Raw genomic sequence first — 71797 nt, forward strand, 5'->3', positions numbered from 1 at the left:
ACTAACTGTTACCACTTCTGTGATTATTAACCACTTTAATGGTATTTGTCTGTGCTTTGGATTTTCTTTTTAAAAAAAAATACACGTGTGTCTAAAAAGATGAGAAACATCAAGAAAGATATGTTTTAAATGATGATCTTTTAACTTTTATCTGAGTAGGAATAACTCTTTGTTCACTATTAAACTCTTAGTTGTAAAACTAACAAACTTTGTTGCTTTTTCTCTGTAGCACTTAATTATGCAAAACGGCTTCATTTCTGCATACTAATGACCAAACACCCCTTAGACACAGAGAGAAGGGGGGAGAACGCCAAGCGGACACTTCAGCCAAAATGCAGGGAAAGGGCCACATCGTGTTTTTCCCACTTCTCCTTTTTTTTGTGTTCTTTCTTTCGTCTTCTGTCTTCCTCTGCAATTCAAAGTGGACATCACACACTGATGTGTGTAATAAGAGAGAAGAAAACACCCAGCTCACCATGGTTTCTCACAGGCATGCACATGTATAACAGACAAAAAAAAAAAAAAGGAGAGGGGTGAGAGATGGGTGGGGGGAAGTTGCAGGTTTGGAGAACGAGATGGCCAGGGAATTGAAGGGAAATCGATTGTGCAAGATCGCCCTCAAACATCTGCACAGTAAATATTACAAGGGGATCGCAGCCTGTCCCTGAAGCCTCAGGAAAAACTGCCGCTAATAATCTGCACATGTCATGGTGGCTACATTTACTTTAATTGCACTCATTAACTTTTAAAACACATTTTAAAAAAACAAACAACAACAAATCTTTGGGTAATTTGAGCCATTTGAACCTTTGACACTTGAAGTTAAAAGTGAAACTTCCCTTTAAACCACACTTTAAAGTTTTTACATAAACACAAAAAAGAAGAAAAAATCACATGGGCTTCTCTGTGGTGAATGCAGCAGTGGGTGGCTTATTCGTCCTCTCCCTGCCCTTCCTGCTTTCATTGTGCAGTAGGGAGGGGGGGGCTGATATTGAACTTCAGGCTTGGAGTTGAGCCTGCTCTATAGCTGCAACCCCAACCCCCTGATCACAGACAGAGAAAGGACATTATGTGACCGCTGCTGACAATCCTCTGGACAGGAAGAAGCAGAGTGGAAGCACTGAGTGGAGATAGAAAAAAAAAAAAAGGGGGGTATAAAAGAGAGAATGTGTGTTCATGTGTGTGGATTAGAAATGGGTGGGGGTGCTTGAGTGTTAAGATGGGTGTGTACGCTTGTCTTTGCTTTTCCTGTTTTCACTCAAGTTATGTGCTGCTTTCATCCCTGTTCGCCTGGAATGAAACACTCTTAAAGCAGCTGGTAATGTATTCTGCAGTCAGCTCTCACCATTGCCAGCAGTGGGGGCCCAGCGCTCCCAAAGCTTACAATCAGTGTGTTTACGCGCATGTGTGTATGTGTGTGAGGGAGATGATAAGAAAAAGCAAGAGGAAAAGACAGGTTGATTTACATTGCCATGTATGCACGGCATTCTCCACATTATGAACAACTCCAGATTTCCTCTGCTTGGTAAATATTTGATGACCGAACAGTGGAGTGAGTTTAGCTGAATAACAACGGAGTTCTATGAGCTGCGAGGAAACAGCTCAAAAGTTGTATTTCAAACCCTTCTTTCTCTCTTTTTCTTCCTTGTCCTCTTCCCATGTAAATAAGGCCAACTCCCCCTAACTCCACACACCCCTCTGAGGCAGTTTAAAGACCCAACACTGTCTCCTTGTCTCCTTGACAACCAGCTTACACTGGGGTCCTGTCGTGGCCTCTCTGTCTTTTGTGTTTGGGAGCTCAGAGAGACAGAAAGAAAGAAAGGAAGGGAAAGAGAAGAGGAAGGAGAGGATGAAAAGTTACTGAAAAAAGACAACAGAGATGACATCACGGCTATTTTATCCCACAACTGAAAATGTGGTTTGTAGTCCAATGATGATGATGATGATGATGAGGAGGATGATGATTAGCCACAGGCACAAAATGGGTGGCAGCTCAGTCTGAGAGCATGAGCGGATAGAGAGAGGGAGCCCCATGGCTGAATGGGACATTGTGGGAAAGACAGTGGGCACACTGGGCAGTAACACAGAGAACACTAACTCACACATCATGCCAGAGGGTCTGAAAACACCCACACTGGGCGACAATGGCAAACTTCATCGCTCCACTTGGCCCCTTCTGAATACACACATACAATGGCAGGATCCAAATAAGATGCTCTGTTATTTGTGAAATTCAACACACTAAATTCCTTCAGTGGCTCTGTCCCTTAGACCGGCACCAGATGGCCGGGGATGTGCGCGTCCATGTGTGGGGTCCTAACTCGCAGTTGCATCATGACCTTAAAGGTAGGTGGCGTACAGATAAGGGCCTGCCAGGTGTCATATGGAAGTTATTTTAACTCAGCTCTCTACACCAATTACATGCAGCATCGCGCAGATTAAACTTGTATCTGCATGTCTGGGAGCAAATCTAACTAAATCAGTTAATTAAATCAGACTTAATTAGAAAGAGGGACTAAGGACAGGCAGAACCAACAAGTTAGACCCTCTTTTCCTGGTCACACGTTTACATTGACTCACTGCTGCCACCGTGTGTATAATGTAAGGAACTGCAGGTTTCTTTTAAAACACTGAGAGAACTGAGGTTTTCAAAGATGAAGAACAATTTTGAGATGTAACCTTAAATTGTAAGAAATTAAGAGCAGCTGTTTTCGTAGTCTTAAGACTGAAAATATATTAATTTGTATATAGATAAACAGGTGACCTCAGTTCTGTAACAAGAGACATTTCTGCTCATATGTTTTCAGTCCTCAGTGTATTGTAAAATGAATTACTCTTGTGCTTTATTTTTATGTGTATCATAAATACACTATTTTCATTCATGAAATAATCACAACAACAAGCGTATAGTTGCCAGAAATAATTTTGAATGTAAACATTTTTAAAGGAGGACTGACTTTTGTGAATTGAGGACTTCTTCACATTTTGTATTATTTTTGCTTATTTTCTTTGATAATGCTTTTTTAAAAATTGTCTTATTTTGTCATCTTACAATTTATTCAGAAGTAATGAAACATAGCGCATTATTGTGAAATGTAAACTGCCCATTAAAGTAATTTAGAAATTGTCAAGGTAATTTTGGTAAAAGTCAAAACTTTTCGTCGTAAAACCTCTTTTTCTGTGACTCCAGGGGAAAACATGTTATTGTTAATAATAGTCTCATCAAAATCATCAGATTTTTGTGTTTTGATGGTATATTGTGCTTATAGTTTATTTCACCAAACAAATTAAGCAAAAATCAAATGTTTACACCCACACACACCCACACACATACACACACACACACACACACACACACATATATATATATATATATATATATATATATATATATATATATATATATATATATATATATATATATATATATATATATATATATACACATATATATATGTGGGTGTATATATATATATATATATATATATATATATATATATATATATATATATATATATATATATATATATATACACCCACACACACACACACACACATATATATATATATATATATATATATATATATATATATACATATATATATATATATATATATATATATATATATATATATATATATATATATATATATATATATATATACACATATATATATGTGGGTGTATATATGTATATTTACATATATATATATATATATGTGTGTGGGTGTGTGTGTGTGGGTGTATATATATATATATATATGTATATATATATATATATATACACCCACATATATATATATAGGGCTGGACTGAAGGCACAGAGGCACTAATATTGGCAGCACAGGAGCAGGCCCTGAGTGCCAGAGCGATCGAGGCCCAGATCTACCATACCAGGCAGGTTCCCAGGTGCAGACTATGTAAAGGAGCCCCTGAAACAATCCAGCACCTCACAGCAGGGTGTAAAATACTGGCCAGTGGGAAACTCACCCCACAATGATGGAGAATGAGGGGGCTTAGATCCTCTGGGACTTCCAGATCCAGACAGATAGAATGGTGGTGGCCAACCAACTGGACACAGTGATCATGGATAAACAGCAGAGGAAAGACATAGTGATCTATATATCCATCCCCAATGATGGAAATATCAGGAAAAAGGAGCATGAGAAACTGGAGAAGTACCAAGGCCTCAAGGAAGAACTGGAGAAGGCCTGGAGGGTGAAAGCAACAGTAGTACCTATAGTGATCTGCGCATTGGGGGGCGTGTCCCCCACACTGGAGAAGTGGTTCCAACAGATACCTGGTGAGACATCAGACATTTCCCATCAGATATTTCCATCCAGAAAGGCGTATTTACAGTTTATAGTTCAGTGAAGGGCTGTACTATCCAAAGCACATCTGCGCTTAAAGTTTTTTTTCTTCTTTGTACATTTATGTATCATGTTTACTTGTGTTCATCTATAAAAGTTTACTTGATAAAAAATTGTGCATAAATTTATAAAGAATTTTTCACCTTTACGACCAAATAATTAAATTATTGCGCTAAAAATGTTTGACTGAACAGGATTTTCTCCTCTTGGCCTGAAGTCAGTTCTGTGACGTGTCGCGTGCTTCACTTCCTTTGACCTTGAGTTCAGTAAACAGATCCCAGATCTGTTGAGCTGTCGTAACATGGTAAGTGTAATTGGTGTTCGTTTTTAACTTTTACTTACTTTGTACTTATAACTACAGTTAAATCATCAATCAATGACAGTGAAAATAAATTCATAATTTTGTGATCTGTGTTTTGTAGATCTGAAGGTGGGCGTGTTTTCTGACGTAACGACAGCGCGACACCGGTTATCGCTTTACGACAGAGCGTGCTACTGGAGGTCAGGGCCATGATGACATAAAAACCTCTGTTAACTGAAGGGAAAAGGTGTTGTTTTCACATAAAAATCCAGGACTACATATACACTCCTTTGGGAAACAGTGTATTTGTGGCTGTGGATGCTGTAGTTCTTCGTCCAATAGTTTGGTTTTAGGTTTTGGGTGTTACGACATCGCTAGCATCTGCTAACGTTAGCTTTCCTCTATTGGTGTCTTCATAACATTTCTGATCTTTTACAACCATGGACAACAACTCGCAGGGATCTGGAGGACTCAAAGGAGGTTTGGGGGGTTTATTTGGAGGCGGTGCGCCTGAATACTCCAACACAGAGCTTGCCGGGGTCCCCTGTAAGTGTCGTGTAACATTGCTTACATTACATGATCTTTATAACCACATTACAGCTTCAATGTTTTACACAACTTTAAACTTTGATGTCAGACATGCAGGCTAAGCAAATGTGACGTATGTTGTCTCAGTAAGTAATATTTCTTTGTTTGGTTTTAGTGACTGGGATGAGTCCTCTGTCCCCTTATCTGAACGTCGACCCTCGTTACCTTGTTCAGGTAAACCTGAAACGGACCCTGCAAAAATGTCCTTGCATGTAATTAATGTTCTTTGTTTATTGTCTTTTTTTTCTAACTGTCTAAATGTTTATATTTTAGGACACAGATGAGTTCATTTTACCCATCGGAGCCAACAAGACAAGAGGGAGATTTGAGCTGGCCTTCTTTACCATTGGAGGCTCTTGTATGACTGGTAAATAACAGGCAACTCCAGGATCTTAAACTTCGTTTTGACCTTTATTTCTAGAAAAGAACGCGTGACCCCGATTATGTTTACAGCAGAGACTCACAAAAATCTGTAAAATGAAGCCTTGTTTACATCTTTCTTGTTTTATTTCCAAGAAAACAAACAGAAATTCAGCAGGATTAGAGTTCAGTTAAACATTCAACAACTAATAATGCGCATAAATCAAACATTTTAATGTCGTTAAGATCAATATATTGTTTGTGTTAATAGAGGGCTTTTACCCAGCAGGGTGATTTGAAACCTGAGGTGACCCTTTTGGGATGAACTAGTCATGAACTGGACCTGGTTGCCTCATGTTACCCTCCATCCTTGCTAATACTCTTCTGGCTAAATCAATATAAATCCCTACAGCCAAACTTAGAACTTAGTAGAAACATGGAGACCATCTTTTCTGTAGTAATACTCACAAATTTGTAATCATCTTTCAATGTTTGATCTTCAGAAGTTCTTATAATCAATCTTTGTTTTCATGGCCTTTCACTGAACATTACACTTTCAACTACAGGAGCTGCACTCGGAGCCCTAAATGGTCTGCGGTTGGGTCTGAAGGAGACTAGAGACATGGCATGGTCCAAACCACGTAATGTACAGTAAGTTCAGATACACAGTTCAGTTTATTGTTTAGTTTTACAATTAATTTTACAATTCAGTCCTTTTTTCTTTTTCATCAGAATTCTCAACATGGTGACCAGACAGGGGGCGTCATGGGCCAACTCTCTTGGTACTGTAGGTAAGACTAAAATTAAACTTCATAAAACTCATAAATGTGACGTTAATATTAAATGACCCCATCATAGCCTAATATAATTATTTAAGATGTGAATGTGAAACCCCTGGACTGCTGTTATGGACTTTATTTCATGTGACCTGACTGGTAAACAAGCATCACTTTAATGTTTTTCATCATATCTTTGCAGCCTTGTTGTACAGCGCTTTTGGTGTGGCGATAGAAAAGGCCAGAGGAGCTGAAGATGACATTAACACAGTTGCAGCTGGCACATTAACGGGGATGCTCTTTAAATCCGGCAGTAGGTGTCTTTTTTTGCTTATGTGTGTAAATATATATGTATTTTATTCAATCAATATGAAAGAAAATTGGAAACTGCCTAACATTATTTCCGTATGCTCATCTTTTAATTGCTTTCTAAAGTTCAAAGAGAAGCTGAAGCAGTAATCTTTTCCATTTCTGCTAAATAAACTGATCATTGAAAATGGGCTCTCTCCGGGAGCTTCCTCGCACCATCCAAAGACATGCATGTTAGGTTAATTGGTTACTCTAAATTGTCCCTGAAGAGTGAGTGTGAATGGTTGTTTGTCTCTCTGTGTGGCCCTGCGATGGACTGGCGTCCTGTCCAGGCTGTACCTTGCCTCTTGCCCAGTGATTGCTGGGATAGTTTCCAGCATCCCTGCGACCCTTAATTAGACTAAGTGGTTCAGAAAATAACTGACTGAAAAAAATGAAATAATTAGAAAAGATTTTAAGGTTAGTAACATTTTTGAATTCTTGGATTTGATCATTGATTACGTTCGCCAAGGAGGTTATGTTTATACTGGCGTTTATCTGTTTGTGTTGTGTTATCAAAAGTTAAGGATGGGTTTTCATGAAATTTTCAGGAGTTGTTGGAAATATGAAAAGGAAGAACTGATTCAATTTTGGTGGTGATCCGGATCACCGTTTGGATCCAGGAATCTTTCAAAGGATTCTTGAACGTGCTTGGCGGAGGTTTGCAGTCTCCGAGTGCTTTTCTAGCTTAGTTAAAACTCTGACACACCACCTGTAAAAGCAACTGTAAAGGTTTATTTTGTGTTTTTGAAGTGGAGTTATGTGAAGTAATCTGTGTTTTACCTGCTGTAGACGACAGCCAGAACCCCATCAGTATGACAAGCTAACAACTAGTCAAGAGAGAGTCACTGAAACTCACAGTCTCATTGGTTTGATTTGTCAAAATAGTTACACTTTCACACGCACTGAACAAATTAGATAAGTGGACTATATAAGTGCCCAGTTTCTTCCAAAACCCTTTTTCAAACTTAAGAAGCTTATTTTATTTGTTGTTTGTTGTAACTAATATTTGTTCTTTTAAAAGTCCTTTTTTAAGTTCTAAATAAAAAAAAAAATTGAAATAAAAGAAAAAAAAAAGTGGCGTTATGTGATGCGAAAGCAGCAAGTTGTAAACTCAGTCTGTTCAGTTTTTGCGTAAACTCTGAGGGTTTGGTTTTAAGTGACTAAAATGGACTCTTCCCTCTTCAGTAAATCTGAATGTTCAGCATAAACGCTTCATCAGGGTTTTGTACCAAACAGAGGGCAGTACAGGTTATCACTGGAAAGCACCAAAATCCAACGGATTAGAGTTTGTTGTATTATAAATCTACTTAATACTCGTTTGAACTAAACTGTTGACTACAAAACATCTGGTACGGTCTGAATAAAAATAATGATTGTTTTCTGTGGTGATGTCAGTAATTACTGTTATTATTGTGTTTGTTTTCCCAGGTGGATTAAAGGGTGCAGCCCGTGGAGGTCTGGTTGGTTTCGCCTTGTCTGGTGCCTACGCTCTCTACAACAACTGGGACCATGTCACCGGCTCTTCCTCGTCCTCCAGGCTGTACTAAACTTTCCCACACAGCTGATTCAACATTAGGGCCAAATATCTCAAGGACACAGCGTTTAACTACAGCGCTAAGACTTAGACTCTGGTTAAAACGCAGTGTTCTTGTCAGGGAAGAGGCCGTCGGCACCAGTTTCCCACCACAGCCACTCACCATTAAGACCTCTCTGGAAAAAAAAAAAGAAGATGAGGCAATGTGGACTAAATACTTCTGGAAAGAGTGTCTTGTTACATCTCTACCCTCATTTTCTCTATCTTCTGGGGTGTTCTGTAGCAAGAACATAATGAGGATCTAACATAAAAGCACCATTTTTGTTTTATAGTTGTTTTTTGGAAGGCTTTTTGGTCTTCTTGGATTTTAAAATCTAATAACTCCTGACATTTGGGTGAAATGATCCAGTTTGTGAAATGACCTCTAGCATCTGGTGTGTTGTACACTGGATGTGGATTCTGGTTTTGGACTGAAAGACTCTGAAAGATCTGGAAACACAGAGCAAAGCCTTATGGTCTGTTGTATTTATTGAAACACACATACAGTGAGTTCTGTTGTACTTTGCTAAAAGAAGTCACTGTACAGCTGAAGTAGATGTACTTATTGTTCATTTGTCTCCATCAAACCACTGTAATATCAACTAAAATAAAAAAAAAAGGAAAAAATGAATATTTTGCTTTTAATACATTTTATTGGGTGAATTAAATTGGATTGGGTATGTGATGCGGTGCTCCCAGAGAAGTATATTCTGTCAACTATTGGTTGTTATTTGCACATACATAACGTGTATTTACATGATGAAGTTGTTGTTGCAGAGCTGGATGTTTGTAGAACAGGAATGTGACAGTAAGACTTTTAAAAAAAAACCCAAAAAACAATATAGTAGAGCTTATGTGTGCTGGGTCGGGTGGCCCGCTCAGTGCAGGAAGAAGTCCCTGATGCGTGTTGCTTCGATCCAGGGGATGTAGGCGGCGGTGCGGGTGAAGACGCTGGGTTTGTTCTCCACAGTGCAGCCGATGGGGCCGAAGCTCACCACGCCATGCACCTCCCAGCGGTCCTGGCCTAGCTGGCACAGAAGAGGACCACCAGAGTCACCCTGAGGAACAAAAGAGTAAAGTAAAGATGAGACAAGATTGGCTGATGGGACATCAATTTACTGTAACGTGCAGTTGTACCTGGCATGCTGCAGGCGGGTCCTCGGTGTCTCTAAAACCAGCGCAGATCATGGAGTCTCTGACGCGGTCACCCCAGAATTTCTTCTGCCGGCAGGTTTTAAAGTCGATGATGGGCAGACGGGCTTGATTCAGAGCTTCTGCCAGAGAGACGTTCTCCTTCCCACCTGAAATGGGTTGAAGAAAGTTTGAGCTGCAGTTTGAGCAAAACCGACATTTCACAGAGTTGTGTCATGTTGTTCACTATTCAATTCAACTTTATTTATATAGCGTCAAATCACGGCAATGCCATCTCAAGACGCTTTACAGACAGCAAAAAAAAAACACATAATGAAAGCCAATTCATAATAGGCTATATAAGGAAACCAACAGACTGAGTTGGACCTCCAACTCAATCTCCCATCCAGAGGAAGCACACTGGCGACAGTGGGAAGGAAAAAACTCCATTTTAACAGGAAGGGTTGTTACCAGTCTGTTAATGTCACGCTTCACCCAAACACTCCTCATTTTAGTGGGATGGTGAAGTGGGGATCAAGCTCTTCGACTGGGTCATTCGGATGGGTAGATGGTTACTACTCCCTGATCCCCCGAATGGAGAGGCCAAACATCAGTCATCCTTCATAATTACACTATCTGGTTTAAACAGAGCCATCCTTTTCCCTGCGCTCCACTCACCACGGGTGTCCCCCCATCCTGTGACCCAGCAGTAGTGACCCGGTCTCAGACTGGTCTGCTTGCGCGGCAGGCAGGCGTAGCGAATGAACTTTGAAGGGAGGATATCTGTGCCAGCCTTCACCAGGGCGATGTCGTAGTCCAGCTCGCTGTGAGTGGGATACCGGAAGTTCTCATGCCGGTAGATCCTCTTGACGGGGAAAATCCTCTCTGCCGTCTCAGAGCGCTTCAGCTGATGCTTCCCCAGGACAATCCTCCAGCTCCCAGCATCCTCGGCTTTACCTCTGGAAACAAAACAAAAGAAGCACAGTCATTGTTCATCTTTCCAACCATCAAACTATGTCTATATGTGTCACTTTGTCGTGGATTTTTCTTACTTCTGGAAGCAGTGAGCGGCAGTGAGAATCCAGTTCTGATGGACTAGAGTTCCTCCACAGACATGAATGTAATGTTTACTTCCTCTGGGACGGACCTGTGAGAAACATTACAAGTATGAGACAACAAGTAGTTATGCAGGTCAGAGGTGGTAACTTGGATTATTCTTACATCTTTACTGCCTGATTTTCCATTTCTAAGTTCTTCAGCGCTGACAAGTCAAACCCACGCCTGCTTTCTTGGAGTTTAATCTTTTATCCGTTTGTGGTTTTATGTGCTTTATTTGATCTAATTAAGACCAAAATCACATTCCTGTCAGGCAAAATATAATCCATGAGGTCCTGTTAAGTTAGGTTTTATGAATTAAACCGAAGTCAATCAGCATCCTCTTAAGAATAGTCGTAAAAAAATCTGTTTGTTTTCTTTGTTTTACTTTACTTCTCTTGATCAGATCTGTTTCAGATTTGGTTAATGTTTTGTAGGAGATTTTTTGGAAGTGCACCGACAAGTTTGAAGTCTTCTGGTTCTTTTACTTTGGCTACAAGTAAAACTTTGTCCTTTAAAGCTACAGATTGCAGGCTTGAGGTACATTTAGGATACATCTACTTCCAGTTTACTCTCTCCATCTGTTGGGATTGTATTCAGTCTTTTTTCAAACATTAACACATATTTTTCATGACATTTTGAATTTAAAAATGTCGGGACACCATCAGACTTTGTCTCTTCTCAAATTTTGATACCAGTTTTATCCTTGCTGTCTTACGCTATAAAGTACAAAAGCAGTGATAGCAACAGCAATAATTACAGCTTCATTTGAAAACTGATAAAACTCATCCTGGAAAACTGAACTGTCTGAGTATAAATTACCTGCAAAGAGACCTGCCAGGGCCAGGAATGAGGTCTGGCCTCATTCCCAGACACAATCCTCTCAGCCATGTTGGGTTTGAAGTGGGCCATACCACAATCCTTTGGCCAGTCTGGGATAAAAAAACACATTTAAATACATAAAGCACAAGTTTCCTTGAGTGAGAAAAAACATTTAAAAGTGCAAATATGTCTAGAAATATGTATTTGCCCTCACCTAGATGGAGGATTTTGTGCTGTGGCTGTCTTCCAGGGGTGAGTGTGTATGCGGCTGCAGGCTGGGATGCCTTGCTCAAAAGCAGCGGCAGCAACAGAGACAGAAGCAGAGGAGGTCCCGGCACAGCCATCGTTTTCCACAGAATCACCGGCCGGCACACATCCCATGCTATTTATACCAGGCAGCAAGCATACGCAAATGTACATACACAGGTACACGTACAGTACACACAAACACACACAACTGCACACCTCCAGGGACAAAGAGCTGTGCCGCAACAAAGGCAGAGCGCTGGATAGTTCTCCTCTAGCTTTGAGTTTCCACTGCAGCTGAGAAAAAGGGGATTCTGGGAGTCCCATCAGCACTTTCACACACACATAGTATGCTCACCGACATGACAAAAGGAATACTGTACACAAACATCACATCACTTCACATGACTTATAATAGTGACACAGTGACCTTACAGTAACCTTTATATCTGGTATCTAAAATCCACAATCAGAGTTCATCCTGCGTAAACACGATACAGTTTAACTACCTCATTTTCTGATTTATTCATATCTGATAAGAGCAAAGATCAGAAACTGAATACTTTGATCCAGGGCAAGAGCATGATGCAGTCTGTTAATGAAATGTTAAAGACCATCAACTGACATCTTAATATTGGTTGGGATGACTGATTTTATATTGTATAGCTTTTTATTTTACTGCCAGCTTGAAATCTGCATTTTTTTTTCACATGAAATGTCCCAAAGAGCAGCAAACTCATTGGCTTAAAAGCCAAAAACTCAAATGTATCCATTTGAAACTGCATCTCTAAAGGGAATTAATCCCCATTAAGAGACCCAACTAGACAATAGTAAAATAAACCTTTGTATATTAAAGTTTTTGTCAGTATAAACAAGCAAAATTAACATAAAGACATAGTTTTTAGGGGGATATCTCAGTGCAGTCTGTATTAAATAAGTTTTTCTCACAAAGAAGAAACCCTGCAACTCTAAAATACGCAAGGTGCTCATGAGGTGTTTACTCATATAATTAAAAATGCGTTCAAATAACAGCAGCAACATAATTGTATCAAATTGCTGCATGTCACATTGTTAGTGTATAGCACAGTTGGTCCTAGTTTAAAGTGCTTACTGTGTATATTTCTCATTTCTGGAAATTAAACCCAGTTGTACCTCCACTTCCAGCTTGTTATTGAGCCTTTCAGACCAGAAAATGGAAATTACTGTTAACACAAATAAACATCTAAAAATATCCCAACAACAACAACTGAAGTAGAAGCCACCAGTGAGCTGAGCTTTTTTTTCCTGTGGTGAATGAAAGAGAATGTGCCTGCTCATCTGAATGGCAGCGCTTGAATGGTAAAACCTGATCACCGTGGTTCACCAAGTTTACATACAACTCGACCTTGTGTGTATGTTTTTCTGCTGGGAATGAGTTGAATGAGTTCGGCTCCGTCTTCAAATGAGAGATTTGTGCTTAAACCACAAACTCAAGTGAGATCCTCTCCGGCTACATCCTCACAGAGACAAAATGAATTTTCTCAAGACAAAATCAGTTTAAAAAATGTGTGTTCGCAGTACTGCATAGAAGCCAGACCTGTATGTGGTGTTTCAAGTGGTTTTGCCAGGCTATTTTTTGAGGATTACAGTTCAGCGTTAACACTATGGGAAGGAAAATTGTATGGAAAAATCGAAAATTTAGTTTTTTTTGCTTCACAATTTTGAAATCGATTTTTCTAACTAAATAAAAAAAATTTTAATGGATTATCTTTGTCATTTTTATTGTTTTTATTGATCCTTTAACTTGTCTTCTTGGCCATTATGGCGGCAGATTGATGGTCTGGCTACTGTGTTTTTTTTTTTTTCCCTCATTGAAACCAAGAAAAATGATGAGCAAAAAAAAAGTTTTACAAAAACAGTTATATTTATTTTGTTTTTAATCTACAAAAATCAAAAATCGCAATTTAAATCGAATCGGCACCCAAAAAATCAGAATCTAATTGGGACAAAAGCATATCGTCACAGCCCTAGTTAACACCATCCTCCCCTGCAGACTCTTCCAGAAAATGTCAGACCTTGGCCTCCATCATAACATCTGCTTATGGACATGGGACCTGTTAACAAGCCAGCCAAAGTCCATCGGGGTGTTCTCCCAGTACTCGTCTGTAGTCACTCTCAGCACAGGGTGAGCTAAATTGTTTAAAAGTTTAAACTTTGTTTAAAGTCTACTGCTGCCATAGAACCAAATCAGAGGAGAAGACATGAATCATGTGAAAAATCTTCTTTAAGGAAAATATCACTTGATCAGCTCAAGCGACCTGATTAAACATGCCCACCATGGCACATGAGCAAAGCTAGACATCGACGTGTTTCACTGAAAATTTACTTAAGCTTAATAAAGATTTTCTAGGGGCATTACAGCTGTATAGCTAAACTATACTGACAGACAGCATTATTTTTAGCATTATGCACCAATATCCCTTTTGTTTATTGTGTATTCCTGTTGATAAGGGACACTGGATCATGCTGTACCATTCATAATGTTACAATGTTTCTACCTTTCAATATGTTGTGAAAATGTTTATGATTGGTGTTTTATGCACACACAAACACCCCACCCCCGGTAGTGGGAGTGGCATTCATGTTGTATCTCTTGAGGAAGCTGAGCTCCTTCAGTGCCCACACCAAGATGTTGCATATCTTCTTTAAGTCTGTTGTTTAAAGTACAATCTGCTTTCCAGCCATCTGTTGGGGTAGCAGCAGCAGAACTAGACTGGGACTAAACTGGACAAATTGATCAAGAAAACAGACTCTGCTGGGGATAACTCTGGAGTTCCTGGAGCTGATTTACAGAAAAGAGCTTAAAAATAGTGTGTATTTCTGCACAAGTATGTTTCAAGACAGAAAGGCAAAAGGGATCATTCCTGCCAGCAGCCTTTACCATCTGGAACAAGACTTGGATGGAGAAATCCTACGACAGCACTGCAATTTTGCTCATTGAATAAATTCAGTGTTTTAGTTTAATTAATTTTAGGGCAACTGTGGTTTTAGCAGAGAAGGAGTTGGAGCTAATCATGCTAACAAACATTTTTACTTATATATGCAGGTACATGTTAACCATATGAAGGAAGAGAGGTATAAAAATAAGCCATGGACTAATAATAAAATCAAAACTGCAGCAACATATAATTATCAAACATTGCATGCTGATTGATCTAACCTTAACTTAGTGGGAGAATTTTAAACATTAGGTGTTATTGTTTGTTTTGTTTTTTTTTTTTTGCTGAAAAATGGCAACAACATTCCCATGTGACCCACTAGTGGACTGAGGAAAGACAAAAGAAAAAGAGGATTATGTGTCTCTTTGTGCCTTAGCAGTGAGTGAGAAATACAAGGAAGTGTGCAGGTCTAAGCTTCTATAAGAGCTTCCTCCTAGAGCCTTGTCTAAGGTTGCATTTAACAGATTGTAAGATCCTCTAAATGGTGGAGGAGGATTTCAAGGTCGTAGGAGGAGGGATCACATGAACAGCATAGGTTAGCATCATGAGAGCATTGAAAGATACACAAAACAGAGAATTAAGGAGACAAACTTTTATCAAGGGATATCAGAAAGCCATAATATGATCCAGATCTTATTGAGCTGTTAAAATCATTTTTTTGAAAAACAAAAATCAACTTCAGTCAAATTGGAGGTAAAAAAAATTAGTGCGCGAAGGATAAATTTGTGACCAGATGTTACCTGATTTTGAAACACAGACTTCGACTTATCGATGCATCTGCTAAGTGAAGATTGCAGAACTCAATGAGTTCCATCTTTTCCCTAAAGTCCATTACAACAAGTAAATGGAAACAAAACCTGCATTGGACTAAGTGAACATAAGATGAATAGAAGTACGTAAAATGAAGAAGCATTGTACGTTTTTCACAATCTGGTTTTTTACTTTTTGTTTGTTGAGTTTTTTTTTTTTTTTTTTAAAATAAAAACAGAAGGATCATCAGAAACAGAAAAAAAAGTTATTTATTGAGCATCTATTAATCATTTACAAATGTAATATTTCATGGTAGTCTTTTCCTCTGATGGCTTTCATGTCATTCTTATCAGAACTACACCAACCTGACACTAAAGTGCATTTACTTGCTAATCGTGACCAGAGAACAATATTGGCTGTTCTGTGATTGGTGGTGAGCTGTTGGTCAGTTTCACTCAATCGTTTCCAGTGTTGTGTCCAACAGCTGACAGAAAAAGACTGCTATTGGTTTCTAAAGTCAGTCATCCGTCTTTCTAGAGCCTCCGCACCATCCGGGCCTTCTCAGAGACCCGATCATTGTCTTCTTCTTGATGTGTGTTTGGGACTTAGGGCTGCTGATATCCTCCTCTCCAGATAACTTAACACCCTTTGTGTCATCTCTTTCTGTGCTGCTTCGTACACACTCTGCTGTTTCATCCTTTTTGCCTCCTACTCCCTGCTGCACCTCTGTTTGTTCATCTACCTGCAGTCTGTCTTGACTCTCACCTTCAACCATGCACTTAATGCTCATTGCAGGTGGACTTATGTCCAGCGCCATGGTTGTTACCAAGTTGGATATGACAGGAGGCTTTGGTGCTTTCTTCTTCTTGATGGCGCTTTTCTGAGATTTGGGGTTTTTCTTGAGTTCGAGATGTTTCTGTATGGCTGTGCTTAGCTCTTCTGGGTCCACCGAGGCTCCGTGAATTTCCCATGTCAACCCATCCTCATCCCACTGAACCTGCTTCATGCTGCTCCTCCTGGCTAGGGTTTCACGATTCTCCATCTGGATCTTTAGACATGACCTCCTCCTATCCAGATGTAAACATGCGGGGGTAATGTGCAACTCTGGATCGTCTTGTTGGCTCTCCTCCTCTTCACTGCTGCTTGCAGGGAACATGCTGGAAGATGGTGACACTAAATTGGAGTGGGATCCTACTGGAGACTTTAGGTTCAGCCTGGATCCAGGCGGTGAGCCCAAGATAGAGTGGGACTCTGTATTGGAGGTGGACAGCTTTCCCCTGAAGTCACTGCAAGAGCCAAAAGGAGAGACTGTCTGCACAGCCACATCCACCATTTTCAGCCGTGAAGTCGCAGTGGCCTCCTCCCTGAGGAGCTCTATCTTTAGAGTCTTTGCAGTTCTCCCAAAAGTGTCACATTTGCATTTGTGACTGTCATCCAGTTGGGAGTCACTCAAAGAGGAAACAAGTGGCAACCTCCAACTTCGGCTTGCCAAACAACTTTGCTCCACCTGCAGTGGGAGTGCAGGATAACAGCTTGAAGGTCCTTTTCTGGATTCTGGTCCTTCTGCATGAGAATTTGACTTCTGGTAGCCGACTATTTGCAACGGGCTTTTCTGTCCTTCGCCCTCAGATAAGTGGGGGCTGCTGGTGCCCGGTATCTCCTTCATCGCATCATCAGCGAAGCATCCAGGATCTGAACCCTCTCCTGCGTCTGCCAAGCAAACAGGGGACGGGACTGGGGAAGGGAACTGAAATGAGAGTTTCTCCTGGGAGCCTTCGTCTTCTGTGCTAGTGAGCCGAAGCTTAGAAGACAAAAGATTTACTGGCGGTAAAGTGGGTGTCTGGAAGGGTGAAATTAGCGGGGACGGTGTTGTTGGCGGGGAGGTTAGTTTGGACATTGAAGACTCTGGTGTGGAAGAGTAAGGGACGTCTTGGTTGACACTACAGGGACGTGAGGATCCTCCTTTCCATACAACTGTGTCTGGAGTGCTGCTGCGGCTGTGAGTGCTGCTGCACCCGCTCCAACGATGCATGTTGGAAATCCAGCGTTCGCTGAGTGGAGGAGGGCTGAGTATGTCCTTGCTGTGAGTCATTAATGACAATTGGTGGCTGTTGTGTTTCCACTTGTGATGGTGCAGCTGCTGGAGCGTCACTGATTTCTGGTCAGAGTGTGTGTTAGTGCTGGAACTGCGCTTCAGGTCCATTTTAGTCCAAGCTGGGTCCCGCTTGTGTGCTGGGCCTGTCGCCATGACAACATCCATGGAGCTTTTAGAGAGGGAGAAGATGGGTGTCTCCTCTTCTTCATCCCCTACGATTCCAGTTTCATTGGAGGTGGAGAGTGACTGTCTGACTGAGCAGCAGGCTGGCTGGTAGCTTTCAGATGCAGGGCGACCAGCCCTCGCCATGGTTACGGCTCTAACCTGTAAGAAAAGATGGATATGTTAGTATTTAATCATTCCTTTGTCAATAAGTGGAGCTCATTAGCAGCCGTAGAGAGAAAACATTATATTCCAAACCCATCTTTTACAATATTTTGCATTGGTGTGCATTTTTTGTTAATGTGGGCAAGTACGGACCAGAAATAATATGAGTTCACACATTCCAGATATAACAGATTTTCTTTTAAGAAAAGGAATTCGGAACATTTTATCAATAAAACATATTAAATTTAGCTTTCTTTGTTGTGATTTTGTGACACTTCTGACTCTTGAGGACTTTATTCTTTTTAGTGGTGAAATCCCATGTCCTTTATCTTGTTGTTATCTCTTTGTCTGCCGTTTCTGAAGCTCTATAAAAATCAACCGAAGCCTCAGATTTAGCTGATATTTCCCTAAAGATCCATTGTTGTGAGTAGTGTCTCACAAAGTTACATAGCTGCCATCTTAAAACAATATTTCCATATTTTGATAGAGCATGTTCACACAAATTTAACTGAGCAAACTGACACAAGCCGTCATTACAAACACACACAAACACCAACACAATCACATGCACTCCCAGATTAGTCAAATGAGATTACACAATCCAGATTACTTGATTATTGAGACAAAACGAAGATTAATAGAAACGGATTAAAAGGGTACTTGGCCATCAGATGACAGATTACAGGAGCCATTAAGCCAAAGATATGAATGGTAGTTTTTTATGTTTTGTATTTTTAGTCAGTACATATGCACTTCCTGATTCCTTACTCCAGTTTTTATGTTTTTCAGAGACAACCCCCCTTTTTTTTATTAAAAGTAAATAACATCTGCTTTCAAGGGCATTAAAGCAGTAAGCATTAAAAATCCCAGTAATTCTGTAACTTATTTCCTTATTGTTGAAGCTAAATGCAAAGCTGTCATTGAGCTCTGTCCCAAAGTGACCTATCAGTCGCTCAAACTTCACTGAACTGCACAATTTGCCTTCTAATCAGTCTTTTCTGGCGCATAAAGGTTCACTTCATCTAACTGAGCAGCCTAAATGTCAGGTACCAATGAAATGAACCTCTTACCTATAGATTTAAACCTTATGTCCAGTTTTGCCTTCTGCCCTGCCGCGACCAGGAAGCTCTAAACATCGCCTCTCCTTCCTCCTCTCATTCTTTCCGCTCTTCATCCTCCCTTCTTAAGAGGATCTCCTTTGTTGTTTCCAGCCACAGAAACAGCTTCCCAGTGTTTTTCTCTGCTGCAGCGTTTCTTAATCTTGATCTTCTCTCCTTCAGCATGACCTGAAGTGACTTACACAATAGTGTAACGCCTGATTTTTCTTTGTCAGGGTGTATTGTTTGTTATGTCCATGTGCGTGTGGTGGAAAGAGGGCCATTACTCTTTCCCTTTAGCCCTGAGGATTAACAGCCATCTTATTAGCTACTGTCCAATCCAGTCTAAGTGTGTTAGATACTAGTGAGCAGTAGGTGGGCAAGTGGCTTATGAGCATTTTGATTTGGGTTTAAGATCAGGTCAGCTGTCAGGATTATTACAATGTATTTTTAAGCTGCTTGGGCAACACATTACATGTTTACTGTAGTGGATTAATATAGATAAGGAGCCTAATTTGCCCATTGATGAGGCTTTCTTGTGCTAAATGCTAATGTTTGTTGATTTCAGTACTCATCTTCACTGTTATTTTAGCATGTTAGCATGCCAAAATTAGTAAATTAAATACAAAATAATACTAAACTGATGTAGATTTCAAAAGTATAGAGATATGCAGACTATGACTCCATCCAATGCTCCATGAAGTTTTATGATTTTCTTTGCAACAAACACATAAATGGACAACCAACAATGATTTCAGTCTTCCACTTCAGCTCTTATTCTGCCCAAACAACCATTTGTAATGGTTTGGGGCCATCTAATCTTTACCCCCACCCTCTTCCCATAGATCATGGGCAGATTAACCTGCAAGGCCTCCAGGAAAATCTGTCACTGGTCCCAGTGGACTAATTCCCCCTTCCCTGACTCTGCTGACCCTCTGTGGAATATGGATGCCCTCCTGTTGCTTTGCATTTCCCACTCAGCTCAGAGCATGAGGCAGATTACTGTACCATGGCTTTTCTTACAACCTGTTCATCTTCAGGTTTGGTCTTTAGTCTGCGGTAATAAGATTTAGGTCAGCTAAATAACTTGTAACACATGATGTCCAGTGTGCATTAAAAATACACTAATAAGATGTACGTTTAATTACAAAATTGCTTTTAATTCCTTTCTGCGTGATGTGATTAACAGAAAACCATCTGCATGCTGAGACATTGCTGTTTTGCATAGAAAAAAACTGATGAGGACAACAGAGTGAGAATACTTTTTGATGGCATCCAGGTGAAGGTTGTGCAGCAGATCCAAGGCAAACCTTGTAAAAGCTGAAAAGATTATGGTATTCCTTGACGGATGGATGGATGGATGGGTGAAACATTCTGCATAGTCACAATATGACAGAAATGCTTTAATACTACAGTAATCATCAATACACTTAGCATTAATCATGCTAGTTAATGACCATCTTATAAGTCATAAATGATTGAGTTTAACTTGTATAAATTTTTCATTGAGAGCTAATTCATATGTTTTTAATTTACAGAGTTGCCAAAATAGGCTAATATTAATCTCGTATAGAGAAGTTATAAGAAGCTCATTTTTATTATTGCTGTTTAAAAATGAAAAATAATCAGTCATTTTTGTCTCTAAATCAAATCAAATCAAATTAAACTTTATTTCTTGAGCACTTTTCATGCCATGGGCAACACAATGTGCATTACAAGAAAAAATCAAGTCATAAGGATTAAAACAAACAGCAGATAACAAGACATTTAAAAACAATAAAGACACAACCTCTTCCCACACACTCATACACACACACAAGGACATAGAGCAAATTAAGTGATAAAAATTCTGATAACATACCACTATATGACTGTATGTTATTTTATACACAACACATTTTAAGTAGATCATTTCTGGAGAAATAAGAACATTGACATGTAATTTCATGGACAACTGGGGGCCCTCCTTATCCAGCCCCACAGATAACAGCATAACAAGGTGAGAACTAACCAGCTGTCTCATGCTCTAACTGCACGCTGGTATCACCGACCAGAGACTTTTGTGTCAGTAACCAGACCTAAATTGCAGCTCCTGCTGTGGACAATCAGTCTGTCTGAGTCACAGAGAAGAAAAGGTATCAGGTCTTGAAGCTGAAAGTTATCTAGTCATGGCTGGTGAGGAGAAAAGAATACTAAGAGCTACTGCTTGCAATGCATTTGGATCACAGTGATTTAATCTGTTGCCTTGTTCAGACCAGGTGCTGCTGTTGAGTGTTGGTCTTTCTCTGGGTCTGGTGCTGCTAGTCCTGCTGAGTTTTGTGTTATTTTGCCTATGGAAGAGGAAGAAAAATGAGCAGAACCAGTATGAGGAACTGCTCTCCACAGTACCATCAGTACCAGCATGTTCTGCTCCAGTGATCCTCGTGTCTCAGAGTTCCTGGACTCAGTAAGAAGAATGATAGATGTTTACCTTTCTATATGTACAAAGATTACGTTTTTATTGAACTGCTAGAATGATGGACCTCCTCCAGGAGTGAAATTTATAGATAGAGAAAATCCTGAGCTTTTAAACACTGCAAAAACTCAGCCTTAAAAAAAAACAAGAAAAAAAATATACAAAAATTAGGTAAATGTTGCTTAAAATAAGATAATCTGCCAACAGAACAAGAAAATTTGGCTTGTCAAGACTTCCCAAAACAAGTAAAAAATATTCTTAAAACAAGAGGAATTCTCTGGCGTAAAAACTAAGAATTATCTTACCTTTAAAAAAATAATGATATGTGTACTCAATTTAAGATTTTTAATCTTACTTAGATTTCAGTTTTTGCAGTGAACTGCATGGGATGAACCTCATCAGCACACTATGATCAAGTGAAATGTAAAAAGAGGGCAAGTTGTTCATATCTGTGTATGAGGATGTTGCATTAAGTTTAAGACCTAACGGCAACATCTCAAACATGGAATCACAGAAAGCATGTGCCAATCACTCTGCAGTTCAGGTTTTATTAAAACTTCTTTTCTGTGTGAAAGGCCCAGTGAAATTCCCTTTACTTTGCCTCCGCGCTTCATCACACGGAACAACGGAGAGGTCAGAAATGAAGACACCGAGGAGAAAGAGGAAGGAGAGGAGGTGAAGACAGACATCCGGCGGGACATTCTGGCTCATCGTGGGTCCCTCTCAGTTAGAAGTAGGTCATTATTGTTTGTTTTGTATCACTAAGGTGTCTGAAATGCAGTTGTTGCCATCAACTTTAAAGCTAGTTAGCCAATAAACTAAATGATTAGTTTACCTGCATTCAAAGGATTCTGACTAAATATTTTTCTGTTTATCCATCAGTAATTCGTACACAGAACGAGATTTTATAGAAACCATCAAAAAAGTTTTATAAAACTGAATGGATGTAGCCTTTATTAAAATAGTTATTATTATTTTGTTTTTGCTTTTCGTTTGTTGGTTTTGTTTTAACTGGAATTGGTTGCTTTGCTGACAATATGAAGAAGAACAGTTGCTAAATCAGTTGTGGAATTGGCCAAGTGACTTGTTTCATATAAAACTCCTTTTATTACCTGCAGGCACCTCAAATACAGTTTTTAGAAAATCTGAAACTATCAGGGCTTTAAACAGGAGGAACGATAAACTCTTTGAGATCTGTGTCTGTTTTTAGGCTTCTGTTAAAAAGTCACAAATCCATAAATGATATAAGTATAATTCTACAACAGCAACGCCTAGTTGAAAACCTTTGGAGTTATAATAACACAAGTAAGATCTGTTAAGATGTGTGATTATAAGTGTCAGTGTATGTGTGAAGAATATATGAGGTGGGCACATAAAACAAATGTTTGATATGAATATTATTTTGGAATAATACAGCTGTAACTCTAAACCTCTCTCAATCATAGTACACTAAGAACATAAATTATGTTTCTGTTCTTCCCCATTTATCTCTTTACTGTCATCTCTGAAATATATATATACATATATATATACATAGATATATATGTATATCTATGTATATATATATATATATATATATATATATATATATATATATATATATATATATATATATATATATATATATATATATATATATATATATATATATGTATATATATATATATATATATATATATATATATATATATATATATATATATATATATATATATATATATAACAAGCCTAAAATGCATTCAAACCTGTACAGGTGAACTTAATGTGATCTTCTCTAAGTTTTTAAATGCACATGTCCAACTGTTAAATGTTTCAATACATTTTGCACAAGTTGCTGTTCTCTAACAAGGAGCTTAACGGCAAAAATCACGGCAGGTGTGTGATCCTTGAATTGACCAATAAATGTCCTGGTTCAATTAGAGCTGGTGTTTAAACAGTTGTCCTCATCATGCTGTTCATATTTTGACATCATGAGACCAAGACGACACCTAACAATGGAACAACAGTCCCTTGCCATTGCGATGCTTCAAACAGGACGTTCTCAGACAGAAGTGGCCACTGAGCTTGGAGTGTCACAGAGTGTCATCAGCAGGTTGCAACAGAGATATGGAGAGACTGGAAGAGTCACAGAAAGGCCTAGAAGTGGACGTCCTTTGGCCACATCCCGTGCTGATGAACGCTACATTGTGAACACTGCCCTGAGAAACCGGATGATAAATGCCACTCAACTCCAGGCACGTTTAAGAGAGGTGAGAGGCACCCAAGTGTCACGTCAGACCATTCGAAACCGTTTCCATCAGCGTGGTCTGCGTGCTAGACAACCTGCACGGATACCTGACCACACCACCAGGCACAGGCATCATCGTCTTGCATGGGCCAGGGAGCATTTACGCTGGACGAGGAACCAGTGGGCCTCAGTGCTGTTCTCTGATGAAAGTCGATTCACACTGAGCGGAAATGATGGCCGGCAACGATGTTGGAGACGTCAGGGAGAGCGCTATGCATCAGCCACTGTTGTCACCAGGCGAGCTTTTGGTGGTGGCGGTGTTACAGTGTGGGCAGGGGTGTCCACTTGGTACAGAACTGCCCTACACTTTGTGAATGGTACAGTGACAAGCCCATACTACCTGAATAACATCATTAATCCAGTGATTGTGCCCCTACATGAACAGCACAGGCCTAATTCCATCTTCATGGACGACAATGCTCCTCCTCATCGAGGCCGCATCATCATGGAACGGCTGTTGGAGACTGGTGTACCTCAAATGGAATGGCCTGCACTCTCTCCAGACCTGAATCCCATTGAAAACCTGTGGGATCAGCTGAGCCGTCGTGTAGAGGCTCGAGACCCTGCACCCCAGAACCTCAATGACCTGAGGGCTGCCCTTCAAGAAGAGTGGGATGCCATGCCTCAGCAGGCAATAAGTTGCCTTGTGAACAGCATGAGACGTCGTTGTCAAGCTGTAATTGATGCTCAAGGGCACATGACGAGATATTGAGACGTTCAAATTTTTTGTTGTGGTGTAACTACCATTGTTGTTACCTTTTGTGTTGAATGAATTTTTTGAGATGAGGAAATCAGTAGTGCATCCTTCTACTTAAATGTCTTACTTTTATGATATTATATCACTGTAGCATGAACATATTGCATTTTCCATAAATTTCACCTGAAAGCCAAATATCCCTAACTTTTTGTGAGTAGTGTATATACACATATATAGATAGATAGATAGATAGATAGATAGACAGACAGACAGACAGACAGATAGATAGATAGATAGATAGATAGATAGATAGATAGATAGATAGATAGATAGATAGATAGATAGATAGATAGATAGATAGATAGATAGATAGATAGATAGATAGATAGATAGATAGATAGATAGATAGAATTGTAAGAATTGCAAAACATCTAAAGCTTTTTTATGCATTTTACATGTAAACACAAAGTTTAAAACCTACATAGTCATTTGCACTTGAAATTTGTTGGTGTTAATTTAATTTCTTTAGGTTTACGTAGTTTTCTTGTGCCTACTCCCAGAAGAACATCCCACCAGCTGATCCAGTCAAGCAACAACTCTTTCATTTCTGTTTTGCATCCACAAAGATGAGTTTTGGACAACAAATGGCATCAGTGATGGTTACGGTGACGATGATGCCGCATCACCATCCAACAAGTTCTTTAGAGATTTCAGTTTCAGTAAAGTTGTGGAAGGGGAGGGACCATCTGATCAATACATTGTCACTCCATGGGCAAATGATACATTTTAATCATATCAAAACCTTTTCAAATTGTTCAGTTCTCCAAAATGATTTGTTTTTCTCAGGTTGGTACCCGGTGGGGTCAGTGCTGGCTGGTCTTTACCCCGCAGCTCCTCTGAACGAGGTGGTGGCCCCCCCTCCAGGCATGGCCACGCGTCTGTGTTTCTCTGTGGAATACCGACACCGCAGCGAGCAGCTCATGGTCTCTTTGCTCCGCCTAAGCAACCTCCTTCCAAGCTTTCATGGCAATATTACCCTGGTGGAGCTCAGGCTTCTTCCTGATGACAGGAGGCCCCGCCAGGCGAAGGCCCGAGGAACGGGGCCCGACCCAGAGTTTAACGACTGCTTTGTTTTCCAGGTGAGGATATCAAAGTTTGCTGACCAATGGACAACAAATTTGCTCAAATGTTTATTGTTTCTCATGACATCATCTGCACAGACTTCTGGAGTGTATGTTCATCAGAGCACCCTGAGCATGTGTGTGCTGAGTGTGGAACAAGACGGTAGACGACATGCCGTAGGCAGGGTGCTGTTTCCGCTTGAGGGAGAGCTTGGTCAGGCAGGCAGGGTACTATGGAGAGATCTGGAGCCAGAGGAAGATAAACAGGTACAAACATGTGCACATGTGCCAGAAAGTGGTCACAGCAGCTCTTGATAGTTCTGTCTGATCTCTTAGTGCTCAGAGCTGGGGGATATTCTGATATCCCTCAGCTACAGTTCGTCTCTGCAGCGCCTCTCAGTGGTGGTTTTGAGAGCTCGAGGTCTTCAGCTGCTCACAGATGCAGGTATGAGTAATTTCCGATGAAAACTTGAGGACACATCAAACAGCACACTGTTCAACTGCAAACAAAGGAAGTTAAATATGACTAATCTGACTAATAACAAACTTCCGCGAAGTATCGCAGCATTTATCTGTGTTTCCCAGGTATGTGTGTCCAGGTGAGCTTACAGATACACACTCAGGTGGTGAAGTCGAAGCGTAGCTGTGTGGTGAAAGGAGAAAAGGACCCCCTCTTCAATTACAGGATGACTTTTAAATTACGACCGCAGAACTTAGATGAGGCCTGTCTGAGGTTTGAGCTGCAACAACCAAATGGCAGCTGCTCAGGTGAACAGTTTTCCCAAACACCCAGAAATCTGTTTATTAACTGCACAAACTCTTAATAAAACATTTGTTTTCTGAATTCATACAGGAGAAATATGCATTTGCTCAGTAATTATTCTTTCTATTTATTTTAATGGCAGTTGGAGGGATTACAGTATTGAATATTTTCCAGTTGATATTTATTTTTGTGCTGTTTTTTATCAAATCAAGGAACTTTAACAGAAATCTGCTTTCTTCTTCGGTCTTTGCTTTGCTCCCAGAGCCTCCATCCCTGCTGGGAGTGCTAGTGGTGGGTCCCTTTATGTATGCCAGGGGTCTTCAGCTGCAGCACTGGATGGACATGATCAACAAGGCACAGGAGCCGGTCAAACTATGGCACGGACTGGGTCGGGCAACATAACTCCTGAGTTGAACTCACAAGCTGTAGACAGTCAGAGCCAAATGCCAAATATTTGCCAACAAAAATGCCTGATTTTTCTGTTATTTGTAAAAGTTAATCCTATTTACTATTCTCTATACATGTCAATTGATGGCACAAAGGGACTCAGAGCCACTGCTTCGCTGCACCATTTCCCGTCTTGTTCTCAGGGATGGACAAACTTAGTAGGGAGTTCAGCAATTCAAAAGCCAGAAATTTACCTCACAAGTTTGTAAAAACGTCAAGAAGAGAAAATATTGGTTTTAAAAGTATCTTGTGAATAAAAACATGATGATCTAAAATAGTATAATAATAATCTGTTTACTTACAAAGTTACTATTACAATGTCATGGATGTTGATGTCTGTCATGCATCAATTCTCCATCAACAATTTTGTATATTTACACAAATAAAATCAGAGGGCAGAAAAAACGTCCTGTAAATTCAGGAATGTATTTTTACTGGTTGGTCAGAAAAAAATTGACATTTCAGTTCAAGAAAAAAGTCAAAATAGGGTGCAGCATTATTATAAAACCTTTGCAGGAGTTGTTTATGATTTTTACTCTATTTCAGTTGCTGATCAATTGTTATACATGACAGATGTTCCATCTGATCTCTTTACTAGGATTTATGTCAGTTGAAGTTAATCTAACAACATATCAGTTTGTCATATGGTTTGTACCCTGTTCTATATTGTGAATCTTTAGTATACAAATAAAAGTTTCAATATTTGTCCAAAGGCTTCAGCATCAATATCCAAAAAAAAAAAAAAAAAAAAAAAAAAAAAAAAAAAAATGTCAAAAGTAATGTCCTTCTGTTCTAGAGTCTGTTTTTATCAAATGAAATAAACTTTTTCATCTTGAAAGAATTAAAATGAAATTTAAAATAAAATAAAAAAAAACTTTTAAAAGAGTTTCCCCTCTCTGTCTTTCTGATTGAGAAAATCATTTGTTTAAAGGTGATTTTTAGGTTTATATTTATCCAAGGATTTTCAGCCATACCATTTTAACTTCTGTGTTATTTTTGTGGTGAGTGATTTTTGGTCTCCTTTTAAATAATCGCTTTGTTATTCAAGCACAAATATGAAGAAATTGATCATTTAAAAAACAAAACATAACAGTATTATGTACTTCCTCACTTCCTAGTAATGTCCAGCAGGTGGCGCCTCTCGCCTTTACAAGGCTGCGCGCAGCCGCAGTTTGGACCGTCGAGTCTGAGGGCGGAAGTTCACTGTGAACCAACAGTGCACGAGTCTGAGCTTGCACCTGGTTTACTACCATGAAAATTAATGAGAATATTTTACTGGAGGGATATAAAGTCGTGTTGGTTCCTTATAACGCAGAGCACGTGCCCAGGTATCTCCACGATTAACCATACTGTTTTCCACTGTTTGTCTCCTCTGCTTATTTATTTCATCCATTCTCAGCTGAGATCCTCTTTTCATCATTATCATCTCCTCTTATTACAGTTCATAACATTATACATCGAGTCAAAACCAACTATTTATCTCTACATCTAAATCAGTTTGACAGTCTTCAGTTCGTACTACAAGAATACATGAAAATGAATGAAGTGTTTTGTTGTTGCAGACAATGGAGTTTTCCAATTATCAGGCTTTTCTTTTAATTATGGATTCATCTGTTGATTTAACATAGATAACAATACATTGATCATTTTGTAAATCAAAACAACTCAGACTGAAGTTCTTTAGCTTCAGGATATAGTTTTAAGTTAAGCTTGTGAATCCATCTTTTCCCATTAGATATCATGAGTGGATGAAGTCTCCTGAGCTGCAGCAGCTGACCGCTTCAGAGCCGCTGACCCTGGAGCAGGAGTATGACATGCAGAGGAGCTGGAGGGAAGATAATGACAGTATGGGGTCATGAGTTTCCCTTTGAACAGAATCAAACTTTCAACCTTTAATAATTTAAGATTAATCAGTTACGTTCAGGCTTTGCCCTGTAGATCCTGAAGTCATGCACAGCCTTTAAATTCTACCTTTCCAGAATGCACCTTCATCATCTTGGACAAGCAGCAGTGGGATGATCCCAGTGTGGAGGAGGAGCAGTGCATGGTGGGAGACGTCAACATCTTCCTGACAGACCCCACAGACCTATCCCTGGCAGAGCTGGAGATCATGGTAGCAGGTGACATGCCACATTTCTGTCCTCATCTTAAATGTTGTTTATAATTATTTTATGTTAAAAAATAATTTTATCACAAAAGCTCAGTGGTTTATCCTTCTATCCTTTGTTTTTAACAGAGCCAAGTTACAGAGGAAAGGGCATCGGAAAGGAAGTGGCGCGCATGATGATGTGCTACGGTGAGCAGCCAATCAAAAAAAATGTGTTTTTATTGAAATATTAGCTCCTAAATTGTACCATGTCTTCTTGACGAAGATCGTTGCGCCAATGTCAAATAAGAAAAATGACTACACTGAAACAGATGTCTCACTTTACTTCCTTTAAATAGCTTAATATTACCTGTTATTATGGTTAAATTCTCAACCTAGAGGTTTTATGTAGTTTGAAGTAGAAAAAAAGGCTGCTATATGCACTAATTTATAAAATGTGACTTTTACCAGGAGTCACCAAACTTGGGATCAGAAAGTTTCAAGCAAAAATTGGGCTGGACAACCAGATCAGCATCGCCATGTTCAAGAAGCTGCAGTTCCAGGAGGTAAGACCCGCACGTTATCTCATGTGACATACAGTTGTGCTCATATGTATTCATACCCTTTTATTAAAGAAAAGGCTGAATTTAACAACAGTCACTCAAATAACTGGAGACTTATAAAAGGAACAATAACTAAAAATTTGCAACAGTATAATTTAGTATTATAAGACACTGTTTTTTCATTTAATTGAGTCGAAGAAAGAAAAAAAAAACCAAACAAACAAATGTGTCCTGGACAAATTAGAGCACTTTTCTGTTGAACAGTGGGACAAAATACCTGTCAACAGGTGCAGAAGTCTGACTGAGAGGAACAGAAAACACCTGACTGCAGCGGAAACATTAAAGGATTGTTCAACACAATATTAGTTTATGACTGATGTAATATGTAATAAATTATCTTATTTGTTTGTTTTTAAAAAAAAAATATTTCTATTGAACCAGAATTAGAAAATAATGTCATGATTTTCATAAAATTTTTATTTATTATTATTTTCGTCAATTTCAGCTTATTTTATAGACAGCTGTTTTTTTCCTTCTTTAGTGAAAGGGTATGAATAAAGATGAGCACAACTGTAGCTAGGCTAAGAAATGTGAATCATACAGCGGTGTGTATCGCAGGTGTCGGTGTGTAAGGTGTTTAAAGAAGTGACCCTTGAGTTGATGGTGGATGAGTCCATTCGGACGAAGCTGCAGGATGATGGGGCTCACATGAAAGAGAGAGACTACAGACAAACCTGCAGCAACAGAAACAAGCCGGTTTTGCACTGATGCGTCGCGCTCAGCTGGACTCTCGCCTCATAAATACCTGAAATCGTGATGCAAGTCTTCGCTTCAATGAGCTGAAAGCTGGAACATGGAGCTTGTAAAGCATGACCTCTGAGTCAGGATTTAAGAAACTTTTTATTTAAAGGTATCACTGGTCAGCAGTGGAAAGAATTTGATTGGAAACTAAAAATCAGATACTTTCATACTCCAATGGTCATTTCTAATTTTGTTAAAAACCCCTCAGCATCTTTGTGTTGGAGACAGTGCAGCAAAATAGGGGATCATACACATATATTTTGGGACTGCCCAATGATAATTGAGTATTGGAAAAAAATCAAAGATGAAATTGAAAACATTTTAAAAAGCGAAATCCCTTCAAATACTCTGTTTTACCTTCTTGGTGTAATGCCGGTCGACCTTTTCAATGCTGACCAAAGTTATATACTACATATGTTAATACTGGTTGCAAAGAAGATTATAACTTTGAATTGGAAGAATGTTAAAACACCAACTGTAACTGAATGGAAACAAAAGTTGAAACAGGTGTGTGTAATGGAACGAATGATGGCATCACTACAAATGAAAATGGACATTTATAACCGGAGATGGCATATGGTTATTGAATACTTGATGATGTAAACTATACAGGTTGTTAATATCACTTCGCAGTGTGGAAAATGAGCCCTGACTATAGGTGAATCCTGTTGTTTTGTGTGTGTTTTTTTTTTTTTTAAATTTAAATACCTGCTTATTTTCTCTCTCTTTTTGGTCACTTGTCTCTGGTAACACATTCTGTTAGTTATGTGTTTAAAAATGCAAATAAAAAGTTAAAAAAAAAAAAAAAGAAACTTTTTATTAACAAAATATTCGGGCACGGGCAAAGACAAAATATACATAAAATATACTTTTTCTCTTGTACGCCATCACACAATAAAACTGCTCCATCATTTGTTCTTCGTGTTGAAGATACAGTTTGCTTTCGGATTTTCCACCTGAAGGGGTCGTTGCAGTGAACCATCTTCTTCCAACTCCCGAGCCTGTATGGAAGACCTGATCTCACGGTTTTACTTTGACATGTTTGATGCTGGATGCCTTCCTGACACAGTCCTTTGGACTTGCAACCGTCCCTCAGACAACACTTGTATCCCCCTCGGGGCTGCAGCATAGGTGAACAGGTCTTGAACCGCCAACCTTTAGCTGTACTTAAGATACAGTACTCTGCAAATTACTTTAGTACCCATTGTAGTTGTATATTTGGTTTCCAAGCAGCCAGACTTTCTCAAGCAGAAGTTTTCTAGGCTATCTGAAACGATCTTTAAACTTCCCTGTTTTTTCATTCATTTTAGTCCAGTGCTTTTATTTTAAGGATTTCTTTTCCTTTCTTTGAAAAAGTTACTGAACACAGTTCTATGACTCATTCAAGCACAAAGAAGCACATAACTCAAAGGATGATATATATATCAAATTGTATCCTTATGCATGGGTTTTACTAGCATCCTGATGACACAGTTTATTCCCATTTATTTAGATGCATTGTTAAAAAAAACAAAGAAAACAGTTTGACATGAATACAGTAGACACTACATTTGCATCAACAATGTGATTCCCAAAGAGTTAAGCCTTCAGTTAATCCAGATACTGTTTGCTAAAGTCACATCAGGAAACCTGTCCATGCAAGGAAAGCTATGAAGAAGCCATTCTTAAGAAAGGGAAACGGAAAAGGCAGAAATATGCCAAATGCTAGGAGTGGGACATCAAATAATAGGATTTTTTGCTTAACAGTTTTAATTTTTTTTTGTTTAAAAAATCAATTAAAAAAAGAAATCCATTATAAAATTTTGTCATTTTTATTGATCTTTTTACTTGTCTTCTTGGGCATTATAGCAGGACAGTGATGTTCTGGCTACTGTGTTGTTTTTTTCCTAATTGAAATTAAGAAAAATAATGAGCAAAATAAAGTTTTGTAGATTTTTTTTGTTTGTTTTTAGTCTACAAAAATCAGCAATATCAAAGAATCGTGAGAATTGCAATTTAAATCATATTGGCACCAAAAAAAAATCTGAATCGAATTGAATCAGGACAAAAGCATATCGTCACAGTGAAAACATTTATAAATAATTTACAAGTTTTATCTGGGTTGAATCACAAAATGCCAAATCAATCAATCCATTGTTCCTGTATGATATATCAGTGTTATTATATATATACATATATATATATATATATATATATATATATATATATATATATATATATATATATATATATATACATATATATATATATATATATATATATATATATATATATATATATATATTTTTTTTTTTTTTTTTTTTTTTTTTTTTTTTTTAAGTCCACATAAATCAGCAATAGCAAAGCATTGTGCGGATTGCAATTTAAGTTGAATTGGCACCCAAAAAGTTGGAATTGAACTGAATCAGGACAAAAGCATATTGTCACAGTCCTACCAAATGGCACAAGAACTGGACTGAAAATCAGTGCCAGCAGGTCACATGGAGTGATGAATCCTCCTTAGTATGCAGATCTTGACAGAACATAACATAAAGCAGTCTGGAGACTTATCACTGGATGCTAATTAAATGACAAGAAAGCCTATGTGAGAACTTTTTAGGCCGTGGTGGAAGAATTAAGGGGATCAAACCAAATATTGACTTCCAGTCATGTTAGAAATACACAAACTCTTTATATTTGTTCATGTTTAAATACATTCATGATTTCCCCTTCTCCAGGCAATATAAAGATTAAAGATTGCCTTAGGACATGAACACAACACAGTCTGAACAGTTATATGTAAGAAAGCAGAAAGAACAGGCACTGAGATAAAAAGCATTCAACAGCAGTAAGCATCTTATTTCAGGCTTAAAAGTTTTGGTGTAGTAAGAATTTGTCAGTGCTCTAATTGGCATTTAATAATAAATCTTGTTGGAAAGAGTGTTTTTATCCTCTCAGGGACAGACAGTAATTAGATTGCAACACATCTCTTGTGCATTACAACAAACATATTTGGCTCATATTTCTCCTAATTGCCTCTTTACTCTGGAGCATTTCGCCTAATCTTCCTGTTATAAAGGCTGGAGGTAAAGGTTACCCTCAGATACTGAGGTTTCATTGCTCTAATGCCTGCTATATAGCAGGCTCTCATAAACATCAGTGCTCATGTTTATTGGATGCATTAAAAATGTATCTATGGTACAACCGAACAAATCCAAACAGTAGAATCAGAGATGCTGAGGTCTGTTATCTTTGTGCTCCATCAGGACATTTTAGGCTTCATATTTACCTTATTCTCTCATACTACCTGAGAGTAGGTGTAAGACTAAAAATTTTCCCCTTTGCATGCTTCTCAAATGACAAAACTTCTTTAAAAATCTGCTGTAATTTTCCATCTAGAGTCAACATATTGGATGGAACCCTAATCAGACTAATGCTGACTGTGGTATCTGGCTCACTAACACTTATTTTGCTGCCATGATAGACAGTTTATGGTCTCATGTTTCAGCCAAATGAGTTCATTCTGTTGTTGATTCATTCATGTTCGTAGCAGTGATGATAATCAGGAAACGGATCTGATTCTTCACACAAAATGTGTCATCTGATGGGATCTGATGTGATAATTCAGTTATGTTGATGTCAATCAGAGAATATTATATTAATAAGAATTATCTCTTAGTTTTCATATCCAAGAGATAAACACTTTATTAAAAAAAAAAACAAAAAAACAACACCTTTTAATGATACTGATGTTTTTGTGTGTATTTGGAAACCCCTTTTTTTTCTTTATAATTGGTTTGTTCTCCTTTTATTTTTTATAATAATTATGGATATTATCTTTAGCTATATCACTCATCAAATCACCACAGACACATTGTTCCTCTCTTGTTGTAAGGGTACACATGGGTACCAACATGTCATGATTTTTTCTACATACTCATTTTGTAGATTCGGAGTAAAACAGGTAATCAAATAAATTCATGGATTTAATCAATCAAAATATTGCCATGAAGATATTTAATATGTCTAACAAAAGAATGAATAACATGGGGCACAGTAGCTTAATGGTTAGCACTGTGACCACACAGCAGAGATATGCTTGCTGTCCTTGCTATCCATAATATGACTCATTTTGACATTTGGAGCAAAGATACATACACATATATATATGTATATATATATATATATATATATATATATATATATATATATATATATATATATATATACACACACACAAACACATTTTAGGCTTGTTGTGAAATTTCACCTGAAAGCCAAATATCCCTAACTTTTTGTGAGTAGTGTGTGTATATATATATGTATATATATATATATATATATATATATATATATATATATATATATATATATATATATATATACACATATATTTAAGACCCTCCATTCTTTTGTTGAATGGTCTGGCATAACCAGCTCTCCCAAGATGATCCCAGAATAGTTTAATTGGGTAAAGGCTAGAAGTACTGGCAGACCTGTAGCCTTTGATGAACCTCACTCAATTCAGTCCCACGCTGTAGTTTGTTCCCCATGTGATTGCCACTGGTTGCAGTTAATCATCTTGATATCACTGAAATTGGCTACAACAGTACAAGTTTTATTGCTGAAAAACATGGTTATGATAAAGAAATCCACCAAAAAAATTTCCCCTAGTTGTTGTGTCAAGTTCATAAACTTTATGAAATATCACGTTTCTGCACCAGACAGACATATGTTTGTTTTAAATGTTGATTCAAATGCAAATTATTACCTTTTTCTACATAATATGTTGATCAGCTGTAAGACTGTAACACAAGAAATTAGATAATGAATAAACATTTTGGACATTTACTTTTTAGTTGTCTAAAAGAAAAAATGTTACAGGACCAAAATAAATAAAAATTCTGCGTTTTTGTTTGCCATCATCTTCATGTAAAGCTAAAATTTTCTGGATCCATACACATCTGAAATAAGCGATCCATTAATTAATTTATTGTTGTATAATATCAACTTTAAAAAGAAAATCAGTTTTCCCTTTAGAGAATAAAGTAAAATATATATTTTCATTTTATTTAATGTTTCCTTTGTTTAAATCCTGTACAATCCAAAATATTTAAATGTATTTGTGAATAGGGAAAAATAAAAATAGTTCTTAAATATGGTGTTCTAGTTAAAAGATTGTATTGAATGTCTCTGTTCTAAACATTTACATGATCTGAAAGAAGTTATTGGTGGAACTGGATTTTTTTTTAAATTTAGGAGTAGATTTACACAGTGTGGGTCAAAATGACCCGCAACATAATCAATGTGATTTTTTTTCCAACATAATACAAGGGTTAACCTTTGTGTTTCATCTAATTAAATCGTATGTTACAACAAAACGACCCATACAACTGTCAAAAACCAGCTTCACTCATTTGTCACAGACACACAATTTGTCTTGACACACAATAAAAACAAACAGTAAGTCTTGCAGTGCATAACCATTTAATGATGTTCACATGGTTTGAGCGCAGACAAAGCTGTGCAAGAACCAAATAAGCAAATGCAATTTTTTTTCAACTTGCAAGGAGAAAGGCATTTCAGATCATGAGTCCAGTATCACGTGTTGTTTTATTGTCAGCAGAGGACTGGTGGAAGAAAAATAAAATATGATTGTGGAAAGTTTTGCTGGTGTGTTTTGGTTTTTTTGGTTGCATTTTCCCATCAACACGGCGACAGGTTTCCATGCAGTGTTGGTAACATGGAACCCAGAAACTAACTTGATGAAACAGGATTTAGATTCAGTTTCAGAAGCCCCTCTTTCCTCAGAAATACAAATAACTGGAAAAATGTATGATGATACCAGTAAACCAGTAACAATAATAATAATATATAATATAATAAATCATAATAATAATAATGACACATTAAAGTCTTAAAAATCTAAGATTTTAAAGACCAACAACCATTTAAGTTTGTCAATAATAATAATGACAAAAATGAAAGGTTTTATATGAATTTATCAAGTGATTATTTTTAGTTTTTTTCAAATTCAGCCACACTGGAAAAACTGTCAACGTTATGGAGGTGCACAATAAAGCATTTCTGGATCTAAATCACATCCTTTATCTTTGTCTTGTTCAAGAAAGCTGATCATTTGAACCGATTAATAATATAAATAACTGATTTGATTCTTTTAAACCTGATCATATGAAACTTGTATAGTGTAGTGACTTGGTCATTTTGCCGTCTGGTTCGGTGTTATGTGCCTGTTTCGGTTTTTTTCCCCCCGCTCGCCTCTTGTTCGCTTTCCAGACAAAGTATCAGCTGTGATGTTTGACACATTCAATGATGAAAATAAAGCCTTTTTTTTCTTGCACATGCTCAGATTGCCACATCTAATTCTGGCAGACGCACGTCTGACTGGCAGCAAACATGTGACATGACCACATGACATTTCCCTGAACATCTCTCGCTCCAGGTAACACACCTGTAAAACAGACGACTGCTGGTCAAAACACAGCTGACAGGGAGACGTTTCAAGTGATTAATTCTTAAAAACAAGCTGTTGTACAAAGAGGGTACAAGAGTGAAAACAATTCCATAGGAATTTAAAAATGCTTTTAACACATTGTTCCCCGACGCGTCTATCCATACAGACATTGACCTCTCTGCACCACAAACAGCGAGAGGAAGCAGGGCTGCCCATTTAGATGATTCCTGCATGTAAAAAAAAACCCCCAAAAAAAACCAAACAAAATATCCCAGGATCCACAGGTTAGAGTGGAAAACTGGCACCTCCGGGCTCTGATAGAGGCATATGTGTTTAGTTCTTAGACGTTTGTGTTGATTCAAGAAGCTCTTTAGCGGCAGATGACAGATTATGCACCAGCTGTCTGATCACACCCTCCTGCACTTTCGCCCATGATAGGCTGTCATCGATGGCGGCGTTGATCGGCACGCAGACGGGCTCCTTCTGCAGGTCAGTCAGCCGGCAAGCGGCAGCAACTCCAGCCAATCCCAGCATCAACAGGAGGAGGAGCTTAAACATGCGGCCAATGAGAGAGCGCCGCGGTTTAGGTGCCGGTTCCACAACCACCTTTTTATCTGCTGAGATGAGACAAATGTTTGACATTAATTAATTAGTATATACTACAATTTTGAATTTCCCTTTGTAATTAATAAAGTATTTTTCTTTTCATTTCATTAAGCGAGGCTTTAAACTGAAAAATATTAAATCCAGGAAGCAAAGCAGGACTGTCCTTTAATCTCACCTGCAGCCTGTCCGTTTTTCTTCTTCTTCTCCTCACTCTTCTTCTTCTGTTGTTCCTGTGCAGCCACGGCTGCCATTTGAGCGGCGTACTCCTTCCTCCTCTTCTCCTTCTCTTCTGCCTTCTCCCGTTTACGAGCCTCCCGCTCTCTGGCTTCCCGCTCCCGCTGCCTAGCCTCCCGCTTCTTCTCCAGCTCTGATGGAAGAAAAACAAAACCAAACATGTTTAAATCAGAAGTGTTTACCTCAAACTCTTCTTTTCAGAGTAACCCTAAATAAATCAGATAAATTATGTCCTCTTCTCCACACATGATAAACCCTTTGGAGAAAACTGAATCTTAATGCTGATGAATTACAACTGCACTTTTAAACCGTTTTGATCAAAACATGAGTACTGATATATCATACAGGAATATTGGATTAATTGATCTGAAATTTTGTGATTCCAAGCAGATTAAACTTGTTGTAAATGATTTATAAATGTTAACTAGGACTGTGACGATATGCTTTTGTCCCGATTCAATTTGATTCAGATTTTTGTTGGTGCCAATATGATTTAAATTGCAATTCTCACGATTCTTTGACATTGCTGATTTTTGTAGACTAAAAACAAACAAAAAAAATCTACAAAACTTTAATTTGCCCGTCATTTTTCTTGATTTTAATTAGGAAAAAAACAACACAGTAGCCAGACCATCATTCTGCTGCCATGATGCCCAAGAAGACAAGTAAAAACATCAATAAAAACAATAAAAATGACGAAATTTTTTATAGAATATATTTTTATTTATTTGACAAAAATCTATTATTTTATGAAAAAAAAAATCAATTTTAAAATTGTGAAGTAATAAATCCCGATATTCAATTTATTAATTTGATTTCCCACCCCGGGTTTTAACGGTAAATTAGTTACCGAATCAAGAGAAAGTCGTGAAAAAAGACAGACAGTGGTCGGGATCCAGGTTAAAAACATACCAAACACTATTTCCTTTTTAAGCCTCATATGGCCTAAAGTATTTATTCATTTTATTCAATGGTCCTCTATCGGTAGTAATACAATCTTCCATTTTAGTTTGTCCTCACCCTTCTCGATGGTCACATTAAAGTTCTTTCTTTAAAAAAAAAAAATCTTTTCATTCAAATGACATATTTTAAATAATCCATTAAAATGTCCTGAAGAGGAGCTCAATTTAGATTTCATCATCCAACAGTAACAGTGAATGATAATACAGACTGAAAACAATAAGGACGAGGATAACTATAAAAAGATGACTTAAGATTTTTCTAATTTAAATTAATGATGAATCCCCCCAAAATACAACAGTTACATTACTTCAACTTTTTTACTTTTCCACTAGTGATACTTTTTTTATGAAAATGAATTGGAGGGGAACCCATCTTTTCCTCATATCACTACAGATTTCCACTTATTAACGTTAACATGACTTCAGACTGAAAGTTGCATACTGGAAAAACTCTATGCTAAGCATTCTTTAGCACTGATTGGATCATGACAGTGACAAAAGTTGATATAATGCCTTTAAAAGCAGATATCTCTCTTAAAAGACTGATAGCTGACCCAACAATCTTGTGAACCCAAACACCACAGTGTGACTGGCAGCTGTGGAATCCATTCTGTGACCTGAGTGGAGCTTTGAGCAGAAATACAGGCCAATTTTTCATCTGTGGGCAGGTGTTACAGAGTTGCTCTAAAAACAGAGTAGCAAGACGCGCTTCGAGCTAATTTACTCAATCAAATTAAGCCTCAACAGGTTATTAATCCTAAAATACAGTTGTGCTCATATGTATTCATCCTCTTTCATTAAAGAAAAGGCTGAATTTAACAACAGTCACTCAAATAACCGGAGACTAAAAAAAGGAACAAGAACTAAAAATGTGCAAAAATATAATTTAGTAATATAAGACACAGTTTTTTTTCATTTAACTGAGTTGAAGAAAGAAAAAAAAACAACAAACAAATTGGTCCTGGACAAATTAGAGCACTTTTCTGTTGAACAGTGGGACAAAATACCTGTCAACAGGTGCAGAAGTCTGACTGAGAGGAACAGAAAACACCTGACTGGAGCGGAAACATTACAGGATTGTTCAACAAAATATTAGTTTATGAATTATGTAATATGTAAGAAATTATCTTATTTGTTTGCTTTTAAAAAAAATATTTCAATTGAACCAGAATTAGAAAATAATGTCATGATTTTCATAACATTTTTATTTATTATTACTTTAGTCAATTTCAGCTCATTTTACAGGCAGCTGTTTCTTTGTTTTCTTTAATGAGAGGGTGTGAATGAATATGGGCACAACTGTATCCCCTGTGATCCTCAGAATGGTACCCATTTGCAAGATTTAGTTTTTGTTTCTTTGAGTTATTGTCATAAATTTTGAATAAAAGTTTTGAAGTTAGATTCTGTAAACTGTTTCCAGAAACTCACCTTTTTCCCTCAAAAGCCGCTTCTCTCGTGCGCGATCAACCTCATCCTGAATTGCTCTCATGTGCTGCAGAACCTGAAAAACACAACTTCTAGTTTAGTGTGTCTCTGCTTTAAGTTTCCATGTGAATCAGCTGATCAGTGTGTCTCACCTTGGAGGCACACTGTTTGCATTGCTTCTCATCCAGACAGTCTCCTGCTGCTTTGGCCAAAGCGGGCTCCAAAGGGTTGTCTTTCAGATCCAACCACTTTAGGCTCTGAGCACACACACACATACACACATACACACAGGCTTAACCACAACAGTCCTGATATAAACATGCAGGGTTGATGGTACAAGAGCAGGTGTGTGTGTAAACATAACAGGATTGCCCACCTTGAGCTGAGAGAAGCTGACAGGCAGCACCGTCAGCTTGTTGTTGTACAGGTCCAGATGTTGAAGGTGGACCAGGTTGCCTAGGTCATCTGGTAGACATGTCAGCTGGTTTTTACTCAGATCTAGCTTCACTAAGTGGGTCAGGCTGCAGAACTCTGGCTGCATGAAAGAAAACGATCACAGCTGAGTTGGATCTAATCCAACTTTACAGGTGGGAAAAAAGTTTACAGAAGGCTTAAAAATACTTTAAAAGGCTTTAACACTCAAAAACAGCAATATTAATTCGCAATGTGCAGCATCTGCACACGTTTTTTTGTGTTTGATACTCACAGTAAGGGAGACAATGTTGTTACATGACAAGTCCACAACAGTTGCTTTAGGAAATAAACCCTGTTGGAAAGATTATAGCATATACAGACGTCACGTTATAAAACAATACAAGAAGACTGCCTTGAGTTTAAAGTTAGAACACGTATGCAATGTGCATATTTAACATTTTTAGTGTTGAATACTTAAAAGACAGTAACTTACGAGCTCTCTGACTGGCACCTCTGTGAGGTTACTCAGACTCAGATCCACTTCATTCCCACTGATTTTATCCTTCAGGTTTAATACTTTGCTGCTTTTACTCATTTTTAAGACTGTCCTGAAATCTAGGTGAAAGAAAATGAATAAAAATCGTGATCATTAAACCCTGGCATGAAAGTGATTTTAAACAGATATCAATAGTTTAACTGCAGATAGTTTTGATTAGCAGACACCAGAAAACTTCGTGATTTCTCACCTGTTACGAAAGCTGGAAAAGAGCTACGTTAAATTTGACAATCGATGGGCAGAAAAAAGCCAAACAGAAGAGTAAATGCGAGAAAAATTGGTGGAGAAGCTCTGTTACGTTGTCAAAGGCAGCACAGACTGCCTCTCAATGAAAATCCACGTCACTGATTGAGAAACAGCGTGGAGACGCGGAAACTAACTGCGCCCCCTTCCGGACAGGAGGAAACAACGCACTTTGAAAAATACAGGAAAAAAATGCAGAAAATGAACAGAAAAATATTAATCTACACTAAGGTAATAAAATAAAATAAAAAAAATAAATAAATAAAAAAGCATGAAAAATATTCATATATTCTATTTAAATCATATGTAATGTACAGCTTAGATTCAATTAGTCTAAAACTGTAACCGAATCTGGTTCTCAATGCAAAGAAAAGCAATTTCTGAGTCTTTTCTAAATCTAAATTCATAATGTGTATTGTAACTTTATCTTGGCATAATATTGAATGTGTCTCATGTTATTAATACTTGGGCCTCTAGGTGGACAGTAAATTGTCTTAAATACATTGTGCTGTTTATAAGCTGGTCTCCTTGGACTCTGACCCCAATGAGAAAACAGAACTGGTTAACTTTAGTCAACAAAACAATATTTGGTAAATTTCCTTTTTATTTGAGTACCTTCTTGATTACAATCAATAACTTTGATTGTGCACTTCATCTAAAATTATTATTCAATCTTTGACGTTTTAGGCAACAGAAATATGTTTATACTATATCAACATTACATTTTGTGTTTTCCTTACTGTAGGATTAAATGTTTCTCAAAGTGCTGATGGTTTTAGAAGCTGTTTGGATGCAAAGGGGAAATAGCTATAACATGCAGAAAGAAGAAATGAGCTATTCTGAAGAAAGTACATGTCTGCATACAGACCAGATAAATTATATCTGTTATTAGGAGACAGAGCAAAAATGTTTGCCTTTTGTTTTAGTTTTTCTTTATTGGGGTAACAAGCAGTCACAGTTGTAAATATCAACGCATATCAAAACATTTTTTTTCTCAAAGCTTTGAGTGTGTAAGTCTCAGTAGCATGTGTATGTACAAACCTCTGCCAAATCCATCAATGAACAAGTTCTGTAGCCTTTACACAGCATCTTCCACTTCTTTGCCAGTTCATGTAACAACGCCATCGTTTTTATATAACTTTTATACTTTGTAGATTCAACCATCTAAACAAGTTAAGTTTAATTGCTAAAGCATTTTTAAAGTTATTTAGTTTGATTGGTTATACTGAAAACACTATGTTCCACTATAACTATCACTTTTTTTTAATGGAGTGGCAGTGTTTTAATGTAAAACTAGCTAAAACATGCGATCAGCACCACTAAAGGCTTATACACATCTTAATAATTCTAATATTACACAATTATCATATTGAAACAGATGATTAAACTTGTTAATGTGTAAGACATTTACAATGAAAAGCAAACTGAGAAATTAAATTTGATTAAAAAAATTATACTTCAGATCCCAAACATCTTATCAACCATAAATAACACATCAAGGTCAGTGTAACTGGATATTTCAAATAGTTTCCAAGCTGAATAAATACTTATGCAGTGTGGAATAAGATACTATCTCTGAAAAATACACATTTTCCCTGATATGAGGTCATAAATATCTAAATGTATAAGATCTCTTAAAAAACCTTCTCAGATAAGCAGGTAAGAAACATTATCGCTCTTTTCACCACATCTGCACACATTTCATTACTGTTACTCGGTCACTGTTACAGAGTTGGACACTTGAAGGTGGTTTACTCAGTGGTTTAGGGGGTTTTTTTGCACAAGAAAGTAAGAAGAGAAAATATTTTTTCAGTTTTTTTGTAGTTTCATTCTTCTGGTTCATTCCAGATGGAAAACATACAAACTAAGAAGAGAAAGGCAGCTGAAACATAGAGAATGAAGTACACTCTGTTAATAGTTTTAGTCTTTCTGGTCCAGTAGCTTGGCTTTTCCTCCTCCTTGCTACGTCTGAGCATCAGAGTCAGTATCCTCACTACCTCCTTTAGCTCAACGGAGAGCTCTTCAAAGGCAGGCGGCTCTTCTGTTGGTTGGCTGATGCTACCCTGCAAGAGTGATGTACAAATGATACAGCCAGGTCAAATGTGGATTTCAGAAGGCTCTGAACAGACTCTGAATTTACACTTACTGTGTTGAACTATTTATTACAACAAAAAACCTGAAAGAAAGTTGTCAAACTTATTTTTATTTATTTATTTTTTGTATTTCACCTCTTTAAAAAATGGTAAAATTACAATCATAAGTAATTTAAACAGCTGTGTTCAAATCACTACACCCTCATGTTAACATATTATATTGTGTGTATAACATCACCAGTACTGTCGGTACGGTTGCAACATCCTGTCACAATATTACACACTGAAGTTGTTGCAATGTAAAACAGAACAAAAATACCTTTTTTGCATTTTCTAACTGCAGTGTCATCCCAACCTGCAACCGTTCATCTGGTGTTTTAGCTGCAGAGACACCACAGATGCAGCCATATGGAGTCCATTTCTTCTCCTCTGCAGGGACACATTCACAGGAGTGCTTTTTATGTTATATTATGTTTTCATGTGTTAAATGTTATATTTCTTTAATATAAACTCCATCCAGGATGTTTTCACACATTCAGACCTCAAGCATCAGATTTCATTTTCAAGTCTGATTTTTGTGGTGCATCAACATTCTTCAAACAGTTTTTTACATATTGTTTAAGATAAAGACTTTTAACAGAAACTAAAAGTTTATTAATTTAAAAAAGGATTTTTTTTGTATTATTTTCTGCAACACATAAAGACTTGTATTTCTTTTGGATCTCATATTTACTATAGTTGTACAGATATGATAAAACTTATATGCAGATGATGCAAAATTCTGCAAAAATCTCAGTTTAAACAAAATCAAATTTGACATATAATATCACGTGTAAATTTCACCTCTGTCACAGCCATGGCGGTTTATGGCTCTCTCTTGTTCTTCCAGAGTTTGGTCTGTGTCTGACTCATGGTCCTGAGATGCAGATTCTCTCTCTATCAGATACATCACCAAGATCGTTTCCAGCAGACTGAGCATCATCAGAGCAAAAATCCCAATGCAGTAGACCGCTGAGAGGGGAGAAATAATGGACTACCAATCATACTTAAAAGGAAAAAATAAATAAATAAAACAACCTGACAACTTTTTAGTTCAGACAGACACATCCCAAGATAAATGTTTATGTCCACCTTTTTTTTTCTGTGATCTTAATGAGTGTTTAGTCTTTGACTTAAAAGTGTGTGACATGTCTACTGTGAGGATTTTTACATTTACAATGACAGCTGATTGCTTCTGTTTATTAAAACCATAACAGGTAAATGTTGTGTTTTTACTTGGGTAAATAAATAAATAAATATAGTTATTTTAGACCAAAACAAGACTTTCAAAATGCATGAAAAGAAGTAACTCAGGAGTGGCCAACTCTGGTCTTTGTCGGGTTGAAGTCCTTTAAATGTTGGAGTTTCCCTGCTGCAACACATCTGACTCAACTTAATGGCTACTTAGCATTAGCAGACTAGTGCAGAGTTTGATGTTAAGCTCTGCATAAATCTGCTAATTAAGTCTGCTGTGTGTCAGGTGTTTTGCAGCAGGGAAACTGCAAACACTTGCAGGACTGCCGTCGCCCTTGGCGACCAGAGTTGCCCATCCTGAAACTCAAATTGAACAAAGTGGTAGTTTTCAAAACTGGACAAATGCAATTGGAGATCAATTTCAGTAACAAGAGTAAAAAAAAACTCAGTTATACTATGGATAGATATTGTACAGCAGCTGTTCTTGGCCCAAAAGGATTAACTGTAAAAACTTCTGTCATTCTTCTGGTAAGTACTTGTATAGCGCTTTTCCAGTCATGCGGACCACTCAGAGCGCTTTACATTTCTAATCACACTCACCCATTCACACACACAGACACACACACAAAGGCTTCAGTGGACACTTCAGCATGCACTCAGGTGGGGACTGGAATTGAATATCCAACTGTCTGGTTGAAAGAATACTGTTCTTTTATTATATTCTAGGGTATGTTGCCCTGATAAGGATGCTGTGTATCATTTCACGTCAACCCCTTACTGGTTGGTAAGACAATATCAGAATATTGTCCTTGTTTATTTTTAATAAAAAGTCCTAAAATGTCCAGAAGAAGACAGATTGCAAACGTTGGAAGTTTGGTGACAAGTCACAAAATTTCTTTATAGCCTACGTGGAACACTGTTACCTATGAGTGGGATCTTGTCTGATGAAGAAGGCAAAATGTCGTTTAGAATAAGCTGCATCACAGTGACAGCAAGCAGCACGGTGACCTTGAAGCTAAGCTTCTCGCCACCTCTGTCTGAGATCAAGAAGGAGGCCAGATCCAGACACAGGAAGAAGAGGACAGGCAACAGGAAGTTTGCAATATAAAGTACAGACCTCCTCTTCATAGAGATCTGTGAAAAAAAGTTAAATGTCAGATACATGACTTGCAGATTTCTATCAGTCTTTACTCAACACTGTAAATAATTACTCACAGTATAAATGATTGTGTCCTGCTCAGCTCCAAACAGTGAAACAGTTTTGTTGCTGACTGTCATGTCAATGAACAGCCACTCGTACTGAGTCCGCATCAACTCACGCGACCATTTGGTGGTTATTGAAGAATTTAAGTGGTGAACAAGCCTAATTTCATCAACTAAAACAGGAAATAAAAATGTCACAGAGAGATTTAAGAGAAATGGTACACTGTATATCCCAAACTTTTCTGCCATTGAACAAATGCAAACTTCTTTTCCTAATTGGTTCTAGATATTTCTCTCACTCAAAAGTTCCCATTCAGAACTAGTTTGAAAGAGATGTGCTATCACTGTGTCTGTACTTCTGTACTGTGTACAATGTACCAGTTGTGTATTGAGCTGCATGAACTCTGTTATCTGTAAAATTTAAAAAAAGTTTCCAAACCAATCTACTCAAATCCAATCTCAGCATTTAAACTGTAATTATAGAGTTTAACCAGTTTAGTTATGACTTATCAAATGTGATTTAATCAGAAATGAGTGTTTATCGAACAACACAAAAACCTATCAGAAATTCTCCTTGTCAGTCATAAAAGCATAAAAATTATCTTTACATTTGACACAATCAAAGAGAAATAAATATCTCTATTTTATTTTTTTATTTTAGGCTGCTGTATTTAATAAAAATTTTGGGTAAAAAGAAGTATATGTGAACAATATCTATAATAATAATATAACAATATAAAAAGATTTTTTCTTCTCAAACTGCAAATGTAGCTATCCACAGTTTAATCGTAGTGAGCTGTCTAAGGTCACATATTTATGCAAACTTGGAGCATTAATATGTGGAATAGGTTTTGCATTTTGGATTCTTTTAGTGAAATGTACCAACAATTATTTTGTTTAAATACAAAATGAAAGTTTGTCCTTTTTATTACAGCTTTAAAATAATTAGATTGTAGATGTATGTATGGATGTCAAAAGCACAGTTCACATGACAATAAGAAATGTGTATATTTATGAAGAATGATGTTTTAGACATCTGAAATGGTCATTTTAAAAGGAAAGAACTGCTCTATGGATCAGCAACCTCCTGCCTAACCACTAAATACTAAAAAAGCTTGACATAAATGAAAACCATAGTGGAAATGGAACAAGACTCACCAGAGTGGATGGCAGATTTGAATGAAAGGGTGCAGCTCTGGACATCAAATGGGAATTTGTGAACCTGCATCCGGCAGGTGCTGACCAGTACCTGGTCGTTTTGAACAAAGACTTTACCCATGTTGTTAATAGTGAGATAAGGACTTGGAGGGGCCTTATCTTTTTCTGTCCTGTATCATAATAGAGAGATATTTTGGAAAAGAACAGCAGATTATTTTCCATGTGAATGTGAAAAGGTGCTGCATTACCAAAAGCAGATTTCCACTGTGATCTTGAACCAAGATGGAGGAGGTCCATGATCAGGGTATAATTAAACAGAAGCAGTTTTAGTCACAAAAATCTGCTTTATTATTATTCTTACAAGCTCCATCTGCAGGCTGGTTGGAGAATTCTGTTTTATGTGCAGTTTTGATATATTGAACAAAATAATAAAGCCACCGACCTTCAAAATAAAACAAATGATCGTTTTAACTGAATAAGAGCATCTCTCTCGCTTTCTCTCTTTCTTGTACGTACAAAACAGAATGAGCCTCTGACAGGCTCAGTAGGGGTTGTTTTTGTTTGTTTGTTTACTTTTTTATTTTTTATTTTTGCAACAATAAAAAAAGAAAAATAGATAATTGTGGGATTTTGGATCATGTGTGGCTGTTTTCTTAGGCATTGATTAAAGTGGGGAGAGGCGTTCAAAGCATCTGTGCTGTTTATAACATATTAAGTGATGATTTTAGATTAACTTACTTCTTAGAAATAAACAGTGCATGCATTTTTCATGCTACTGACCAAAACTTTGTGTATTGTTTATGAGACTATTTTCAATTTAGTGTGACTGTCCTTCTACCAACTTTTGCTTCATTCCCACATACATATGTCTGTAAGTAGCAGTGTACCGACAGCAATGTTTGCTTTCAAATTAAATTCAAAGTGTGAACTTGTGACACATGATAACATCAATCAGTAGTGAAAATCTATTGGATTTAGAAAAAGGAACTTAATTAACTATCTCATTTCTTTCTGAGACCTCATCCTCACAGATATGCACGTTGTGTTCAATCAGCTTTCAGTAATCTTTCCAGCTCCGCCTGCCACAGTGACATTCCCCATTTCCATTACTTTACTTACATCTCTTCAATGGTCAAATCTGGTTTCCACATAATTTCAGTAGGAAGAGTAACATTCTCAATTCCACAAAAATCACTCGAATTCCAGTAAATGTACTCATTTTGCCAGACCTACAGGGTATAAATGGAAATTATTATGGTGTACTCGTGGGTAAAAGTCATGAATTGTTGGACTAAGACAAAGATATGCCTTTATAAATACAGTTTTCCATCTGTGTTAAAACAAAGGAGACCAAATCAAGAAACTCACCAATAGAATCCAAACATAGGGAACAAATGTCTGGTCAATCTCTTTCTAAAAACAGAGAAATAGCTCAGTCAGAATTATGATGGCAGGAGCAGAAATCAACCAGTCAGATTATTTTAACTCTATTGTGTTCATTAGTCCACGTGATAAGATACAAATATGTAATACTATCTTAATTAATGTGACTGTTTAATGTCAATGTTACTCTTTATGTGATTTCACTGTCATGGAGGTTACATACTACTGGTTTTGAAATGCTCATTCCAGGCACAGGGAAATGCTCTTAAAATTTATACTTAATTTGTACTGCTAAAGTCAGCAAGAAATAAAACAAGACAGGAAAATGTAAAGATGTTTTTCTTTAAGTTAACCAACTTGAGCAAATTGAATATACACATAAAATGTTTGTCCTCCTCTTGATCTTCTTGTTGAAAGTGACTGCCTGAATTGAAATATGTAATGTGAGTAGACAGTGTACTCAAAAACACAGTCAGGTCAGCTTTAATGGACCGCTGGGACAGTGACATCACTCTGTATTACAATCAATTCCTTTAATGGATGATGTCTGTGTGACAAAACATTAAACCCTCTTTCCAGAAACCAGTCTCAGCTTTTGTTCCCCTTTCTAAAGTAAAAACTCTGCACGTATTTCTTTGTGTTTTCTTGAATCAGTCTAAATAAATATTAACTTCACAGGTGGATTTTGAGAACACTCCTTTGTCACAGAAATTAGAAAAAAAAATGTATAAAGAATAAATTTCTCATTTAATTATTCATTTATTTAAATAGTTTATTTAACTGCTGTATTGGTCCAATTTTGCACAACAGCAAGCTATAATGCAGACTGATGCCAACCTGTTGCATGCCACTAGCTAGCAGCATATCTCTATGGTTAGCCTAGCAGCTAGCAGCTAGTAGTAGTCATCAACTGTTTCCATTGGACTGAAGTTAGTTTATTCTGTTGTGTTAACATATAGCCTACTGCATTTTAACACAGCCAAATGATCAATGAAGTTGTTTTTATTTACATAGTTTTCTATTTTTGTCATTAGACAGCAAAAAGAGTGTAAAACTGAGTAACGGCTCTTTTAGACTGTGGTTTCACCTGCAATTCCTTTTAACATGTGGATTTTTTACTCTGATCATATTCACATTTTTGTTTCATTAACTTTCTGAACCAAAATGACCATTTAGATTGACAATAACACTTTTTCTTTTGGTTTAGGCTATATTTACATTGACATTTACATTCACTATTATGCTTACTGAAAGAATGTTACAAATGGCAGAAAATTGTTGATGCTTCATGTCCTGTTTTTTCACTAACTGGACCTCAGACAACTATTATTGCCCTTTTTAGACAATACTCACTATTTTCAAAGTAATAAAGGGTGTCTTAAATTATATAGTGGTAAGCCTCTGGACTGTAGTTACCAATAATGTGATTAAAAATTCCCTACTTTGATTGATGAAACCCCACATCTGTTCTGCAGAGAAAAACAAAGTACAATTTAACTTAATTTGAATTAATCACCTTCTGTTTTTATCTTAATTTTGAGATTCTTGATTATTACAGTGTTCTGAATTTTTTCTTTTACCTTACTCAAATGTAAAAACTTCCGTTAAAGTATTTTTTCCCCACCATTCACAATGCTTAACTTCTTTAAATGGTGGGAGACATGAAAAGCTATGCTTTGAAATATAACAATACATTGCAGTGCAACGTATAACCTAAAGTAGTTGTGCAATATGGTCTGAGAAACTCTCCTTATGAATTTGAACTGTGTTTTCCCAATAAACTGATAACTAAATAAGAACTTGTGAAGTAACATACCACGTCTAGGATGGCATACAGCAGCACTTCCAAGAATACCTCTGTAGGCCTTTTGTAGTCTTTAACAGGTCTGGTCATGGAGAACAGCTCGTTGGCTTTGGTCAAGTTCAGGTGATTTAATACATCCTGATAACTACATACTTTTTCAGACATCTCCCCATCTCCAGCTTAAAACATTTTTTAAGTGAAAAAAGAAAGTAGAAACATGCAGAAGTTATTTAGACTTTTTAATGACAGTAATTAACAGCAATTCACTCATCTTTCATTAGTCTCTAAGTGTCATCACACAGAAAAATCAAATGTCTGGAAAAATATCCGGTGCTTGTGGCAACAGATGGATTCAGGCAGGCATTTGAGGTTAACCACAAAATGTTGTTGTTTTTTTAGTCATTGCTTTCATACCAAGGCTAAGGATGCTTAAAATGCAAATAAAGCAAAACTAAAAACTTTCACTCTGACTACCAGATTTTAATGCAGCGTGTCCAGAACTTGACTTGGTAAAAAGGAATTTCAACAGATAGGGTTAAACTGACACATGCTCCTTTGTTCAATAATATTGTTTTTAAAGTGAGATTTACAGAGAGTATAAGAAAAGATCTTACCTGTGAAGAGGAGTAGAAAGAGGTACTCAGTCAGCAACATTAGAGAGAACCAGACACAATCCACACTGTCTGAATCGGTGGTTGAATACAACAGATGTGCATCCCAGGACTGTTCAGAAATTTTATATGGCAAAAATCAATATCTTTACTTAGGAAGAGGGCTGGACAAATTGAATGGCCATCCTCCTGGTTTTGATTATTTATTTACTTTTTATTTAATTCTATTTACTAGTTTGAACATCAAATGCAGGTAAATGTGGCGAATGTAAAAAAAAAGATTTTAAACCAATTTAAGCATAAGAAATTACTTTCTCAGTGTATTCCTTAAATGACTTATATGACTTTAAATGTAGTCATTAGAACAACAGGCTTTAGACCTATAAAAGTTAAAATCTTGGGTTTGGATGGTGAGAAGGAAGCAGAGATATTGAATTAAACTGAAATTAAAAATAATATGTTTCTTATGTAAACTGCAAAAAAAAAAAAAAAAAAAAGACATTTTATTCAATTTATTATATATTTTACATCGTGTGTTGAAAAGATTTTCCAAATACTGTATGTTTCTAATCTTAGTATAAAAAGTAAAAAGTGTGTTTGGTTGACAAAAAGCTTTTTCTTTTTTTTTTTTTTTTTTGTCTTGTCCAGCATTTAAGCAGGCAAAATGGATTTTCTGGATGCTCTATTCTGCTGAGCAAATTTACTTTGCCAAGGGAAGCATTATAGATATAAGGCTCCCCTTGATATTCTTGATAAAAAGCTTTTATACAACAGTGTTTTGAAACATTTTACTGTATTTCCTATTTAAAGGGTGCCACATTTGCAAGGAAATGAATTTATAGGATGAGTATACTGTTTCATCCAAAGGCATACCCAATTTTACTATCTTAAATTGTGTTTGGTGTCATTTTTTGAATAGATGAATTATGATGAAACAAGACATACTGGCTGTTTATAAACGTATTTATTTCAACAGGGGCTTCTGTCCATATTTGATAAATTATTAAATTACAAGTTTAATTAATGACAAAGACCCTTCTTAAATGTTTGCCTACCAGTAAAAAAAGAAAAAAAAAAGTGCTTTTTGTCATTTGTTATTAAACTTGTAATTTAATAACGCATCAAATATGGACAGACTGGAACCTACATGTTTAAAAAAAACTATCTAATTATGATTATAGTTATTTTTTTAGTTAATTTATTTTGAAAATATTGAAAATCTGACATACTCCACCTTTAAACATTTATACCATTGTACATTTATATATCAAAAGAAAGTACAATGGAGTCATATAAACTGTTCTTACAAGAAGTGTGGAGAAGGAGTTGATAGCAGTCTAGTAATAGTAAATGTAAGGTAGCAGTTTCCAATTTCATGTCTGTTTCTAGAATAAGAATAAATAATTATAAAGAAAAACTAATATAAAAAATATAATTGGAAGCCAGTTCAGAATAAACATCTTTTTTCTTTCTACTTTTTTTATTTTGGTCCAATTAAGTCTTCATAGGAGTTGCATTTAGACTTGAAGTGAGTAGTTTACTGAAGTAAAGTGTTTACTACAACATATGTCTCTACCCTGGGTTGCCTCCTCACTTTTAAAAACATAATCAGGTCCCTTTGATGGTGATTTAAAGGTAGAGTGTAAAAATGACTGAAATCTAGTGGTAAAGATGGTATAGAAATTATGTAGAATGCAACAGTTGTTAAGAGGTGGTGCTTTCTTCCAGACATAAGCATGTTTTTAACCGTGTGTGGATTCAGTCGCCTCAGATGTGGCAATGACTGCATCAACACTACATATAACTAGGTAAAACTTTGTACATGTGTATTATCTTCTACTGTATGCCTTTAAAGATGTTGCTTCTCCCCAATGGTCCTATAACACCTACAAAGCTGTCACAGCAGTGTAAAAGGTTTCTCACATCACACACAGCTGTTTGTTCATTCAGAGACGTCATAGTAAAAATGTTGGTACAAATATGGCTCCTAAAACAGCATGTGAACCCACAGCAAGTAAATATGAATGACTAATTCTGAGAGAATAAAAACAAGCAGTTATTTTATTTATGTGATCAAATACTCATAAAAACAGCTTTTTATTTATATAATTACTAAAACATAAACATTTACATAGTTAATGCAATCACAGTCATGTTTGTTACAAACCCCCAGCTCGCCAGTGAAAAGGGGGAGAGGTTTGTAAGCATTAAACCCACAAATAAGTTTTTTTTAAATGAAAAGGTGTTAATTTGCGGGCATGAATGTTGTTGCCCATCACAACAAGGCAGGAATAAAGAAGCAACACAAAATTGTAACAGGCTTCACGTGACACCCTGAACAACAAAAAGGGTGACAAACTATTCACAACAAAACCACTGTTATTTAAGACAGGTTACAAACTGTACTACACCACAAAACCCCTTTCCAGGCTGACATCCAAGACAAAGTGAGGCAAACTGAGCCATCAACACCCAGCTGCCCTGAATGATTGGCAGCCTGCTCCTTAAATAGGGCTGACGAGCTGGCCTAGCTGAAGATGACGATGAAGCAGCGAATCCCGGAAGGAGCAGTGCAGCCAGTATTAGGGTGGAAACAAGGCAGTCAACCAATGGTCTAGTAGATTTGCATCAGAAGTAATGGGACGTAACAGGGTTATATGATGGTGACTCCATGTTTTAGATGTGTAAGACTATGTCAAACATACAACATGCATAACTCATCATAGCATTCATTTCAGTTTGGATGTTTACAAATACCAAGTTTACAGAAAAAGTAAAAATACATCTCATGATTTTACGCAGCTAAACATCAGTAAAACTTAACAATAATGGATGCGAAACTTGATTTGTTACTAAGAAACTCCTTTGGGCTGAATCAGGATCTAATTGATACTTAAACAATACTTACTAGTGACAACAAGGACCTGACTTAATAGGGAAGTACTGGTTAAGTATCAGGGGGAAAAAATAGGAACTATTAAGGAACTACTGGTTACTTATCATGAAAACCAAAGAGGGACAAATCAGGGACTAATAGATACTTGACCATTACATACTGGATACCACAAAAATTCCACAAAGATTCTCCCCTAAGACATTCCCTAGTAACGAAGCAAATAATGTGTCCAGTATTGTACCAAAACATTTTGTTTGTCATCACAAAAATCAGACATTGTAAAAAAAAAGTCTTTTTGTTTAGTTTTTTGCTCTGTACGCATTTAGGTTTGTAATGATAATACTAATGGAAGATGTGGACGCCACCTTTTTGTGTGCGGCCAACAATGAGATAATCATTTAAAAAAGAGTTTATAATGAAAAGACTCTCCAAGCTGTCAGGTGCTGCTTGCAGAAAATAAAGTAAGAAAGAGGAGAAAGAGGAGGAAAACAGACCCAAAATAGAAGTATGTCTGAGTTATTTGACATCAAGGCAGCGCATGCTAACTTTTTACTTTGGTGTTGCCAGCGTGCCAACGCAAGCTTAGACGTTAGCTTAGACCTAGACGCTATTATTAACAATGTACAACATTACGATACAATAAAAAGCATGCATGACATAATGTCAAAATGACCAAATGTAAAGGTTTAATATGACATCATACTTTTCTAGCTGCAGTTTTTATGCAACTGCTAGTCTGTTTATTGTAATGGTAGACTGCTGCTATTTAACCCTTTCATGCATAATGGCCCTATAGAGGACACCTATTTACAAGCATTTTCTTGCATATCTATGAATGAGGATGGTATTTCTGTAAATAAACCACTTCAGTGGATGTTAGTGATTCATCCAATACGTTTCCACTCACTGGAGAATAAATAAATATCTGATGGAATTGGGCTGCATGGTGGCCTGGTGGTTAGCACTGTGGCCTCACAGCAAAAAGGTTTGATCCTAGGTTGGGGTGAGGTTTGGTCAGTGCATGTTCTCCCCATGTATGCTGGCTTCCTCCCACCATCCAAAGATGCATGCATGTTGATTAATTGGTTACTCTGAATTGCCCCTAGGAATAAGTGTGAGTGGTTGTTTGTCCCTGTGTAGCCCTGCAATGGGCTGACAAGCTGTCCAGGGTGTACCCTACCTTTCACCCAAAAGACTGCTGGGATCCAGCTTCCCCGCAACCCTGAATTGGATTGAACAGTTCAGAAAATGAATGATATAATTGAACATAATGTAATTACACAAGTTTGCCGATGTGATAAATAGGAAAAGAAAATGATGCAGCTATATCATATGGAAGATTTGCATAATATGATTATATATTATCTTATAAATATTTTATGAAAAAAAAAACCTTAAAATAAATCATAAATCATGATAAATTCTAAATATCAAATTTTTTTAAAAAGTATCATTGCATATGTCTGTAGAGGTGAAATACCATATTTAAAAAATGTTGAATTGTTTTTTGTTAATTCATGCATGAAAGTGTTAATCATACCGCTTAAAGTAATAAAGTAATGTATGAAATTTGTTTGTCCAGAAAACTTGCTTATACCCACAACAGGCACCTGTAGAAGCTGCTAGAAAGGCTCCACCTCACTGTCTTTACAAGAGGCTGGAAGTAAAGAATGGATGTTAATTCAACAAAGTATAATGGCTGCAGTACTATTACTTTTTTTATGAAGTATTTATGTGACAGTTATTAAATAATATTCAGCTCTTTAGCAAGCAGATCTTAATACCCCTGAATGCACAGCAAAAATGTAATAAAGATGATTGCTTATATACAGACAAACTGTTTACATTGTTTTAGGATTTCTACTTTTGCCCTTTTTAACCCTGGACTTGTGTACTAAACTTGAAAGTCTTATTCATTTTGTTTTATCATTATTGTAGATGATTGTAGAGCATTTTAGTTCAACTTGCTTGTAGTTAATGCTTGAAAAAATAATTTTACTAGGCTTGAATAACTTTTAAACAGATCACCAGGACAGTTTTAATACCTTTGATTCAGTTTAAAGGAAAGTAACTAGAGATGTTGTGACACGTGACACGTGAGCTCACGTTTGTGTAAACTAACAATACCTTAAACATGTTCGAACCTTTGTGTGATGGTTGAGATAACATAGGCTTACCTTTCTCCCCATAACCACAGTCTAAGAATAAGTTCATAATGTAATTTAATTTTAAAATGGATAAAATAGTTAAAAGAAAGCACCAAGGTTTGTTATAAATAGTGAAATACAATTCAGTTAAGAGTTACATAGCTGAAAGATTCACTCATTTCATATATTATTGATAAGAACTTTATCTTGTTCAACCTAATCCATTATGCATGTGTGAGCAGCTAAAAAGGCCTAAATCCTGTTGCTCTGGGATTGATTGGTTCACCTACCATGAGGGGGGATTGCGCGCTGTATCCTCATTGCAAATAAACCCATCGCATAAGGGAAGCAGTCATAATCACTTGTGTGATTCTAACCTAATTCTGACAATGGTGAATAACATAAATGTTTTTATGATGCTTACAGTTTTTAAACATATTACAGCATGTTTTATGTTTGGTGAAGTCAAATTGAAGTTTCATGCTGTTTTGAGATGTAATACTTTTACCTCAATAGGTACCTAGCTATGGGAAATATAGCAGTTGTCTATTGTTGTTCGTGACTTCATTTGCATTTTTCATATAAAATATGTTTTTTGGATTTGCAATTAACCCACCGCATGAGGGAAGCAGTAGTAATCACTTGTGTCATTCTTTCCACCCTAATTCAGGGGTAAAACATTTACACTTTGAGATTGCTGGGATAGGTTCCAGCTTCCCCGTGATGCTTATGAGCTCCATAGCCAATAGATAAAAAGTAAAAACAGAAGGACTGATATAACATAACAAATTGTGAAGAACTTATTAATTTTTTTAGCCACTCTGGTCCAGTAGCCAGGTTTTTCATCTTCCTCTCTTTTGCTGAGAAGGGCAACTTCTTTCTTAATCACCCCCAGTTCATCTGCAACTTTTTCCAGTGTGAGTGAAACTTCAGTCAGTTGGTTGTTGCTGCCCTGCAGATGAAGAGTAACATACAGATTATCATCAAGAAAAATAAATGTGATACTTGATTTTATCACACTTTAAAAGATCTCAAACCTCTTTAGTCATGGAGGGGGATTGATCAGCTGATCCCTCACTGACAGATGCACAATCACTCCGTCTTTCTATTCCTGATAGACCCAATAATAAAAACAATAACAGTAAATATATTATATTTAACCATTGTCTGTCAGTTTGAGTTTTCAAGTTTAAACTTAACGTTTGTATCTAATCCAGTCCAAACAACTTTATATGGCAGATTATAAAAACACATGGTTACCAATGTTCTGTACATATAAAACATAATTATTCAACACAGAGAAAACTATTGTATAAGATGGTATTACTGATATTAGTTAAACATGAAACTATAACTGAGTTGGGATCCACAGTCTGAAGAAACCTGAAATTTTCTCACCTTTTGAACAGCAGCTCTGTTTGGCAATATGATTCTCATTCAGGCTTTGGTTTCTCTTTGTTTTGTTTTCCTGGGGTTCAGAATCTTTTTCCATCAGATACATCACCAAAATAGTCTCCAGAAGGCTGATAAGCATCAGAGTTAAAATCCCAATGCAGTAGACAGCTGAGAGGAACAGTCGTCATCAGTAATGCGGCCATTTTCAAGTCTGTGTGTATTTTAGCTTCAATGAACAGGCTGGACAACACACTTGTTACCTATGACTGGAATTCCGTCTGACGAAGAAGGCACAATTTCATTGAGAATTAGCTGCATCACTGTGACAGCGAGCAGCACAGTGATTTTGAAGCCAACCTTCTCACCCCCACTGTCTGACATCAGGAGGGAGGCCAAGTCCAGACACAAACAGAAGACGATTGGCACCACTAAGTTTGCAATGTAGAGGATAGACTTCCTCCTCATGATGAGCTGTGAAATAATTTGTTGGTTAATAATTGATCTTTCTTCAAAGTATTTTACTTGAGATTAAAACTCTGTACAGCACAAAAAAGACAGTAATGTGACAATAGAGAAATATTATTGTGAAAGACACAGCTGTACACAGAACATATCCAGATGCTGTTGACGTCTGCACATGTAGATATGGTCAGGATGTAACTGGACTGAAACATGTTCAGTGTGGTGCAAATCGGATGTTGTATGTATAAGTTATTCAATACCCTGTTTAATTTAGAGACAACAAACTTTGCCATTACTGAATGATGACTCCTTTGAGAAAGTGTTTAAAGATTTTTAATCCCAAATTACTTCAGATTGTGAGTTCGTTCAAATGCAATGCAAATAGTTAAAGAAAACCTAAAATGCCCCTTATTTCAAACTGGCCGACTGTCTGTTAGATACAGCCCATAGATCCAAGAAGCTTTTTTGAAGACCCTGAAATGTTGAGGCTGATTGACTGATTTGCTGTGGGGGGCAATATTGAGTCATATTGGATATATATATCAATATGACTATATACCCATAAATTGGTATATGGAAATGTTCAGTGTTGAATCTTGATTAAGTATTGTAAATTGAATGGTGATAGGATGAAATTTGAATGATTTATAGGGATTTATGACGACACAGCGTCATACCTACTTGGCCATGTCACCATGGTAACACCCTGAAGGATACAGTAATAGTTCTTACTAGATATCAGTATTTTCACTGGATATATGAACTTAATTTCTACTGTCAGACCACATTCAGTGTTGGTTGTGTTGTAGTTACAAAGCGTCAGGTCTTACAGATGGTTTATTAAACATATCAGTTCCTGTGTGTCATGATGTGTGTTTTGGGTTCCTGTTTCTTGTCTCGGTTAGCCTTGTTCCTGTTCATTAGTTTCACCTGTGTTCAGTTAGTTAATCTGTTACACCTGTGTCTGGTTTTGGTTCAGTGTATTTATTCTCTCATCTGTTGTTTTTACTTTGCAGGTTCATTGTGTTTAGATTACCCTGTGGTTCTTGTCATAAAGGCCTGCTTGACTCTGCATCATAGACTGTATATAAAGAGATGGACGGAGCCTCAATGACGTCACAAATAGGTTTCTGAAGAGCTGAATTGAAGCTCGGTGGGCGGTTCCTACCATCGCCATCTTGGCTGGGGCGTGCGTGTCATCTTGCCCGGAAAATACAAATATGGGCAAAGAGGTGGAGCTGAGAGGGGGGCTGTGAGCGTCATGGTGGATGATTGACATCAAGCGAACTCCGAGCTTTCTGTTGCTAAAAGCTAACTGAGCTAACCCTGGGATAATGGAAGCTAACCAGCTAACGGAGGTAAGCGGGCTAAAGCTAAGCGACGTTGTTAACCGGCTGAAAACCGCGATTGTTCTACGTTTTTCTGACTTGAAGCCGGTGATTGGTATCAATCAAAAGGACACGCCCCTAAATTTGCAGAAATTTGGGATTAAATTACTTTAAAACGGGCGAGTTAGAAAAAAATTCATTCCCCCCACAGTTGTCATGAAGGTAAACCTGACCTGTAAACCGAAAATGGATTTTTGAACCAGGCTGTAAACATGTTTATTTCTGCCGTGAAGTTGGTCTTTTTAACATGGGAGTCTATGGGGATTTGCTCTGTTTTGGAGCCCTAAGTGGATGAAGGGGGAACTGCATTTTTACGCACTTCTGCATAGGCTTCACTTTAAACCACCGGAGGTTTCCGTTTGGTCTAAACCACGGTTACACATATCCAACACACCTGGATCAAATTGCTCAGTTCCCTCATCCACCTGTCATTAAACTCTGCAGAGGCCTGATCATGAGCCATTAATTTGATTCAGGTGTGCTGGAGAAGGAATGCATTGAAAAGTTGCAGGATAGTAGATATCTAGGACTAAACTTGAGCACCCCTGATGTAGATGCAAGAGCACAGACGTCAATTCAGACACCGTCTATAAAGATTCAGAAGAAGATATGTTAAAAATGTGGATTTAAGCAGTTTTCTCCAGTGTCTCAATCACAGTCACCAAAACGGTGAAGATTTGTTGACATATTTAGCTATATACACAGTTATTAGGCTAAAATGTAGTCATGCAATAACAACTTGAAATGGATAAATGTAGATTTGTTGTTTGTATTCACTAATACTTACAGTGAAAACAACCACTGTTTGTTTAAAGCTATCTTCATAGATAGTATCATGTGACTTTTCAGTTTTGTATAAAAACCACTCTGTTGACAATATCCATTCAGAGATCTCTCTTTGGATGAAGATTAGCTCCAGTTCTTCATCTGAGATGGAAAATGAGAACAGCTGTGAGCTTTTAGCAGATCAACAATGGGGTAATGTATGTTGCCTACAGAGTATCTGATGGGGCATGCTCATGCATCTGCTAAGAACATGTTCTGTGCTCACCAGAGTACACGATTGACTTGAAGGAGATGTTGCAGATCTGAGCGTCAAATGGGAATTCGAATACATTTATCCTGCAGGTGCTTACCACAACTTGGCCATTCTTATATTCAACCCAACCATGACTCCTTATGTTGACAAAAGGACTTGGACTGGCTTTGTCCTGTTCTGTCCTGTTTCACAGCAAACACACATTATGCTTTCACTAAATATGACATAGTTATGTTTTTCTTTTTTACTATGAATAATAGCTTTAAAGCGGAGTGTTGAATTTCAATTCATTCCCTCTTTCCATGATTTATGTTAAAAGGGTAACACGTTACAATACGGGCCACAAATTTTGCTTCGTTACACAGGATCTACTGAGGAACGGATAAGGGACAAATAAGGGACTAATGATTCAATAATGAATAATGAAGTTTCGTAATCCTGTCACATCAAATTGATTAGCTATTGATTACTGGATGATTACATAATGATCAGTTAATAATAAAAACAGAAAAACCTGATCAGGGAATAATGATTCATTAATGATATCCGAAGCTTTGTATTCCCTTCACATTGGATTGATTTGCTATTGATAAGTGAATGATTACATAATGATCAGTTAATCATAAAAAAAGACAAAAACCCAATCAGGGACTAATGATTTATAAATGATTACCTAAGCTTTAGGTACATGAACAAACTGACCAACCACAGATTTATACATTTTTCTGTAAACCAGTCATTCCTTCGTTATCCTAGACACAGAAGCACACACCCAAAACACTGAGCGGGCCTGGTCAACATACATGTTACAGGTGAGGGAATGCGGGGAAACCAAACAGAATAGATGCTGAAGAAACATCTCTCCTACATTGAATGGACACACTGGCTGGCAAATGAGCACAAGGATGGCACACTTGTGTGAGGGGGTCAAATGCATGGGTTTTAAATGAAATAGTTTTATTGTATGTGTTTTTATCTTTGCTGTTTGACTACTAACCCCCCCTGGAGGCCTAACGAGCTCACCCTTAATTGTTAAGTGGGAACACCTGTGAGTGTCTGCACAGACTATTTAAAAGACGGGCAACAGGTGTGAAGACAAGAGAGAAGAGCAGAAGAAGCAGGACAAGGAAGGAGACAGGGCTCCTGGAAAATGGAACAAGCTGACGCTGACAATGATGGTGATGACAATGATGACAATGATGGCAATGACGGCGACGATGACGATGGGACCGCTGAGGGGCCAGTGACGACTGGTCCCACTGCGACTTGGTGGTGGAAGAGCAGAATGAGGAGCCTGAAGTGCAGCAGCCGGTCTGGACCCTAAGGCGCAGCTACTCAGTCCTGGTGCCTACGGAACCTCCTGACCCAGGACCAAGAGAGAGTAAAAATGGCTGAGTTTAGGGTCCAGAGGGGGAGGCTGGCTGCAGGGTCCGGCAAGAGGGTTTCCCTCTAAAGATTGTAGACTGCTGCGTATGCTCCTCTCTACAGGTCCTGGATGTGATGTCGCCAAATGAAGGCTGTGAAGACTGGATCTGTCGCTGCAGAGAGGAGGACCACCCCAAGCCGCATAGTGGCCATTTTAAAGGACATTTTAGAAGACATTTTAGAGAACTGGGGTTTTATTATTTTAATATTTTACCCTTTTGACTTTTTTAAAATCTCTTATCTTGTTTTTATTAAACAGTTTTTATTGGGACTTAGTGTGGTTGACTCTGTTCCCCCTGGTTTTTAATAGAACCAAGGTGGCCGGGAGGACCATATTTTACCTGTTTTTATTTTCTATATTTTCCTTTAACATGCCCCGGCCACCCCGTTACTCTTGGATGTTTGCTACACGATGTCCGCATGTGCTATAAATATATGTCAGAAAGAAATTTTGATGTGAGAACAGTTGCTTTATTTTTACAAATCTTTGCTTTGATATATTTTCCTTTTTTAAGTATTCAAAATGTAAAATCAATTGTTGTCTTTATTCAATTGCAACAAATACAAAGAAACATTCTTAGACTTAGAATTGATTGTTTGAGAAATGATGTTGAACTAATAAAGAGTATAACATTATTATGTCATTTACTGTCAGAAGGAAGCACCATTTTGGGTATAGAAAATGTGTCTAATGATTAACTACTCATTTTGAGCTCTTACTTTACTTCAGAGGCCACAAAAGGCTTTGGTACTGATTAGTTAATGCTTGGTAACTTGGTACATCTAAACCTGGGACCAGAAAAAAGGTAAGGTACTCATCAAATATGAACACATGAAGAATTGAATGATTATTTTTGGTTTAGAAAGTTTATTTGAACATAATGAAATCTAAAAACAAAAACAAGAAAAAACAGAAATTAAAGATGACAAAAATGTTCAAAAGGAGTAAAGAAGCATAAGCTTATATCTAATTCCACCCCAATGAATCAGTTGTCCCTGGTTATGTTTTATAGTACTTTTAAAGCTAAAGAAAAAATAGTCATGACTAACTAATATCATTATCAGTAATATCCACTCAATCAGATGTGACGGGAATACAAAGCTTAGGTAATCATTAATAAATCATTAGTTTTTGTCTTTTTTATGATTAACTGATCATTATCTAATCATTCACTAATCAATAGCTAATCAATTCAATGTGACAGGAATACAAAGCTTCGGATATCATTAATGAATCATTAGTCCCCTTTTCGTCCCTTATTCATTCCTCAGTAGTTCCTGAGTAACGAAGCAAATTTTGTGGCCCGTATTGTAAAGTGTTACCAGTGTGTGTCTGAAAAATTAAGTGGTCAGGATGAAGGATCAACATAACATAAAAAAATACTCTGATAACTGACCTCAGTATCTTTCATTTTGTGCTTTTTGATTCATTTCTATAATTACCATCCTTGCCAATAAAATAATACACATTATAACTTATTATACTAATATATAAGGCTTTGTGCAACAACATAATATAAAGCACACAAACAACTTTCTTCAGAATCATAATTGAACAATTAGAGCCACAGACTTAGATTAAAAGTGTGGTTAGAATCCCTCTGCATCATGTTGATCAAGTTCCTGAAGTTCTTCAGAATTTCTCCAACCACCCTATTAAATCCATAAAGCTTTTCTACAAGGTCAACGGGGTGAGCTGGTGACTGGATTCATGCAGAACTTTCTCTTCTTTTGATATTGAACTGGAAATAATTTTGAGCTGCAAAATATCAATAACCCGGCATGTGGTTTGACAAATACATGAACAGAGAATTAACAGACATGTAACAAGCTTTTGACACCACATTTGTGTCCTAACAATAATGTTCAACCTGCAGATGTATATTTTATTCATGTAGATCTGTAAGGCTAAGCAAATGTACATAAAACTTACATTTCTTTTATGGTCAGGTCTGGCATCCACAAGAGTTTTGCGGGAACTGATATATGGTCAATTTCACAGAAGTCACTTGGATCCCACCGAATGTGCTCATTTTTCCATCTCTATATAAAAACAACAACAACAAAAACAAAAAAAGAAAAAACAGTCATGCCAATATGAGAGGAATGAAAGAAAAAAAACACGAAAGCATTTTTCATGTAGCGATGAAGGGATGCAATAAGAAGCAATTACATTGTAAAGAAAAACCTCACCAAATAAATCCACATGTAAGAAATTACCATCTGGCCAGCTTCTCTCTGTAAACAAAGGAAACAGTTTCTCTGAAAATCTTTTCTTTTGTTCAAATAGCAACTAGTTACTGACAACACGGTGTTCTTATTTTCTTATTTACATTTAATTTTTTTTTAGTACTTTTTAAAGAACAAATATACTGAATATTGCTGTGCCTCCTTTCCTTTTTGGCAACACTAGTACATAGCTAGTATATGTGGCACTGAGAAATGACATTCTGTCATGCAATGAGAGGAGCTGGCTACTTGGCCTGGTAGATTGAAATAGTTCAGTGCAAAACTGAAGTTCAAACCTGGACATACCAGTGCTGCCTATCAAGATGGCCCTCAGTGGAAGTTGGATTCTTTTGTTAGCCCTTATCTTTAAGCATTTCATTTATTCTGAAGCATCTGAATTTTAAATCTTGTGTCAGGGATTGTCGCTTTTGATTAAAATATTTCTGATATGTTTCTATGTCTGCATTTTCACAATAATGTTATAAATAATAATTTCCTTTAACTCTTTGTTACAAAATAGACTGTTTGCCAATTGCAACCCTGATGGTTAGATTTCCCTAAATACCTCAGGCTTTTTATGTTTGACATTAAATCCAAGAGTTGTTAAGTGGTATGTTAAACTAGATGAAACACAAGCCCCAAATAAGTTCATGCTTTTCTAATCTTTCTCAGCAGCATGCTGCTCTTGTCTGCATTTACTGTAGCTTGCTTCCCTTTGGTAGACACACAATAAATAAATATTTTTGCATCAAACATTCAATTAAATGCAAGTAAATGGTAAATGATAATTTACCATTATTGCACAATAATTTTTAGTTAAACTACAGTCGGAAGATAATAGGAATTAAAATTATTTGCCTTCTGATAACATACTGGAAAAAAATTCAGATTGCAATATATTATATAATATGTAGCATCCAGAACCTCATTCTGCTTGCTTAAATGCTGGACAAGACACACACACCTACACACACACACACACACACACACACACACACACACACACACACACACACACACACACACACACACACAAATATTTAGTCCACCCTCTAAAACCGTCTTCCAGACCCCTGCATGTTTGCAAAATATAAGCTTTTTTGTCACTTAGTGGGGTGTGATCGCATGTAACCAGAGTACAGTCGCATGCTGATCACATCATGTACGTTCTCTCTATTTTCTGACCAAAACAAAATGAAGGAAGTGGTCTTCTTAAATTAACATTATGGCAATCAGCTTTGTAACATACATCTCTCAATGTTTTGGTAAAGGCAGAATAAACCAGGACATGAAAATGGGGCTAAAGGCTACTTTAACATCTTGAACAAGCAAACAAGTCAGTGAACAGGCCACTGATCTCTGGAGCATATACGCAATTTAGAGGAAATATGGAAACATAATTTTAAAAAAGTCTTAAGAACTCACCACATCTAGGGTTGAAAATAGCTTGATATCTATATATACCCTTGTAAGATGACGGTGGTGTTTGACAGGTCGGCTCAGAGAGTACATTTCATTGTTTTCAGTCAGATTAAGGTGTTTTAAAACAGCGTCAAAACTGCAGTTCTCTGGAATGTTCACTTCCTTTTCTGAAATGATGCCAAAACATATTTATATCAGACAGATAAATAGCAAGATAATTATATTGATGTGTTCCAGCATTTCAGACAGTCCTCAATTTTTATTATTTAATTAAATCATGTCTGTTGGTGAATATTTCTGTTTTGTTATCCATTATTCAGCACCAATAACAACTCACTGCCTGTGGCTACCTGTAGGAACTGTGGCTCCTCATGCAACCAACCCCCACCCACAACCAGTTGAATAATTATTATATATCCTATGTTAGAATTTTTGTAGACAACATTAGATCAGACAAAACTATGAATCCATACATACAATGCTGGAGTTCAGTTCAGAGGCATTAATATTTTACTACTTTTAACACCGGATAAATATTAAGTTATAGATGAAACATTACAAACAACATGAATACATGATTGGACAATGGTCAGTCATTATTTTATAGTTTGTTTCTTACCTTGAATCCCTTCAAAAATAAAAGAATTATTTCTTTGAGTTTGGTGCCCTGAATCAAATGGAAGAGGACATTAAAGGAAAGACTTTACTTTCATGTAAACATATCTGCTGTTTTATATACAGTCTCTGAACATAACTGTTGTAATGTGTTTACAGCATACAATAAAATGCAAGTAAACAATTCTAATGCGTACATTGGTACCAACAAAAACACATTACTTTTCTGAAAATAATGTGATACTTTCATAAATGTCTATACAACTGTATGCTTATGGCAAAAGCAATGTGCAGTTTTTGTATTTTACCTGGCACCGCCCTCAATGTTAGGTTGACTATAGGTGAATCCTCTTCAATCTCTTGCTGCTCTGAATCAGAGGCATTTCCACCTGAAAAAAGAGCAGAAACTTGCATTTCATGTATTCATGCTTGTCATACATCTGCATTTTTCCTTCTGTTAAATTCCTGATTTCTTTTATGTTTTTAAAGAGAGATTCAACCCAGAAACAGAAGCCATGACACATCATGAGCAAACACGCATATGAGAAGCTAAAGTAGAGCATATTAAAGAATAAAGTTAAAGAATTTCTTGATTTAAAGTCAACTTAATGTGTACTTTCATCATTCATTCATTCATTTTCTAAACCGCTTAATCCAATGCAGGGTTGCGGGGAAGCTGGAGCCTATCCCAGCTGTCTTAGGGCGAAAGGCAGGGTACACCCTGGACAGCTCGCCAGTCCATCGCAGGGCCACACAGATATATATATATATATATATATATATATATATATAGATATATATATATATATACTGCTCAAAAAAATAAAGGGAACACTAAAGTAGCACGTTGTAGATCTAAATGAATGAAATATTTTCATTAAATACTTTGTTCTTTCCATAGTTGAATGTCCTGACAACAAAATCACACGAAAATTATCAATGAAAATCAAATTTATCAACCCATTGAGGTCTGGATTTGGAGTTACACTCAAACATATAGTGGAAAAACACACTACAGCAGTGTTCGTCATTGTGCGGCTCACAGATTCTTGACTTGTGAAGCAGCCGCTGGCTCTCTGAAAATGCTATCTAAACAAGTCATAATGATCCTCAACAGTGCAGTAGAAGCTGCAGGCTGCTTGCAAAAACTTTGCTGTCGTAACAGCCCGAACTGACCCTGTCAGAGTTGCCAGTTTTGGTTCATTTCAGCTGCACCGAACGCCGCCAAAGAGCTTCTTTGTCGGTAGCTCCGTATATATATTGAAAAAGAAACACCCACATTCCGGAGGCATTATTGTACCATAATATATCATATTTTTACCATATACTGTTGCATAAGAATGCCATTACTCCGTGCAGACCTGGACTAAAGCGTCCACCAAATCCTGGACAGTCTGTGGTGCAACTTGGCGTTGGTGGATGGAGCGAGACATGATGTCCCACATGTGCTCAATTGGAATCAGGTGTGGGGAACAGTCCATAACATCAATGCCTTCGTGTTGCAGGAATTGCTGACACACTCCAGCCACATTAGGGCACTGAGCTGACTGTTGAGCAGCGTGGGCGTTTGTTGCTGTTGCAAGTTGAATTAAAAAGACTTGAGCTGGAGGAGTGTGAGAAGGCCCTGCGTGGCGTGGAACAGGTTTCTGTTTCTTCACTTGGCCCTTCATTTTTTGCTGTCTCCAGTAATCTTTGTTTGTTCCCCAGTTTTGTGAGAAAGATCTGGTTACTTTCTCCTCTTTTTGAGCAGGTAGCTGACAGTAAGGGTTGGACTGATGCTGAGTGCACATTGCTGCTGCAGTGTGTGTTGACTGGAAAGGCCCAGGCTGCATGTTCGGCTTTGAGTGTTGCTCAGAATGGGTTTACTTGGCGGTGAAAACTGCGTTTTTGAAGGCTCATGAGTTGGGGCCTGAGGCATATTGCCAGAGGTTCAGATCTTGGCGAAAATCTGGTAAGCAGACGCACATGGGAGGGAGGTAACTGGTTACACACTTTCACCGGTGGTGTGCATTGCTGGAGGTTGATTGATGTGTGTTGTTGCATAACACTGACTGGCGGTCTGGGGCTCGCTCGGATGATAGGGTTGTTACCTCCGCGGGTAATAGATGGCCTGGGAAAGCGGGTCCTCAGTGTGGAGAGTTGGACAGACATTATGCCTGGTTTGACTCCAGTAAAATCTGTAATTATTGTAAGGGCCGGGGTCATTGGAAGGCTGAATGCCCTTGGAATCACCCTGGTCAAGTTTTTGATCAGCTTAGACCAGTAGCTTTATCTGCAATTTTGAGAAAAATCAACCCTGTTGGCTCTTGCTGTGTTTCTCCTCCCACTGTCAAGGTTGAAGATTAGTGGTGACCTGGTACCAGATGAAGCCCTGATGGGGGTGCGTCCCGCTTTGCCAGTTGAGGGCGTACATGTCATTCCAGCTTTTGCTGTCACCAGGGTGATTTGTACCAAGTTGTCTCTGGCTACGGATGGCAGCACAGATGAGAGTGAGGCCATTACTGTCTTTATACTTGACTCGCTGTTACCGGTTTCGACTGAAATGGTGGCTGAACACCGTGCTGAGTCCACACTCAGTGAGCTCTAAACTAATGTTCTTTCAGATGTTGATGATCGGAGCACTGTCAGGGGTTATCTACTAAGGGATGATCTGTTGGTGAGAAAATGGGCCCCACTGGGGGATGACTTTGTGGGTGATCCTGTGTATCAAGTAGTGGTTCCAACCATGTTTAGGCAGGAAGTGTTGCGAGTGTCACACGATCAATTGGGTCATCTCGGAGTTAATAAAATTTACTGTTACATTCTTAAGTACTTCTATTGGCCTTGTCTTAAGCGGGATGTTTCTGTGTTCATCCGGACCTGTCCTACATGTCAGATAATAGGAAAGCCCGATCAGATCTGGCTGAGGGTGCTGTCACACACCACTGAACCTGTGTTGGTGGCATTTACTGGTTGGAAATCCTTTGGGTTGCCTTATCCTGAAGATCACAAGGTGACATCACCTGATGAAGGCATGCTGCATGGGGTATTTCAGGATTCTGAGACTCAGGGTAAATTGAGTTCTCTGCACGAGCATTTTTTTGAAGGTCATTGTGTGCATCTGATTGATAGTTCCCTGTATTTGTTATGCAACAAACCAATTTTAACTCACTATTTGGCACGTGATGTGGTGTTGATTTTAAGGTTCTTTTAGTGGTTTATAAATGTCTTAATGGTTTTGGGCCTTCTTATTTATCTGACCTGCTTTTAAAGTATGAGCCCTCATGGACCCTGAGGTCCTCAGGTACTGGCCTTTTAGTTCTTCCTAAAGTTCGTATCAAAACATATGGCGAGGCCGCATTTCAGTATTATGGGCCTCGCCCATGGAACAGCCTGCCTGAGGGACTCAGGGCTGCAGAGACTGTTGATGTTTTTCAAAAAACGCTCAAGACCTACCTTTTTAGTTTAGCTTTTAACTAAGTTTTAACATTCTTATATTAGCCTATATTTATTCTTCTTTTAGTTAATTTGATTTATTTATATATTTTACATAATTATTTACATATTAGTATAAATTTAATTATTTTATTTTTTGGATTGATTTTACTTTTGTGTTGTCACTCCAGTTCTCTCTTCATCGGGGTCCTCTTCACCAAGGGCTGCCCCTGCTCTGACTGCATGGGTGTTGCTGTGGGGGATGTCCCTGTCTGGTGGGTCGGGATCCAGCGCTGCAGCCTTACAGTTGTGGCGTGGGTCTTGTCTGCCCAGACCCGGTTGGCCCCCACGGTGACGGCCTGGGTGGTCGTGGGTGGGGGTAGTCCTTTGTGTAGATGCTCCCTGAGGATATCGTTTTGTAACAGGGTGGTCGGGGCATGTTAAAACAAAATAAAGAAAGAAAATAAAAACAGGTAAAATAGGGTCCTCCCGGCCACCTTGGTTCTTTTAAAAAATCAGGGGGAGCAGAGTCAACCACACTAAATCTCAATAAAAACCAGTTTAATAAAAACAAGATAAAAGATTAAAGTAAAAAGGTTAAAATATTAAAACCCCAGTCCTCTAAAATGCCCCTAAAATGTCCTTTAAAAATGTCCTTTAAAATGGCCACTGTGCAGCTTGAGGTGGTCCTCCTCTCTGCAGCGACGGATCCAGTCTTCTCAGCCTTCATTTGGCGACATCACGTCCAGGACCTATAGAGAGGAGCATACGCGGCAGTCTACAATCTTTAGAGGGGAACCCTCCTGCCTGGCCCTGCAGCCAGCCTCTCCCTCTGGACTCTAATCTCAGCCATTTTTACTCACGCTTGGTCCTGGGTCAGGAGGTTCCGTAGGCACCAGGACTGAGTAGCTGCGCCTTAGGGTCCAGACCGGCTGCTGCACTTCAGGCTCGTCAGTCTGCTCTTCCACCACCAAGCCGCAGTTGGACCAGTCGTCACTGGCCCCTCAGCGGTCCCGTCATCGTCATCGTCATCATCATTGCAATTGCCATCGCCGTCATCGTCGTTATCGCCATCATCGCCATCGCCGTCTTCGCCATCATTGCCATCATCGTCATCGCCATCATCAGCTTGTTCCATTTTCGAGGAGCCCTGTCTCCTTCCTTGTCCTGCTTCTTCTGCTCTTCTCCTGCTGTCACACCTGTTGCTCCAATTTAAATAGTCTGCTTCAATCACTCAGTTGTTCTGACTTAACAACTAAGGGTGAGGTCGATAGGCCTCCGGGGGGGTTAGTAACCAAACAACAATGGTTAAAAACACATGCAGTAAAACTATTTCAATTTAAAACCCATGCTTTTGACCCCGTCACAGTTTCCTTATCTGGTGCACATGTACCTGGCCATTCATCTTCTTTTAACTGTCATAGGGGCTAATAGGGCACAGGTGAGGGTGGTTTTGGGTGGGTGTAAGGGGACTGTGGATGTATGTGTGTATGTGTTTTATCTCTTTGATGTAAATTGTTGTATTATGTAAAGCACTTTTTATTGTTTTTTTTAAGCACAAAAAGTGCTCTACAAATAAAGTTTAATTTGATTTGATTTGACCCAACTTGGTCCCTCTGGTAATGAAAGATTGACTTCTTCAGGAAGCCAATCTCCTATTGGCTACATTATTCATTTACTAAGAAGGGGATTTTGGCCCATAGTTGGGCATTGCAAGTGTTGCAGGCCCTGTGTATCTGTCTGTCCAAACCCTGGCCTGTATGCCATCTTCTAGGTGGACGTCCACATCAGACTGATGTTTTGGTTTCTGCAGTCATACTTGTTGTCCATCCACCATATTTGTTTTCCCTGCTGGCTGACATCCTCTCTGCTATCCTTAAAAGAGCTTCTCCAGATGTCGGGGGTGCTGGTTTGCAAGATGGAGTTGGCAGTTTGGCTGATAGTCCCAGGTCTGGTGAGCATGGTGGAGTATTTTTTGTGATGTATATTTTTGAGCTAAACCTGGGCCTGGTGTGCTCTGCAACAAGTTAAAAGCTCCACCAAGCCTGAGCTCAGGGTGTCTACCAGGCTTGAGTTGGAGCTTGAGCTGCACACAACACCCTGGTTGTGTGCAGGTGTGGCACTTTGGTTTAGTTTTGGTTTTGCTTTGTTTGCTCTTGTTTTGGGTCAAGTTTTTATTTTTGCTCATGTTTCTTTAAATAAACTTTTTCTTTGTAACACCCACTTTTGTGCCTGCCTCCTTTCTTGGTTACTGCTTGTAACCAAGTTGTGTGCAGTCAGGGTAGACAGAGTGGGCAGTGCCTACCCAAGGCAGAAAGAAATATATGGAATAATTCAATTTTAACTAGTTTATCTGTTTTCACTTTTATGATTTTCAATATAATCTTTCAGATGATTTCCTACAGCAGAGGTAGGCAACTCCTGTACTTGAGTGCCACAGTCCTGCAAATGTTATGAGTTTCCCTGCTGCAACACAGCTAATTCAAATCAATGGCAAATTAGTAGATTTGTGCAGAGTTTGATGTCAAGCTCTGCACAAGTCTACTAATTATGTCTGATGTGTACCAGGTGTGTGCAGCAGAGAAACTCCTAACATTTGCAGGACTGTCACTCGAGGACCTGGGTTACCTACCCCTGGCTATAGAAAAATTTGAAACTGATGGCATGTAGTGCTTTTTATAGTTCAGAAATATATGGTTCAAAGTTCATAAAGAACTACAAAACAGCACCTCCTCTTGGCCAGGCAGAGAAGCTGCACAACTCACCCTTGTGCTGTATCATGGTCAAGGCCGGAGGTATAGTTGTTTTTCGCTCATGCACAGTGTGTTCCCCATATAAATTTTTTTACATAAAAAGGCAGATCACTACACGGCCTTTTTACGTTAATGCACTATTTTACTGCTCA

At 37.7% G+C, this 71797-nt stretch overlaps 6 protein-coding genes across 10 annotated transcripts; 3 read left to right on the forward strand and 3 right to left on the reverse strand.

The window, feature by feature from the left end:
* Positions 1-1765: 1765 nt before the first annotated feature.
* On the forward strand, positions 1766-8922 carry timm23a (translocase of inner mitochondrial membrane 23 homolog a (yeast)). Of its 4 annotated transcripts, XM_079260843.1 has the most exons (9): positions 1766-2346; positions 4566-4872; positions 5131-5218; positions 5376-5434; positions 5534-5627; positions 6187-6271; positions 6353-6411; positions 6599-6709; positions 8176-8922. In XM_079260843.1, exons 4-9 carry the CDS (start codon positions 5384-5386, stop codon positions 8292-8294), a joined length of 519 nt encoding a protein of 172 aa, XP_079116969.1. In that variant the 5' UTR covers positions 1766-2346; positions 4566-4872; positions 5131-5218; positions 5376-5383; the 3' UTR covers positions 8295-8922. The 4 variants fall into 4 exon arrangements, with proteins under 4 accessions (XP_079116969.1, XP_079116966.1, XP_079116968.1 ...); XM_079260840.1 differs by having other exon boundaries at positions 1768-2346; positions 4566-5218; XM_079260842.1 differs by lacking the exon at positions 1766-2346 and having other exon boundaries at positions 3822-4675; positions 4794-5218.
* A 276-nt stretch (positions 8923-9198) lies between these two features.
* On the reverse strand, positions 9199-11712 carry LOC306771644 (elastase-1; the record flags this gene model as incomplete). Its single annotated transcript, XM_079260909.1, has 6 exons — positions 9199-9378; positions 9458-9621; positions 10130-10410; positions 10504-10598; positions 11369-11478; positions 11583-11712. The coding sequence occupies 6 exons, from the start codon at positions 11710-11712 to the stop codon at positions 9199-9201; spliced, it is 960 nt and encodes a 319-aa protein (XP_079117035.1).
* A 9317-nt stretch (positions 11713-21029) lies between these two features.
* syt15 (synaptotagmin XV) lies at positions 21030-26586 on the forward strand (the record flags this gene model as incomplete). Its single annotated transcript, XM_079261184.1, has 8 exons — positions 21030-21036; positions 21115-21307; positions 21892-22049; positions 25147-25439; positions 25521-25688; positions 25758-25866; positions 26007-26189; positions 26447-26586. The coding sequence occupies 8 exons, from the start codon at positions 21030-21032 to the stop codon at positions 26584-26586; spliced, it is 1251 nt and encodes a 416-aa protein (XP_079117310.1).
* Positions 26587-27826: 1240 nt separating this feature from the next.
* On the forward strand, positions 27827-30811 carry nat9 (N-acetyltransferase 9). Its single transcript, XM_079261115.1, has 6 exons — positions 27827-27959; positions 28367-28476; positions 28611-28751; positions 28868-28927; positions 29189-29283; positions 29899-30811. Exons 1-6 carry the CDS (start codon positions 27883-27885, stop codon positions 30046-30048), a joined length of 633 nt encoding a protein of 210 aa, XP_079117241.1. The 5' UTR covers positions 27827-27882; the 3' UTR covers positions 30049-30811.
* A 4802-nt stretch (positions 30812-35613) lies between these two features.
* Positions 35614-41054, reverse strand: lrrc59 (leucine rich repeat containing 59). Of its 2 annotated transcripts, none has more exons than XM_079260472.1 (8): positions 40923-41054; positions 40670-40791; positions 40469-40528; positions 40139-40297; positions 39915-40019; positions 39766-39838; positions 37317-37508; positions 35614-37149 (listed from the first exon to the last, which is right to left on the reverse strand). In XM_079260472.1, the coding sequence occupies exons 2-8, from the start codon at positions 40769-40771 to the stop codon at positions 36869-36871; spliced, it is 972 nt and encodes a 323-aa protein (XP_079116598.1). In that variant the 5' UTR covers positions 40772-40791; positions 40923-41054; the 3' UTR covers positions 35614-36868. The 2 variants fall into 2 exon arrangements, with proteins under 2 accessions (XP_079116598.1, XP_079116597.1); XM_079260471.1 differs by having other exon boundaries at positions 35614-37152.
* Positions 41055-42801: 1747 nt separating this feature from the next.
* Positions 42802-50014, reverse strand: LOC306771863 (5-hydroxytryptamine receptor 3A-like; the record flags this gene model as incomplete). The annotated part of the gene is made up of 9 exons (XM_079261185.1): positions 42802-43038; positions 43388-43497; positions 43912-44079; positions 45225-45435; positions 45517-45677; positions 46663-46832; positions 47782-47891; positions 48031-48075; positions 49862-50014. The coding sequence occupies 9 exons, from the start codon at positions 50012-50014 to the stop codon at positions 42802-42804; spliced, it is 1365 nt and encodes a 454-aa protein (XP_079117311.1).
* Positions 50015-71797: the final 21783 nt, after the last annotated feature.

Source organism: Telmatherina bonti (genome assembly GCF_933228915.1).
Source record: "Telmatherina bonti genome assembly, chromosome: 21".
NCBI classification, from domain to species: domain Eukaryota; kingdom Metazoa; phylum Chordata; class Actinopteri; order Atheriniformes; family Telmatherinidae; genus Telmatherina; species Telmatherina bonti.

Coding starts and splice junctions, on each gene's coding strand:
- timm23a (XM_079260840.1), top strand. CDS start 5,113: ATGGACAACAACTCGCAGGGATCTGGAGGACTCAAAGGAGGTTTGGGG. Junction 5,219..5,375: donor AGAGCTTGCCGGGGTCCCCT/GTAAGTGTCGTG, acceptor GTTTGGTTTTAG/TGACTGGGATGAGTCCTCTG. Junction 6,710..8,175: donor GATGCTCTTTAAATCCGGCA/GTAGGTGTCTTT, acceptor TTGTTTTCCCAG/GTGGATTAAAGGGTGCAGCC.
- nat9 (XM_079261115.1), top strand. CDS start 27,883: ATGAAAATTAATGAGAATATTTTACTGGAGGGATATAAAGTCGTGTTG. Junction 28,752..28,867: donor GCTGGAGATCATGGTAGCAG/GTGACATGCCAC, acceptor TGTTTTTAACAG/AGCCAAGTTACAGAGGAAAG. Junction 29,284..29,898: donor AGAAGCTGCAGTTCCAGGAG/GTAAGACCCGCA, acceptor TGTGTATCGCAG/GTGTCGGTGTGTAAGGTGTT.
- lrrc59 (XM_079260471.1), bottom strand. CDS start 40,771: ATGAGTAAAAGCAGCAAAGTATTAAACCTGAAGGATAAAATCAGTGGG. Junction 39,839..39,914: donor GCAAACAGTGTGCCTCCAAG/GTGAGACACACT, acceptor TGTGTTTTTCAG/GTTCTGCAGCACATGAGAGC. Junction 37,509..39,765: donor GCGGCTTTTGAGGGAAAAAG/GTGAGTTTCTGG, acceptor TTCTTCCATCAG/AGCTGGAGAAGAAGCGGGAG.